This window comes from Homalodisca vitripennis, chromosome 8 (assembly GCF_021130785.1).
Source record: "Homalodisca vitripennis isolate AUS2020 chromosome 8, UT_GWSS_2.1, whole genome shotgun sequence".
NCBI classification, from domain to species: domain Eukaryota; kingdom Metazoa; phylum Arthropoda; class Insecta; order Hemiptera; family Cicadellidae; genus Homalodisca; species Homalodisca vitripennis.
Window position 1 is genome coordinate 37,746,886 of NC_060214.1, and position 54,562 is coordinate 37,801,447.

Genomic DNA, 54,562 nt, shown 5'->3' on the forward strand with positions numbered 1-54,562 from the left:
AAATGACGAAGTTGCACAGTCCACAAGCAGTTTCATTGAGCTTGTGAATAAATGGTTTGACTTGATGAACTCCTACTGTCCCCGACAATTTGGAGAGTCCTCTCAAAGAGCGTATGGACAAGACTTGGTCAAACAAAATGAAGTATTAGACGAAATGTTGAAAACGATGATAACAATGAGATGCTGTGGGAAAAAGTCCTTACAGTTGTTTCAAAAGGGGTGCATTATATCTATCATGTCACTGAGTTGTTTAAAAGATCTCAAAACATTGTACGACATTAAATACATTCTCACTCATAGGCTTAACCAAGACTGTTTAGAGAATCTATTCTCTCAGATTAGAACGAGAGGAGGACTAAACGATCATCCTACCCCATTAGATGCCTTATACCGTCTGCGGATGATCATTCTTGATAAAAATCAAGGCTTATTACAGCAAAATACTAACACTAACAACAACGAAGACACGCCAGAAACAATCGTTAGTAAAGTATTGCGCGTAGCAGGAGTAAACGTGATCGAAACTACATGCACTTGCTTCGATACAGGTCAATCTTCAGTGGAGATGACACAAGATAAACTTCCATGTACACCAGGACCAAGCAACCACTCCGTTGATTGTAAGAATGATGCCTTGGAGTATCTTTCAGGATGGGTGGCCAAGAAGCTAAAAACAAGTTATCCATATCTTACGACAGTTCAAGATGAAGAGAACGTAAAATTTCCTGAAATCGGCATGAATGATTCATGGATTAAATATTTATCATATGGAGGATTGACTCATCCATCACCAGAATGGCTCAACGAAGCAAAGTGGATGAACGAAGAATTTGAGTCATGAGTCGGCGCTCAGAGAGTGAAGGTCGCAGAGATAACGCTGTGTGCCGGTCGTTCTAAGCCTAACCTGTATATGCCAGTTAGTGCAAGCTTTCTATTTATTTTCTACTTTGTATACTTATTTTGGTGTTTACATCGACAATATTTTATTTCGCTGGTTCGCTATTATTTTTTCAAACATGGCTGTTTGTGACGTGTGTGTGAAACCTGTGAAATCTAACCAAGTTAAGTTGCAGTGCAGTGACTGCAAAAAGGAGTTCCATGCGCAGTGTTACAACTATAGTAGGGCTGACGTAGAATGTCTAAATGCAGAGGGTTTGCCATGGAGGTGTAAGCCTTGTAGTGCAGTAAGAAGGAAAAGTCTTCGTTTTGATGCTGAAGTTACTGAGGGGTCGCTCACTTTGGAGGATGTAATGCAGAAAATCATAGAAATCGCTGATAACCAGAAAAAGCAAGAGGCGGACTTTAATAAGGCCTACGAACACATGAATGAAAAATTGGAAGAAAATACGAGGTCAGTGATTGAGCATAAGGAGTCCATTGATAAATGTTTGAAGATAGTAGATGAAATAATAGCAGAAAACAATAGATTAACACGTAAAGTTTCTGAGCTTGAGCGTAAGATCGAAGACATGGAGCAATACTCGAGGCTGAACGCGGTCGAAATCCATGGAGTTCCTGAGAGCAAGAATGAGGATGTTGTGCAAGTGATCAAGGATGTCGGGAAAGGTTTGGATATGGATATAACTGACTCGATGATAGATGCCTGTCATCGACTGGGGAGACGATCTGAACCTGGAAGTCCACCACCTGGTATAATAGTGAAGTTTGTTAGACGTCTAGACAAGGAGGAACTTCTGAAGAAACGTCGTGTGAAATCCAACTTATCGACCAGACACATGAATTTGACAATGGATCAGCCTGTGTACCTGAACGAGTCCCTTTCACCTACAAAGCGGAGACTGTTCGCGGAGGCGAGGAAGGCAAAGAAGGACAAAGGATACAGGTTCCTGTGGGTCCGCAACGGGAAGATCCTCATGCGCAAAGAAGAGAAGAGTCCAGTGATTCAGGTGACCTGTCAGGCTGACATAGCTAACCTGTAGGTTGTAACGATAATGGTAATCACCTTCCAAAGATCAATTTTGAGTTACCGGTGTATTACTAAGCTATTATACCTTAGTTTGATTTTTTCTAAGAAAATTTATAAACCAAGTAATTATTTAAAATGCAATTTTTATTTATCTGATTATATATAGTTTGTACTTTAATAGTATTAATTTTCTGAGATATAGCCTTATTATTAATATCTGTTTCATTCTTGATTCAGGTTTTTACATTTTATGTAACAATAAATGGAAAATAATGTAGTAATATTTCATCAGAATATTAGAAGCATAAGAGCAAACTTTGATCTATTTTCAGCTGAAATGATAAGTAACAATTTTTCTCCTGACATAATAATTTTATCTGAAATTTGGATAAATTCTAATGAAGTTAATTTATACAATTTAAATAATTATAATGTATATTTTAAATGTAATGAACAACACAGGGCGGGTGGTATAGCAATTTATTTTAAAAAGTCATTGATAAATGTTAGTAAATTAGATCTATCTTGTCAATCAGCTGATTTGCTCCTGTTGTCGTTTGAAATAATGGGTAAAAAGTTTTCATTGATCGCTATTTATAGATTGCAGTCCTTTACAGCGGATGTTTTTTGTTGATGATATGAAAATGTTGTTCAGCAGAATGAATAATACTTTTAAAAATATTAAAAATTTATTGTGGGTCGGAGATGTAAATATAAATATTTTGGATTGTTATAATTTTAAAACAGCAACGTATGAATACAGTAGTTTTATGGCAATTAATGGTTTAGATAACTGTTTGAATGAACCAACTAGAATAACTAATGAGTCAAAAACTTGTATAGACCATGTGTTTGTTAGGCTTTCTGATAAAGGTGTTGTAAATGTAGAAGCAAGTGTTAGGCATCTGGACATAACTGACCACTCACTCGTGCAAGTACAAGTGTGCGTGTTGGGAGGGGCGGAGGGGAGCGGAGCTGTGCCTCCCCGTCCCTCCGCTCCTCGCTGCCGCACTGATTACAAACGTTTGGAACAGTTGATAGACAACGCTGACTGGACACCGGTGTATGGTCGGCTTGATGCGTCATCTGCATTCGATAAGTTTTTTGACGTATTGGAGACGTTCATAATTGAAAGTAAGGTTGAAGTTAAATCTAATTATTCATCTTTCACTAAAATCAAGCCTTGGATTAATGATTACATTTGCATGAAAATAAAGAAAAGAAATCATCTATTTAAATTAGTAAAAAAGCACCCTCAAAATGTGGAATTAAAAAAATACTATTCAGCGTTTAGAAATAAGTTAAAAATAGATATTAAGGACCTCAAAAATAAATATTACAAAATAAATATCAATTTGAGCAAAGTAAAGGAAACTCGAAATCTACATGGAAATTAGTGAATAAATTAACAGGTCAAGGAAGAGAAAATGATTGTCAGATAAAAGTTCAAATTAATGATGATGTTGTTGATGAACCCTTTGTAGTAGCTAATGAATTTAACTCTTTCTTTTTGGATATAGTAAATCAAATAAATTTAAAATCACAAATCAGTAATAATTTCTTAAATCTGCCTTATAAAAACCAGTTTTTAAATAGAATAGAAAGAAAGTCAATATATTTAGAACCAGTATTACCACAAGAGATTATACTTACAATTGATTCTCTAAAAAACAACAGTGCTGCAGGTGTAGATGGAATTAGTTCTGTCTTATTGAAGAAAATAAAAACTAAAATTATTGATGTTCTAACGTATATCATAAACTTAAGTTTTACTACTGGAGTTTTTCCAGAAAAACTTAAACTTGCTGTAGTGATACCTATATACAAGAATGGATCCAAAACACAATGTAACAGTTACAGGCCAATATCCTTGTTGTCATGTTTCTCCAAGGTATTTGAGAAATTAATGAAAAAAAGAATAATAGGTTTTTTGCAAAATACAAACTTTTTTAGCTGCAACCAATTTGGATTTAGATCTGGGCTAAATACCGAGCATGCTTTAATTAATTTTATGACTGATGTACACAATGGTTTAAATGAAGGGAAGTGCGTGGGAGGATTATTTTTGGACATTAGGAAGGCATTTGATACGGTTAATCATAAAATTCTTCTGGACAAACTTAATTCGTGTGGTATTAGAGGTATTGTTCATAAATGGTTTGAAAGCTATCTTTTAAAGAGAAAACAATGTGTTAAAGTAAGTTCAGTTATGAGTAACTTGGGTGAGATAACAAGTGGTGTTCCGCAGGGTTCGGTATTGGGTGCACTATTGTTTATAATCTATATAAATGATTTGTGCGGAGCTACATTTAAGGGTAACTTGACATCTTTTGCTGACGATACGGCATTGTCTTACAAAGGACTTGAGTGGAATACAGTAGAAATAGCAATGGAGGAAGATCTTAAAGCATTAAAGTGGTGGTTTTCAACTAATTGTATGGTCTTGAGTTCAGAAAAAACCAAATTTATTACTTTTACCTTAAAACAAAACCCAACTGTCTTCAAAAAAGTTAGATACATGTGTGCGTTCTGCCTTGAAAATAATTGTATGGGAACGTGTTTAAGAGATGAGTGCACATTTGTCAAATTCACAAATGAGATAAAATACTTGGGTGTTATATTAGAAAGTGATGTTTCTTGGAAAGCACACATAACTAAATTAAGGGCTAAATTAAACAACATAACAAGATATTTTTATTTTTTAAGGAACTTATGTGATATAGATGTTTTGCGTATGTTATATTTTTCATTGGTACAAAGTCGTTTGGAATATGGAATCGTGATTTGGGGTAGTACTTATAAGACTTACTTAGACATAATATACATACAGCAAAAGCATATATTAAGATTGATGTGTCTTAAAAATAAATTTGAACATACAAGCCCGCTTTTTAAAACACTTAAAATTCTCAAACTTTATCATTTGTTTGCTTATAAGGTAATATGTTCATTTTACTCTGGGAGTGGTACCAATCCTCAACCAGCAAATAAGTATAGAACAAAACTTAGAAACTGTAGCAATTTCATTGTTCCCAAACCAAACAATGCATACTTTACTAGAACTTACAACTTTATCGCGCCTCGCATGTTTAATAAATTACCAGACAATATAAAAAATTCATCCACTAAATTCACTTAAAAAAAAAATTAAATGATTATCTTGTAGAAGTAAATAGTGTTGATTTTCTTTTTAATATACAGCAGTAAACCTAATATAGTGACTAATGAGTAGTTTTTATGGTACAACTGACTACAGCCTGTATTTTCCCAAAATATTACAAAATAATAGATTCACAATGTCGGTGATTAATAATTATTTTTTATTAATTCTTTTTTACCGATTTTGTTTGTTTGTTGAAGTTTTTGCAAAGTTTAGGTATGGCAACGATTCAAGTAAAGTTGACCGTTTGTTTTTAAAGTTAGTATAATTTTTTTTCCTCTCTGTTAGCTGAGATTTTTTTTTTGTTAATTTAAATTGTAGGAACCTCAAAACAGGCATTGCCTAAGAGGCCCTAGATTTCCTTTTATCCATATTTGTAAATTTTTAAATATAGTACGAGTATAATGTGTAGTTAAGTTTATAGGTAAGAACTCATTGGTTATATTAATTTTGTAAATAATTTACTGTTTTGTATAATACTGTACCATTGTATAAAAAAAAGGAAATAAATCTATTCTTATTCTTATTTGAATCATTTCATAAAAAATACCTTTCCAAAGAACCAGGTGCGTATTACTAATATTTCATAGAAACAAGTAGGCTTTTGTAGTGTTCATTTCTTTCAATGCGCTGAGCGAAACTGTATTTATAAATAAAATAGGTTTGCTTGTTTGTAACTTATTTTTTAAATTGAAAAATATTGAATAATACCATTTTTTTGATGGTATGTTATTTGCAGGCGTAGTAATTTTGTTACATAAAATAAAGAGCTACAGCAAGTTATAGTGTTATTTACATTTAAATTGAGATATTTCAAATGCTTTAGTTGTATGGCTTCAAATGGACGGCTATATTTATTTTATTTAGGATATATACTACTTAAAAGTAACTAAAAATAAGAATATATTAAAATTTTGTTTATGTAGGTATCATTGTTGTTTCCAGTTTTATTGTTCATTATATAGATACATTCTAAATCATCTTTTATTTGGAGTATTGACATCAAATAAATGTATTACAGTAAGTTAAAGTATGCAAACTTCTTCACAGCTCCAGCTTTAATATTATTTCAATGTATATTTATATTCTAAATATTTCTCACCATTTTCAAGCTAGCAAATACAGATGCATCTATTAGTATGCAATATAATTTAAATTCAACCGAAAACCCCGTTGAAATGTATTTTATAAAGTTCTGTTATAACTACAAAAGGTTTTTTTTCAGGCGTCGTAAAACGAATGACAATGTCAGTTATCCAGAAATACCCTTGTATTCCGGAAGAGGTCGCCAGAGTATTCATAAAACAAAAGTTTCTAAACGAAAAAATGACTCTTAAAAGAAAGAACCTAGTGAGTAAAGACAGGGAAACTTCAAAGAAATATAAAAAACTCACGACTTAAATGTGTTAACAAAAGTCTATGATACTGATTGTAGAAATTTTCTAATAAAACACGAGATTTTGATAATTATTGATTTATTTATCCGTTTGCTACGTACTTTTTATTAAATGAAGTAGAAACCAATCATCTTAAAGGAATAAAACATTCTCAAAGTAAAACAAATTAATATGTGCATTAAAGTTGGTTTTTTAAATATTGAGATCAATGTATCTTCATAAATACACCAATTAGGTCATGCAGTAGTACGTAATAGTAAAAAAAGGATTTAAAGGATAATGTATCCCAAGAACAAATACAAAATACAGGGTGTATATTATGTCTGGAAAACACCCAAATATATCCTTTAATAATTTAAATATAAATTTGAAACCTCTTACAATCGTGATAGAGATTGGGCATCTACTTTTTGGAACAATGTTTTGTTATGTCACACCAACGGGGGACGTCCTGCCGAGGGTATCGTGAATATTCTTAATGGAAGCCTATACCTTGTGATACATAATTTTAAAGGTAATAGCTTACTGAATTGAATGCCACAAACCGCATCTCAAAGGAATTATTCTATCAGAAAATAGAGCATTTTTAGTATTGAAAATTTACTGATGTTCAACAATGTAATTTTAACATGGTTCTTGCCACAAAATGTGTTACACTAATTCTTTAGCATTTTTTAAATGTTCAATTAAAATAAAATAAACAATTTATTTTTAAGCTGGTTTCATTAGTACAAATTTACCAGTTTTTATTACAATGAATAAAACTTATGAGTCACTTTCTCTGATTACTTATGAATCTGTACTTGGTGTTTTCCAGTCAGCAGGAAGGTTTAAAGAGACAAAGGTCACTAGCCTATGAGAAACATTATTGTGTTATTAATCATCTGGTCTACAGGTTTCAGTTTGTTGAGCATGGAGCTTTCACTAGACAGGTCTAAGCTTGGGAATTACAAATGGACAAAGGTCATATCATTCCTGTCGAGTTAATCAGTGTCTCTGAAGCATTGCTGTCAACAAGTTATCTAATTACAGTAGTTCAGTTTTTATTTGGCATTTTAATGGAATTGTCTGAAAGAGAACGAATTACTCTGTTGATGATGCGAGGATATGGCGATCGTCAAAGATCTTATCGGGAAGTTTGTAATTTGTTTAATGACACTTTCCCAGAAAGGAATCCCATAAATGTTTCAACAATATCAAAAACTATTGAGCGTTTTGAAATGACAGGGAGTGTACGTAATCGGCCAAAGTCGGGTAGGATACAATCTGCAACAGATGAAGAACATGCACTAGATGTTTTGCAAACATTTATTGAAGACCCACATACATCGCTCAGAAAAGCTGCACAGCAACATGATATGCACCCTATGTCTGTGAGTAAGATTTTGAAAATTAATAAATACAAACCATTTAAAGTTCATTTAGTCCAACAGTTAAGTGAGGATGATTACGACAGAAGAGTTGAGTTTTGTGAACTTGTGATGCGCAAATGTGATGACAATAGAGATTTTCTGACCAACATACTATTTTCTGATGAGGCAACTTTTTTCCTAAATGGCAATGTTAACAGGCACAATTGCCGTTACTGGGCTAGTGAAAACCCACATTGGATTACTGAGTCCCATTCACAGCAACCACAAAAACTGAACGTATGGTGTGGAATTTTAGGTAACAAAATTGTTGGACCCTTTTTCATCAATGGAAATTTAAATGCCGAACTTTACTACAATATGCTCCAAAATGAAATAATCCCAGCTATTCAAATTGCATCAGGAGAATACTTTGATAATGTATGGTTTCAGCAGGATGGTGCTCCACCCCATTATGGGAGACAGGTAAGAGAGTATTTGGATTTAAGGTTTCCTCATAAATAGATTGGCCGAAGAGGAGAAATCGAATGGCCTCCAAGATCTCCGGATTTGTCACCAATCGATTATTTCCTATGGGGTCATTTAAAATCCAATGTTTATAGAAGAAAGCCTCATAATTTGGAAGACCTAAGAAACAGGATTATAGAGGAGATTGCTTTGATAACTGAAGAAATGTTAGGCAACTCTGTCGAATCATTTTACACAAGATTGGCTCATTGTCAAACCGTAGAAGGAACACAGTTCGAACAATTGCTTTGACACCAAATGCAGGTAAAACGTTTGTTGTAAGACTTTTCTAACAGCATACATTATTTTTTATTTGTAATAAGAAATCAATAACATAAGTATTTCCATAATTGTACTGTAATAAAAACTGGCAAATTTGTGCTAATAGAACCAGCTTAAAATGAAATTTTTGTTTTATTTAATTGAACATTTAAAAAAATGCTAAAAAATTAGTGTAACACATTTTGTGGCAAGAACCATGTTAAAATTACATTGTTGAACATCAGTAAATTTTCAATACTAAAAATGCTCTATTTTCTGATAGAATAATTCCTTTGAGATGCGGTTTGTGGCATTCAATTCAGTAAGCTATTACCTTTAAAATTATGTATCACAAGGTATAGGCTTCCATTAAGAATATTCACGATACCCTCGGCAGGACGTCCCCCGTTGGTGTGACATAACAAAACATTGTTCCAAAAAGTAGATGCCCAATCTCTATCACGATTGTAAGAGGTTTCAAATTTATATTTAAATTATTAAAGGATATATTTGGGTGTTTCCAGACATAATATACACCCCGGTAAATAACTGGCTCTAGCGACCCAAACAATAGGCTTGAGCAGAGAGAGCGCGGGCACAGGTCGACGTGTGACGTCAGTGCCGCGGTGGCTACTGTCTACACACGCCTTACCGGACTGGGACAACCTTCTGTATAGTAACCTTGAGACATATCCTCTGGTTTGACACAATACCTCTACCATATCCTGGAAACAACAATACATTTAGTGCACAAGGCTTCACGATAAAATTAACGTATTAATAATTATTACACTTAACATTCAAGATTATTAGTAGACTATTGAATTACATTCTCTTTGATAACTATCGTTACGTTTCCGAAAACTAAATTTTGTGTCACTAGTTCTTAGTACTGAACGAGCCAGTCAGCGTGAACTCTCCATTCCAAGCGTGTGTTACAGTCAATGCCAAACAAATTTAGTGTTTACTTAGCTTTTTACCGAAGAATATTGAACTTTTTATCAAAACTTAACAGGCAAGAAATATAGAGATAGAGACATGCGAGTGAGTCTCGGTGACGGGATAGGTAGGCATACTAAGCAACGGCACGGGCTTGTTTACTGACTGTACATGGTTGTGCCGCATGAGGGTTGATTGTGGGTGGTGAGGTCGGTGCTACAGACACAAATACTCTGCAGTTCACACTAAAGGGCCCCATACACCTGCGAGTCTGGCTCGACTCGCCTAGAAATGGACCAAATCCGTCAGTGTATGGACAATAAAGAGCCGAGCCGAGTCAAATTCAGGCGAGCCGAGCCGGATCCGCCACTGCTTGCCGTGCGGCTCGGCTCGGCTCGGCTCGAGTATCAGTTCGCCAGTGTATGGCGCATTACGGATCGGACTCGTGCCCCCACCACCGAAAAATCTGTTCATTCCGTTTTCACTACTGTAGGCCAAACGTTACGCACCACTCGTTCCGCCAAGGGTAAGGTGTTTTGTTTGTTTTGAGTTAACATGGCTGACTCCAAGTTATTTATGAGCCCTGATTTTTTAACAACATTTATTGAAGAGTATCGAAATTTGCCGATAGCATTTATTATGTAGACCGTCCGGTAGCCAGAAAACGGAGAGTAGCAGTGAGGCGTTCCTCTGGTGATATAGCGTTTCGCAGTATAGTGTCTTTTTTGTTATAAGCGGTTTAACCTTGTCCAATAACATGTCAAAACTTTCAGCTGACATCCTTAAATAGTTCTGATAGTCTTGGCGACTATCATTCCTAACAAAATTCAATAAATTCATGTGGCTAATTCTCTTTCTATTTAGTAACCAATTCTTTAGTGACCACATTACCCTTTTCTTCCGTTTCTTCTTAAATACACCTAGCTCATCTAACACTATAACCGCAGCTGCAACATTCTTCGAAAAAACTCATGTTTGCAACTGGGCGAGCAAGATACGTAGGTGTATGGTGAATAATCAGCGGGTCCGGCTCGCGAGCTAGGCTCGGTGAGCCAGGCTCGCGAGCCAGACTCGCAGGTGTATGGGGCCCTTAACTGGCTTCTTCTATAGTACCGAACATTGGAACTGGTCTTATGTTTACTTCAGCCTTCCTCACTATGAGAAAAAAAACGTCATCAGCTTGTAGACCTCTCCATATGTTAAATATGACAGATGACAGTGAATCTGTCAAAGCTATGTGGACTTTCTGACCTTTATATGACTTCCAAGCTGGCCGTTCAGCAACAGACGGGTCATATGGTGAATGCTACAAGTGAGCTGGCATGATGGTAATCTTAATTTAATTTATTTAAACAATTTTATTAAGTTAATGTTATTGAAAAACTATAATAGCACAGTTAACATATTTTGATTTGTCAATTTCTTGGCTTTACAGTTTGCAGCTTTAGTCAGTTTCATTACATTTAAAGTACCTAATTAACATATTTCCTAAAATCATCTGTATTTAAATATAAACTTTCATATTTAGTCAAGTCAATGAATAGCTAAATGAGGAGTATTTTGAATATATGGGTATAAAAATATACAATGTTTTACCAAATAATGTCAACAAATTGCCTTGCAATAAATTTAAATCAGCAGTTAAGAACTTCCTAGTCGAAAACTGTTTATATGAGGTATGTGAGTATTTTGACGTAATTAAATCTAACTTTTTAGCCTTATTAAATCTAAAATATTCTAGCCTTAGTAATCTTTGACCATTGTTATTCTTTACAGTCTTCAACAATAAAAATCTTGAATCTTGAGGGTCTAGAAGGAAAGTCAATAAGCGGAAGGAAAAACCAACTATGGAAAGGAATGTTCAGGGTAAATTGTAGTATAAGAAACTATAAGTTCTCAACCCTTGGGGTGGAAGAGGGGGGAGAGGTGTAAAAGCTCCCTGTTTTGGTTTTTTGCCTACATATCAGTAAGGATTTGTCCTTCAGAATATTTACATTGATATAAAATCAAAGTCATACCATGTTCTACATCTTTGTCCTTATAGCTTTTTATATCTGTTCCATTAACAATATATATTAAGCTCTCATAAATTGGTAATTTTTGAAAACCCCCTTTCCAAATAGAAACAAATACTTTGCCAAACTTTGGTCTCTTTACTTCAAGTTTTCATTCCACAGAAAATTTGTCAAAAGGGGAATTTTAGAGAATTAAAATTAGGTACTTCAAGTTGGTGGTAGTTACTATTGCTGATTTAAACACTGAGTCAAAGCAAAAGACACATTAATATTAAGAGGTGGTTTTTAGGGCCTCATAAAAATTAGTTAATGCTTACGAACGAAGCAAATGCCGTAAGACGCTATGCCTACCGCGGACACGGTTGCCTACTGGTGGTGTGGGGAGCGGCCGGACAGTTATACAGAATACGCAGCGCCTCACCCAGTTATATTATTCATCGATGAGGAATCCAAAGCCTATCCTAACCGATAAGACTAGTTCCCAGCATTCTAATCAGCCTAATGTGAAATTCAAGAATTTATCACCTTTACAATGGAATATTCAAGGTCTACTCAACAAAACTGATATTCTTAGTTTTGTATCAGTTCAAAAGCAGTGTGATGTTATCTCCATATCTGAACATTGGTTAACTAATGCTGTTGTTATTAACTTAGCCATACCGGGCTACAAAACCGCATCCCACTTTTACATCCCTGCAAATGTACATTACAGCGCGGTGGAAACATAATTCTTGCAAACGCAGCGTTAAAGTATACTGTCTATGAAACATTACCAGTGGTATAGTAAGTGAGCACCAAGTATTGGGACAGTCCGCAGTCTTGAGTAAAAGACAGAGATCGTTTCTGTCTAAGATGCATCTTTAGGTACCGGTAATCTATCCTCATTCTTTGATAGACTGCATGATGTGTGCTCTAGTTTGTATGAAGTGAACGTGAGCTTAAATATAGTTATTGCTGGAGACTTCAACATTGATTTTTTTTATCAACCCCAACAATCTTTCTAAACTAATATGCCCCCATACCTTACAAATTAAAAAAAATAAACCTAAGTATATTGGATCTAAATGTTATCTTCCTATTGAAATTAAGTCAGAGGCTACATTCAATAAATAAAAAATAAAATTAAAAAGGTTTCTTATGAACAAGGCTATACATTTCTTTAATAAATTCCTGTGATGATACTGGAGGTAGAGTACTCCATAATTAATAGTTTCTTTTTGCCAAAAGCTGTTTTAATTGTAACCTTTTAACAACTGTAACAATTGTATTTTAAACTTTTTCTATTCCTTGTGATACATCTCGTATTTTCTGTATGTATTATTGTTTTTGTTTAATATAGTAAAATTATGAATTAAATCCTGACACTATTTATGTGTATATGCTAAGTGAGTAAAGCGGTTTTGAATTGAATTAAAAATTTCGAATTTCGAATACAAGTTAACACCACAAGTAGCAGTAACAATCGATTAGTTTTGACCGTAATATTCTGCAGTCGTGTACCTACTGGTCTGGTCGGAACGGTGATGAGTTACAGTCAGACAACAGCTGTAAACTTTGACAATTCATTCGTTTACAATTTGACAGATGACTCGAACTGTCAGACTATGGAATAGGAGTAGGTTAGTAATAGAAGAATTATTAATGTGGTTGAATTTTGAAGTCGTGGCAGTATTTTAAAGAGTATTAGTTTTTAATGTGTTAACGGGATCAACTTTCTTCTTTGACAAACAAATTTTAAATTAATTGCGTAGCCACACTAGACCTACTAGATTGGTAAGTCTTTAGATCTTTGGTCAAAATGTATCCTATTCATGCATAGTGGACTTTTTATAAATGTCATACACCATTGAAGTGACATTTGATAACACATAAACAGTACAGTAGTAAAATATAGTAAACCATACAAAAATTAAAAATAAAATTAAGACATAAGTAGAAATAAAGAAAAGAACGCTTCATAAACACATACAACCCTTAAAAAAATACAATACATAGACTAATATGCGGTGAAAAGATATCATATTTAAAATAAGTGAAAACTGCAATATAACTTACATTCAATAGTAGTACAAGGTTAACACTTTGGGTAAGCGTGGGGGATTTACATTCGCCCCCTCCCCTAGATGAAAATGTTTGAACAAGAAGAGTAAATCTCAATGGATAAATGTTTACCATTTTCAATTTTTATGTAATGGTATGGTAGTAATATCTCTAGAATTACACACCAAAGTTATCGCTCATGCAACGGATACAACAAAGAAAAGGAATCTGTTTTGTCATTAAATGGCGAGAGGGACTCCACTGAAATCGTAGACTGGTAGGCCTCATGGTGTGCTTCTGGGGTGCGCAAAAGGCCCTTGAGGCTTAAGTGCATGGCATTAGACCGCCCCATAGAAGAAGAAGAAACCCTCAGTCAGCTAATCTTTGTAGTGGCACATTTAAAAAATATAAATTCATATTTAGGGAACAACCCAAGATATCAACTTAAATCAATACATTTTTGTAACATTTTCTTGTAGGTCTCATCCTCCATACACAAGTAAACTCAAACTGGGTCAATTGCGTCTGCAAAACCGTGCAAATAAATAAAAGCTGCATTATTCCATAATCAACATTTATTGGTTTTTAGATGGAAAAGGTATTTTTATTCTTTAAAAACTGTATCTCAGGCAGTAGGTACTATATTGTCAGAAAGATACTGTATTTGGAACAGTTGTTCTTACTAGGCACCTAATCAAACTACATTATTAGTAAGAGCAGTCTTTAGTCTAGCGATCTGTTCCACTGAAGCCCGCACTGATGGCCAGAGGAATTTCCGATCAGTACTTTCCCGACCTAAGATCATGTTACAGATTGTCCAACTTTTCCGACTTTAGATATTGTTGAACAATCTGGTACGGCACATGATCTGAGGTTGGAAAAGTACCGATCAAAAATACCCCTGGCCATCAGTGCAGATTTTAGCGTCACCCTATACTCTGGTACAAAGAGAAATATATCCTTCGAGATAGTAACAAAATTCAAGCTCAGATTATGCAAGCACTCGTAAATATCGACTTAACTTTTTATATTTATAATAATGTGTGAATGTACAGTCTACCAAATAGTAGATAGGGACCTAGTGGCCTCTTTCTCGCTGATGCCACTCTCTTTCGAGAGGCAGAAAATGAGAACTGATCATCATAATGAAATGTAATTTTCACAGTATGTCAAATAAAGTCTGTTCTTTCTAATAATGTATTTTTTTTAAGTTCCCGGTAAAATAAACTCTTCGGAAAATGGTAAAAAACCTTATAATTTAATGAATTTAATAAAATGTGCAAAACTAACCTAACCATACATTTCTAACTTCATATGCTTGTAAGTTGCAACATACCACACTTACAAACCACCAGGTAACTTCCTGCCAGATTCAATTTTCAATTTCATAATTTAAAAACAAACACATTGCATGACAAACTCATACCTTCACTCTGATAAAAAAACATGTTGATGAATTAAAACAAAATCAATAAGTTAATTTATTAAAACAATCTATATACCTGTATACAACATTGAGTTTGATGTTGATGATGCATGTCAGTCCATGGTATTTGGCTGAAAATTAGTAAAAATTAGTATATTGGATTTTTTCCCTTTTTCCAATTAGTAGGCAGCCTATGGAGTTAAATTTCATACAGCCCCGTTGTTGGCTTGCTGTTGCTACTCACATTAAAAACACTATAGGACTACTGTTAAAAGTTTTCTATAGATGGGTGGGATATAGGCTATATTGTTAGTTGACAATTTATCTGTTAACGGCATATGTTTATGTATTTAGGCAACTTATTTCTCTCCTACTAGCTTTACATTTGTCAGTACTTTTGGCTTATTATAAGATCAGAAATATTTTTAGAGGATTTAAAAGCAAGAATGATTGAAAATGATATCAAGTATATTCTGTCAGGAGCCCATCAGACTTGTTCGTTTGAAAAAGAGGGAACTTAGGTTGAAGAAACCCAGGACAGGATGAGATAAATTTTTTTTGTAATTTTTTTACAGTTCTCTATATTGATAGATGTAAAAATATAACTGATATTCTAAAAAAACTACTGTCTTATGATTTTAAAAACAAAGTGACCTCAGTTTGTGTTTACATATGTACAGAAAATTTAGTGTAGGCCTACAAGAAAATGTTACGAAAGTGTTGTAACAATAGCTTGGATTGTGCACTAAAAATGCATTTATAAATATAAAATTTGCAACTACAAAGATTAACCAAATGAGGGTTTAGTAGAGTCTCTCCCACCATTTAATGACAAAAGCAGATTTCTTTCTTTGTTTCTGAAAGTTTCATATTTAGAACATGTAAAAGTAACATGTGCATTTGTCCCTTCCTGTCCTAATACACAGTTAAGATTTAGCATAGCAAAATAGAACTTTATATTACACAGGTCTTATGGATAACCATGATGTCAGCAAGAAAATCAATGTAACAAAGTTCTAAACAAACTAACTACAGACATTTTACATTTTACAATGTGATATTATGTGGTAATTAGGTTACTTTGTTGGATTAATAGGTAAGAGTTTGTTATGTTTTATCGCGTTTTTTGACACTCCATTGTAACCGATTTTTTAGTATATTGGTAAGCTATAGTTCGATGACGGTGGATGTCCCTCCATGGGATTTGGCTGATTGTTAGTATATTGGTAAGCTATAGTTCGATGACGGTGGATGTCCCTCCATGGGATTTGGCTGATTGTTAGTATATTGGTAAGCTATAGTTCGATGATGGTGGATGTCCCTCCATGGGATTTGGCTGATTGTTAGTATATTGGTAAGCTATAGTTCGATGACGGTGGATGTCCCTCCATGGGATTTGGCTGATTGTTAGTATATTGGTAAGCTATAGTTCGATGATGGTGGATGTCCCTCCATGGGATTTGGCTGATTGTTAGTATATTGGTAAGCTATAGTTCGATGATGGTGGATGTCCCTCCATGGGATTTGGCTGATTGTTAGTATATTGGTAAGCTATAGTTCGATGATGGTGGATGTCCCTCCATGGGATTTGGCTGATTGTTAGTATATTGGTAAGCTATAGTTCGATGATGGCGGATGTCCCTCCATGGGATTTGGCTGATTGTTGGGAATGTCTATAACTCAGGTGATAACTCAAGATTGAATTGAGACAAACCTGAAATGTTATATATATTATGCAAAGCTTTCACTAAGACTTCTGGAGAAAATTCGTCTTTTGCCTAAGTGTCTATCTGCCTTGGTATCTATTTTCGGAGAGACACCTCAAGAGCAAATTTTGAGCTATGGATTTAAAATTTTCCATGTGACTTCATTCTGCATAGGCATTCCATCCATGAGATAAGGCTGAGCATCATTGAAGCTCAATAGGCTGGCAAAACTTTTCTCCTGTCTGTCGTGCCAGGACATTTTTAGAATAAAATGAGGTATAGATTTGAAATTTTGCATGTAACTTCAGCAAAGCCTGTTATTTGGCAAGTGGTCGAGTATACGTTTCTACCTTTTGGTGTTTGAAGAATGCACCAAACTATCAATACACTAATTTTGATTAGTAATTTTTTAAAGCTGCATCTGTTTTAAATTTTGTTCTTTAACTTGATGTAGTGGATCTCTCCAGGGCATGTGTCATATTTCTGTTTCTGCGAGAAAACATACTATTATTTTGTTTCCATGCAAAAGGTTGACTAGCCGTGAAGAAGTAATTTACTATATGAATGAGATATTTGAATCCAATTTATAGTACAATATACACATCTGAAATACAAGTGCATAATATTTCTTGTTATTATATGTAGCTCGTAAAATGAGTCTGATTGAATGAATATTCTGTCACATTCTCTGAATACGCTGAACCTGGAATTTCTTATACTAAATGTCTGGAGCTAAAGGGATCCCAGATTCGGTTTTGGGTTTGAATACAAAATAGGGTTTTAAGAAAATGTTAAGCATATTTATTTAAAATCAAAACAATCTCAACAATATTAAACCAATAAAAATATTCAAAAAATTAATTTTGTGTTGCTTTTACATTATTTAATCTATAACTTAATTGAACTTATCCATTTGATTAGTATATTCTATGTTTCTGGTTATGGGATAAAATGTCATGCATTACTTATTTAAAATATAAAAGGTAAGTGACAGTAAGGGGTTTTGTCAGTGGAAGCCTTCTACAGGTCTCTTGTTGTCCAATTCCAAATATTAGTATAATAAGTTGTTTTGTATCATAGATTTTAAATAAATTTATTTTAATATTAATCATACTCTAGTAGGGTAATCCTTTGAGAAACATAGCTATTGAAGATTATTACCTTTGTATAATGGTATTAACAGAACTTGATGATTCCAGGTCCAGGAAATTTCCAAAGCATATGTTTATGGATACATATAACAGATTTTATACAAGAGTAGTGAATAATAAGTAGTCTAATAGAAATTTGGATGATGAAACAATCTTTATACCTACTTTACCCTGTAATCGGAAATTTAAAGATTTTATCTCTGTAAACCAGTTAAGAACAATAATACTTAAGGAAGTTAAAAGAAATAATGATAAACCGTAAATTAGGCTACTAATATCTTTTTAAAGAGCTCCAAACATCATAGTATGTCTTCAGTATAAGGGTATGTAATATCATGCTTTTCATGAGTAGCCTGGCTTATTTACTGGAAGACTTAACTAAACAATGAACACGGTTAATTCATAGCTTGTTGTTGCAGAGGAAATGTACGCAATAAAGGGCAGCAACCGCCCAGACCTCAAGTGTAAAAGCGGGTGTGACTACTATGGAAATGTCCAGTGGGATGGATACTGCTCAAAATGCCACCGTGAGCAGATGCAGCAGAAGAAACTCAGGTCCAGTTTTCAGCGGTCTGACAGGTATGAAATATCACGTCAATTTCTCAGGACCTATTCTTTCCTGTCATGTCCACTTTTTTTTAACTCTTTTGAGAAGGCTATTTTAAAAAGACAGTATATCTTCAAATTAGTCATAATTCATTCCCTTCCTAATTTGGCTTCCAACAAAGAAAAAAAAAAAAAAACGCCAACTTAAAACATTTTAAAATTAGTAGACAGGGTACCAAGTGCTGTGGATGAGGAAAACCATTTGTTTCAGTTATAAGGTAATGATGGAAGTAACTAAGTTCTATGGCACTGTCAGAGTCACGAATTTAATTTCTATATTGTAGACTGGTGGACTGGGTATTACAGAGTTCTTTGCCTGTTTGTAGTTGTTTTTAATTTGACAATTGTGAAATTTGGACTGATTAATTTGTACAGGCAGAGAATATCATAAATGTAAGGAAGACAATATCATAATATTAAAATTAATGAAATTTTGTTTGCACCTGTACTTTACCTGAAATTTTATTTGAACAGTTCTCTTTAGAGGTAATTTTTGAAAGATTTTGTAATATAAAAGTAGTTCGAGCCATACCGCATTTTAAAAGTCTCTACTCACTGATAATTTTGAAAAAAGGTTTTAATTTATTTCTTTTCTTGAACACAGGGTAAAAATGTCAAAGTTGTAATGTTTCAGTCCTTTTTACGGTTACACCTTGTTAAAAATTTTACCAAATCCAAATTTTTATCCAGGATTACAAAAAAGTACAATTTCTAAAAATGTCAATGTCATAGTGGTCACTTTTCAGCACATTTCCAATTTTTTTAAATAGTTCAAATATAGTATATTTCAAACTCATAAAACCTAAAAATTCAAATAGCAAGGTATACTTATGAATAGCTCTCTTAAAAACTAAAATTTTGTGTATTTAAAGTTTGGATTTATCTTGCATGATTGAGAAATTGTGCCAAAAATGAATTCAGTAGATTCCTCAGTTCAGCCATTCGTGAATGGGTGGTCTGCCTAACCCTGTACAAGACCTTAAGTAACAACATAACAAATAACAAACTGAACTTATTTTAGCTGCAATTAGTGTTACATGTTCTTTCCATTTTAGATTACTGCCCACCACAATATCCAAGAACTTTGCAACTGATAACACAGGAAAATTTACATTTTCAAAATTATATTAAATCTGCTTTCAGGGATGGAGGTGAAAAATCTCAAAAATCAACCATTACAGGGTTTTCTAAGTTTGAAGAAAAAAAGCGCCAGCAGACGGACAAGAAGAAAACACTACTGAAACTGAATGTCTTTAGGAAATCCACTTCTACAAAAGGTATTCTCCACAAGTATTTAGCATTCAAAGTATTTACTTTAATTTATTAATGATAATTATCTACTCGTAGAAACAATATGCTGTGGTAACTAGAGCATTGTATTTTTATGTACTGTATTTTGACTCATTGGATTTTGGTTATAAGTTCTGCTAAAAACTTAAAACACGGTTTGTCTATATTTTGATGTCATCAGAAGAACTGTAAATTGATTGTAATTTTGGTTAGGATGAAGTAAATTGAAATATATGGCTCTATTCACCAGGACCTGAACTTATTCTGAATTTTTTGTGTCCCTGCATTATTACAGAAAATGATCAGCCAATCTCGTAAATTTCTGCAATATCATATTTATGATTTTGTTAATTTTATATGTCCACTGATCACTTTTGTTGTTGTTTTAATCTTTCCCCTATTCAAAATAAAGTTAGTTTGATTTCTTTAATCTCATACTACTTGTTCTTATTTGATAAATTTAAATGGTTTACAATAAATTTGTATCATTGTATACTGTAAATTAAAAGAACGATCAATGCATTATAAAACTACATTAAGTAATAAATTACTTACATATTGGTCTAATCACTTAGAACAATTTTAAAGTAAATATCACATTTTGTAGATAATGGTTATTATATTGTAAACTACTTGCCTACTTATTGTGTTTTATAAATCAATATATCAACCCTTCACAAACTCAATATATTAAGTTGGCTCAACTGAGGTTAAGCAATTGACGCACATTGTCAACCTTTTGATGGTTGATCGTAGTCTCTCACTCATCTTTGGAACGAAACGGGTACCTTAGTTCTTCTGTGATTGGAATAAACAAATACCCAGACCGTATGAGTTCTATCTCTCGGTGAACTTATGGCTCATATGGTCTGTCTCATTTTCAGTAGGAGAAGGCAATTGGTGACTGAAGTCCATTTGATTCTCTTTTACGTAGCGAAGGTGCTTAATAAAGAAGTTAACAGGTTGTAAATTGCTTTAGTGAATCTTTATCTGCATACTGAGTAGATTTGTTTGTATCTGTATGGAATGTCCAAATCGTTTCACCAGGCTGGATTCACTATCTAAATTTGCCACTTATGTGAATCATTATTTCTTCTATTACCCATGTTGAAAAAGTTCTTACATGAAAGCCATACATATACTTGGTGAATTGACTTGGTCTGTGTGAAGATCATATGGAGAAATACTGGGACTTTTTGTTTAATTTCGTTTGTAGAGTTCTCCACACCAAGAAGCTTGGTTCAGACTGGGATACAGCTAGATCTGTGTTTGTTTTGATAGTTGGAGAAGATGTTAATTCTATTGTCGTGCCAAAGCCAATTTTCAGCATAGGGTGATGAGATGTGATATGTAGACCCAGGTTAGGCCCGTGAAGAATAAGGTGAATTTTAGACTTGAATAGAGATGAATAGACTTGGCACCTATTTATGTTCATGATATTTCCTTCCTCTACCAAATAGAAAAAACAAACATTTAGAATAGTCCATTGTTCCATCAGTTTCAAAATTTATATAATTTATACAGTGCAAAATAAACCACTGAATGAACTGTACTTGCCCTTACACAGTTCTTGATGTTGAGTATTGTGTTTTAGAATTATTGAAACTGGAATTTAAGTGCTCTACTAATATAGGTGAACTATTGTCCAGGATTTTGATAACCTTTATTATTCAGATACTTACCTGATATTTAGTAGGGCTGGATTTGTCTTGTCAAGATGTCAACAGCGCTAGAAAAATTTCATCAAAGGACATGCAATATATTTGAAAAAACGTTATTATGTTTTTGCCAAATGAAAGGGTTATTCCATCTTGTCTTTATTATGTTTCGGAAATGTACTGCAGATAAATCCATAGTGCATACATCATAATTAGCTTCACAAGTTTAGGCTGTTCCATTCCTATTTGGAATTTTTGAGCTATCATAATAATTTTATCCTATAGAAGAAGAAAGTAATGGATATAAGTAAAAATATGAATTGTGATGAATAGAAATAAAATTCTTGCCTATTGGATTTAAGAATCGTATAGAATAGTTTAAATTTCCAATTACTGTTTATGTTTGAATTCATGTCATGACGGTTGCAGAAGGCAGTGGGAGCGAGGAGGGTCAGGCACTCTATGGGCCCGCTACACCAGAGGTGGATCGGTTGCGACAAGAGCATTCCGAGCTGTTCACGCAGGTGGGAAAGGCAGTGGAAGCAGATGTACACAAGTGCATACACTCGCTGTACGCACGATTGAGCCGAGAGGCAGAAGACATGTCTGTACCTGTTGATGACCTCTCAGAGCATACACAGAACTTCTACCAGGTCTTCACGAAACGGATGGATGCCAGTACAGTTTATCAAAGTAAGATTTTGAGTATTTCTTGCTTTTTCAATGTAGCATTTTTATTTGTACCCCATACGAGATAATGGAGAAAGTTCATTATACTCCAGAAAAATGGCTGGATCCTGGAAAACCAGAGCTTTGGATTTCAGTGGCACCACTTTTAAAACTCTGATTTTTCATAAAAAAAACCTATTACTATTTTAACAAGTAATCATGTTTTACAAAATTTAGTTCCCATTTATATAACAATTTTAAACTTATACACAGTATTAAAAGGGAAACCTAATATGGTTATGGCTGGCAGCTGACTTGTGTGCCCCATTAAGATATTCCTGTATTTTGCTACTGATAAGCAGGAAGTAAGCAGTATTTTTATCTGAACTTGCACCTGACGAGACAATGAGAACATCTCTTCATCTAGATTACACTGAATGGGTGCTGGGTAACCAGGCAGATCTCTTTTGTAGTGTAGGTGTCTCTAATGTTGATACAATGTAAAGAGTTCAATATGAATGTCTTTGTTACCGACTTGGATCTCTTCAAATGGATGTGGACTCCAGATTCCAGGAGACGTGCCCGTAGGGGGACGTCTTACTCTGACGTTTAAAGGTTGGTGACCTTTCGTACCCCGAGCTAGTGCCAGACACATCTCCAATCCTGGCACTTTCCCCTGTCTCATCCATAAATCCTACCTATTCCTAATTCCTCCCTTTTCCTGACTGGATCGTGCTATTGTTTGTGGGGAGTGCTTGAACTGCTACACTCTGAGAAGGTGTAGCAGAAGAGAGCTGATGTGAGCTTGCTCTGCCGAAGCAAACGGTAGTATGAATCCTGGTGCCAGCCACTTCGGTCCCTGGTCAGGAAGTGATTATTGGACAGAAATGTCGGAGATTTCTGTTGCCACGTGCGAGCCCGAGTCGTGCGTGAATTCCCGACTCGGTTAAACGAGATAACATCGGGCCCCGGGGAACTGGGGTAGGGTGCCCTGCCAAGCTTTGGCTGACAGGTTCCCGAGGGTATACCCGTTCCCGATGTCTCGGCCTGCACCTTTAATCACGATGCGCTGGTTCAAATATTGAATGGCTACATTAAACCCTTCTCAAGCATATGATAGAGTTGTAGAAAGAGATTCTATGGATCTGGAAAAGAAGCGTGCTCTCTCTTCAGAATCTGAAGAGGAAACAAACAAACAGAGAAAAACTGCAGACAAGAAAATTAATATTCAAAATCTTCCCACCCCACTTTTTCTAGTATTCAAACACAAAGACGATACTCAGAACTTGGCAAAGGTGAGCCCCTTCCTTGTTAATAAGGCTCTAGTCGGAGTGGGCGGCTCGCCGTCTTCTGTTAGGAAGCTCCGTAATGGAAGCATCTTGGTAGAGGCTGCGAACGCTCCACAGGCTCAGAAATTTCTCTCCATGAGATCCTTTTACGACAAAGTAGAAGTCGTTGTCCATCCTCATGAGACATTAAACTTCTGCAAAGGAATTGTATTCTGTCGCGATATGCTATGTTGCTCAATTGAAGAGTTGAAAGAAGAACTAAAAGATTGTCTTGTGACTGATGTGGTGAGAATAATGAAGGTTGAACACGGTGTACCGACACCTACACCAGGTCACATTTTGACTTTTGCCCTTCCTCACCCACCAGCCACAATTAGAGCAGGATATCTTTCTCTACAAGTTCGCCCATACTTTAGAAATCCCCAGAGGTGTTATAGATGTCAACGTTTTGGGCATTCGAGCAAAACTTGCAATAACCCTGAAACATGTAGTCTTTGTGGAAAAAGTGGTCACAGTGACAAGGACTGTGCCGGTGGCGAAGAACAGTGCGTCAACTGCAAGGGCAAGCATCCTTCAAGCTCTCGCAGCTGTAAAAATATACTTAGAAGAAAAGGAAGTGCTGAAAATTGTTACTAGCGAGAAATTGTCTTTCGGCGATGCTCGTAAAGAGTATAGGAAACGACTTGGACAAACCCCGAAGAAGGACGTATCCTATTCTCAGGCTGCCTCTGTCCCTGTGCAACCGAAACCGTGTGCTTCCTGCTCAGCTCTGGAAGGCATGGTTAGAGAACTAACGCAACAGGTTGCTGCCTTGGTACAACAAATCAGTGCCAAGACCTTCCCACGTAGTGGAGGCACTGATATACCAGAAATTGCACCTTCTGTGTCTGTAAGACCGGCTACACCTCAAACCAAGGGACGGAACACTTTTAACAAGCAACAGTCTACTGAAGGCCAGGTTGCTGCTCAATTTTTAAAAACCCCTAATGCTGGAGGTTCCAGCGTGACGGGGAAAAAAAATATATCTCCGGAAGTACGCCAAAGACTTGTTTCTGGGATAAATCAAAAAATTGCCTCTAAAGTGGTCGAACGGTCAAAGGGTGCCAACAGAACCCCTCCCTCATACCAGTCCTCCAAATCCAGCCTAATGGAGGAGGATTTGTTTGATGACGACCTTAGGCCACATTCAGAAATTGAAAAAACTAATGTAAATTTTAAACAAAATCAAGGAAAAACAAAAAACAAAATTACTTTTAAAACCTAATTTTATATGAATATTATACAATGGAATATTAACGGACTGCGAAGCCATCTGGAAGACCTGAACCTACTAGCATCACAAATAAAACCAAATGTCATATGTATTCAGGAGACCAAGCTTCACCGTGCATGCCAATTTTCCATCAGGGGATGGGATATCTTCCGCCATGACAACCATAATGACGGACATGCATGTGGAGGAGTTATGGTTCTCGCGAATCCTTCTCTGAATACAGTGGAGGTACCTTTGAACACACCTCTACAAGTAATATGCATAAAGATTGACATACCGTTTAAATTACATATCTGTTGTGTGTATATCCCCCCGCCACCAGAATGTCTTCCAAGAGAAGATCTATTGGACCTTCTTAATCAATTGCCTCATCCTTTCGTACTTGTGGGCGATTTGAACGCCCACCATCGTGTTTGGGGCTCTACTACTTGCTCTCCAAGGGGCAACATGGTTTCCAAGGTCCTTGATGATCTGAATCTTGTTTTGTTGAACGATGGCTCGCCAACTTATCTTTGCCCGAGAACAGGTTCCTGGTCAGTATTAGACCTAACCGTGTGCACACCACAAATTGCTTACCGCTTCGATTGGTCAGTTTCCTCTGACCTTTACGGTAGCGACCATGCACCGGTCATAACTAAAGTTCTCGATATTCCAGGTAATGTGCCCCAAAGACCTAAATGGGTGCTTGATAAGGCAGATTGGGACAAATTTAAACAAATTTTACAGGCACCAGATGTTTCAACATCAGTAGCTATAGACTCCGCCGTCAACAATATAACAGTTGCTATTTCAAGCGCCGCTCTAGAAAGTATTCCAAAAACAACAGGAATCATCAAAAGAAGAAACTTACCTTGGTGGACAGAAGAGTGTAGGATATCGCTTCGGGAGCGCAGGAAAGCCTTGCGGATATTTAATAGATCTCCGACCGAGGAAAACCTCGCACGATTTCGTCTTGCCAGAGCTAAAGCTCGACTCATATTTAAAAGATGTCGACGAAATTCGTGGAAGGAATTTACTTCTTCGATTAACCGTACCACCCCTTTATCTCTGGTGTGGAGGAGACTAAAGGCAGTTTGCGGAAGACAGCCACCTCTGCCTATTCTTGGCTTAAGGGTGAACGACACCATATTAACCGAGCCGAAAGATGTGGCAAACGCTCTGGCCTCGTCCATCTCTAACGTGTCGAGGACTACGTCCTACAGTCCTTTGTTCCAGCGATATAAAGTACAACATGAAGCACAGCCCATAAATGAAAATAACTATATAAGTCCCTTAAATTTATTGTTTTCCCTTGACGAACTAGAATCTGCTATTTCTCCCATTATAAACTCAGCTCCCGGTGCTGACGACATCCACTACGCCATGTTGAGAAACCTTCCTGTAGAGGTTAAAGCGTGCCTCTTGTCCCTTTTCAATAGAATTTTTCAAGAACGCAGCTTTCCAAGTTCATGGCGTAACTCTTACGTTGTACCATTATACAAACCTGGCCAAGACAAGTTCTCCCCTACTAGCTACAGGCCTATCTCGCTTACCAGTTGTCTTTGTAAGATACTGGAGCGAATGGTAAATCGTAGACTGGTATGGTTCCTGGAACACAATAATCTCCTGTCTCCACAGCAATGTGGTTTCCGTCAAGGCCGTTCAACTCTAGACCACCTAGTGTGTCTAGAGTCGTCAATCCTGAATGCTTTCCTTGAACGGAGGCAACTTGTTGCTGTGTTTTTCGATATTACAAAAGCGTATGATACAGCTTGGCGTAGGGGAGTTATAAATACCCTTTCAAATTGGGGCGTCGGCGGTAATATGTTATATTTTATTAAAGGTTTTATGGATGAACGTTCTTTTAATGTAAGACTGGGAACTCATTTGTCCGACACCAAAATTCTTGAGAACGGTATACCTCAAGGGAGTGTCCTTAGTTGTACTCTCTTTGCTGTGGCCATAAACAGCATCACTTCCTGCGTCAGAGCTCCTGTCAGATGCTCTCTATTCGTAGATGACTTTGCTGTATTTGTCCCTGCCAGGAGGCTGGCTACTGCAGAGAGGTACCTTCAGCTCACCATCCACCGTCTTGAAGATTGGAGCAACCAAACCGGGTTTTCTTTCTCTCCTTCAAAGACTAAATGTATAACTTTTTCTCGACTGAGGAACGTCGCTGATCCAACTCTTAGGATAAATAGAATAATAATCCCAGCGAGTCGCTGTGTGAAATTCCTGGGGTTGTGGTTTGATTACAGACTGACGTGGGTTCCGCACATTAAAGAACTTAAGGCGAAATGTCTAAAGAGACTTAACGCGATGAGAGCTCTAAGCGGAACGAAATGGGGTGCAGATAGAAAATGCATGCTTCAGTTTTATAAAGCATATATTCGACCTTGTATTGATTATGGATCACAGGTTTATTCTTCTGCCAAGCCAACAGCCCTTAAAATGTTGGACTCAATCCATCATTCTGCTGTCAGACTGGCTACTGGGGCTTTTCGTTCAAGCCCCGTTGTCAGTCTTTTAGCTGAGAGTGGTGAGCCATCCCTATCTTTCAGACGTGTTCAATTGGCTATGAACTATTTTTTTAGTTTAAAATCAAGGCCAGAAAATCCGGCCTTTGAGGTAGTCTTAGACACATCGCTTGCTCCCTTGTACCACAATAAACCTAATGCCCCCGCACCTTTTGGCATTAGAATCCTGTTACATCTCGCAGAAGTGGACATGAGAGCGATTGATGTTGAAGTATGTCACGAGATGGATAGGCCACCATGGACAGTCAGAACTCCCAATGTAATACTGTCGTTATTACAGTTGAACAAGCAAGACGCATCACTGTTGTCCACAAGCTCCTGCAGAGAAATACTGTCATCCTGTTCACCCTGCGATGTTATCTACACAGATGGCTCAAAGAGTGAGGCAGGAACGGGTTGTGCCTTTGTCACTTCCAATAGAGAGTACAAATTCTGCCTCACTCCTGAATCTTCAATATACACAGCAGAACTAACAGCTATCTTGAAATCGTTAAATATTGTATGTCCAAGAACAAATAGGGTGGTAGTGTGCTCTGACTCGCTAAGCGGTCTGCTGGCTATCAAGGACATGTACTCCAAACATGTCCTTGTTCGTAAGATCCGCTACGCTTTGAGCGAGATGATGTCTCGGGGTATCGCAATTACGTTTCTGTGGGTACCTGGACATACTGGAATACCTGGTAACGAGATCGCAGATAGGGCAGCAAAGGAGGCAATCTCTCTGACTCCATGTACTAGGCGATCAATCGCGTCCGATCTAAAGCCGATTGTAAAGTTACGACTACAACATCAGTGGAATATATCGTGGGATCAAGTAACCAATAACAAACTTCGGCAGATTAAATACACAGTAAAGCCTTGGTCGACTGCTTACCGCACTAACCGTAGAGAGGAGGTTGTACTGTGTCGACTCCGTATCGGACACACTCGCTTCTCTCACAGTTTCCTAATGAGTCGTGGTGATCCACCGCAGTGTGCGGAGTGTAATATGGCGTTAAACGTCAGCCACGTGTTGATAGACTGCCGCCTCTTCGCCGGGCAGAGGAGAGCACATCGTTTGCCAGGCCGGTTAGATGAGTTGCTTGGTGACAAAGAAGATGTTTTAACGAAGCTCTTTAGTTTTCTGGAGAGCACTAAATTAATGTCCAGAATATGAGTGATATAGTACCTGATTAGTTTTAGTAAACATTTTAACCGCTAGTTTTAGGTAAGGGTGAGCCCTTTTACAGTTCACCCCTGAGTTGTTATTTAGTTTTAAGGCTCTTAACTAGCACCGCCTAAGTGCAATCTTTTAAATTTCGTTAGGAAAATTTCTGTGTTTTAATCAAGGGTAAACCCCTTTACAGTTAAAAATTTCTGTGAGGTGAGAGACACCACTATCTTAATATGTAGGTGTCACGTAAGTAGACGGGCACTTTTGTCCTTCTATTTATTTGTTATTTGTTATTGGTGAGGGTGGGTCCCTTTACAACCTACCCTCACTAACTTACCTGGTTTTAGCATTAGATGTTGTTATATTTATTAACGTTATTATTTATCTGTTATTTAGTTTTAGTCCTCCGTACACTGCTGTTGTTTTTCTTATTGTCTTAATGTGATAATAATGTTATTTGACACAGAGATCCGCTATTTATTCCTTGCACTGATAACGTGACACCATATTTTAAAGTGTAGGTGTCCGTTAACCCTACGGGCATTGATAACCTGCGTGTTTTATGCCCTTATAAAAAAAAAAAAAAAAAAAAAAAAAAAAAATCCAGGAGACGTTTGTGACAGTGTCATTGAGAAGCTGCACTGGGCAGAAGGTGAAATTGAGCTAAGATCAATATTTGCATTGAATCACCCATTCCCACCATATTACCATATACCAATATCTCGACACTTGCAGTTATTGATGTGCTACTCCTGTGCATTCATAGGGTTTCTCAGATATAAGGTTTTCAGTTGATAAGTTAAAACAGTGTTGTAATTAGCCTTGTATATTCAGATGTGAACCAAGAGACAAAGGAACAGCTGCTGGACTATTTGGAGAAATATGCTATGACTTGCCTGTACCGGCTGCTCTTCTGCCCACAGTCCACCAATGATGAAGACAAAGATCTCCAAATACAGAAGAGGTTTGTATGTATTCAGTGTTGTATTTTATTCTAACCACATGAAATCTTAATTTATTAGGAGCGGTCTTTGTACTTCCCTGTTTCTCCGCTGGAGGTTTACTTATGACTTATTTATACATGTCGGTAGAACCAACACTGGTTAGAGAACAAACTGATGTCACACCTGGGTACACAGTCCACCAATGATGAAGACAAAGATCTCCAAATACAGAAGAGGTTTGTATGTATTCAGTGTTGTATTTTATTCTAACCACATGAAATCTTAATTTATTAGGAGCGTTCTTTGTACTTCCCTGTTTCTCCGCTGGAGGTTTACTTATGACTTATTTATACATGTCGGTAGAACCAACACTGGTTAGAGAACAAACTGATGTCACACCTGGGTACACTAATGGATGTTCAGAGAAGGCAAATACCTAATGGTAAATGTTGAAATAATGGGGTAACTTTATTGAAAAGTCCAGTTTATGTGGAGGATGATTGTTCAAGTTGGTGAGGATTCTTTAGTGCTAAAGGCTGTATCAAGCCTAAAAATCAGGATGACTCCTTCCTGTTTGCTTTAACAGAATGATGCTGAAACAGAACTGGCCTCCTTCTCAAAATAGCTAGGCTGAGATGGTAATGTCCCTGCCGTAGGTAGCTGAATTATGGGATTTTGGCAAGGGGCAGTCGGAATCTCTACACCCTTACCTTTGCTGAATAACCTAATAGGTTTAAGCGTAGTAGAAGTTTTAAAATCAGCATATTTTCATGGAAAACAGAGATAAACTTGTCTAATTTTCTTGTGTAAGTCACTAATAGACAAATAATACTGAGTAGGGTATTCAGGAATGAGGCTAGACCAGCCGCCTTTCCGCCTTTTCATCAGAAAACCTTCATTCTTAGTGCACATCCAGCTAGTAGCCCATAGCATTCTATTTTGTTGTGAATTTTTAGAATCTGTGCTGCAAAAGAATTAAAAGATACATTTGTTTTTCAGAACAAGGAATGTGTTTTTTTGAGCATTGTGTTACAGTAAATGAAGTACTGAGCTAGCATTAAAAATAAAATGAGTGATTTGAAACGAGCATAGTGAATGAATAAGTGATATTTAACTCTAAAGCTGAGCTCAAAAATGGTATTTTTTGTCACAGTGCTTGCTGTGGCTTATACATAGCAAATACTACTTACCCTAAAGATCTTGCAGTGAATAACTTACAGCCTTCTAACATTGTGTTGTAGCATAGTGCTTTGACTGAAGTGTAGAAATATTCAAGCATAATGCAGTGGTAGAAGTCGAAGGTAGTAACACTGATGCAGTTAAAAATTTGGTGCACTGTTTCAATGAGTGCCTTACACCACACAGCCATCCTAAAATGATTCCTTGGATGTGTAGATAGCTCACACACTTATCGCTTTGACAGCGCTCAAATACATTATGACATGACTTGTTGAATTTATAAGGTTAATCTTTAAAACAGTTTTTGTATAATAATCAATTAATACGTGCAAGCTTTGTAATGAACTGTTGAATGTTCAGAAACTTATCTCTTTTCTTATCTAAGTTTTCACATTTGCTTGTTTATAGGATCAGACAGCTCAACTGGGTGAGTGCTGCCCACGTAGACTGTGGCATCAACGAGACAGATCCGGAGGTTCAGGACCGAGTCTACGCTTCTATCACTGGTAATTTAACTTGTCACATTTACTTGGTACCAACTATTTTTATTTTATTTGTACTAATAATATTAATTAGAGAAATTGAGTTAGTAAAATTGGTAAGTTTTCTTGAATTTAAAGAGGTTAATTAATAAGACGAATCATGAGAACAAAGGAACTTAATTTTATTACTATATCAAGCTTTAGTATAATACAATAGGCAAGACTTTGAATGGTCACAGAATATTTATGAAATATTTTATGTGTAATTTCCAATATTAATTGTCTTGATTATCAGCATTTTTGGAGTATTCTAAAACAAGTATATAATTGACATACAATCTAACTATGATTATGGTCGTAGGTATTGTGCTCAACTTTACATTGGATATCATCATCCAAACTATTTGAGAGATTATCAATTAACCAAATATCAAACAGTATCAACTTTTAATACAAAAAGGTTTATTACTTTTACTTGAAAATTAATTTTTAAAACAATCAAACATGAATCAATGTAGCAAGTTAAATAAGGAAAATGCTGACATGAAAAATTTGGTTTGTGAGATGTACTCTTCCTGACTGTTCTTTCTGATGTAAAATCTCTTCTGAACTGTTCAAAGCCTTTATCGATCGATGGATATTGCTGAAAAGCAAACTGTGTTTTACCGGGAGCTCTTTACAGAACTTATAAAAACTCTGTTTGCGGTGGCACAAACTAAAAATGCACCATAATTACAGAACTGTTGGGCCTGGACTCGGCTCGAGCACCACAGGACAAATTGGCTTGTGTGGTTCGTTGTTGTCGCAACATCTTCACGCTTCTGCAGCTGGTGGGAGGACCTGCCTCAGCTGACGAGTTCCTGCCTGCTCTTATCTTTGTGGTGCTAAAGACCAACCCGGCCCGTCTGAAGAGTAATATCAACTACATTACACGATTCTGCAATGCCAGCAGGCTCATGTCGGGCGAGGGTGGTTACTGCTTTACCAATCTGGTAATAATGCTTGATTTTTTTGTGCTTGATCTGTTGCAAATATTCTCTTATCACAATTGTTTTTGCTTTCCGGACATTCTGAGTAGTTGAGTTTTGGAGGCTTAATATTATTGTGATTAGTGAATGTTATGACATGCAAAAGGAAGACAAGAAAGCGATCAAATATTCAGCTGAACTACATAAGATTGTGGTATCTGGATTGAATCGCCATTGTTTGTGGTGTACGTAATGGCAAACAGTAATGGTATTTTCTATCCATTCAAAAAAGAAGTCTTTAAATGCTTGTTTGTATATTTAAAAGCATATTAAATAAATGCTTGCCATGTGTTAGCTGACAATATTACAGGACAAGTTAGTACTTTGCCAATAAAAACTCTATATTTCACTCGCAGGAAGTATCTTGAGAGTTGAAAAAAGAAGATAAATACTAACACACCATTGATGAAACAATCTCATTCCTCTGCCCCCTCCCATTGACCATTTGTACAGTTCTTTCTGTTCTGCCGTGAATATTTTAGTCCAGTTTCTAAATGATTCATTTTGGATTTGAGTTTGTTATGCTAGAATTTAGTCATAATTAAAGATTACCTATTGACAATTTTTTCATTCTCAAATGTGTTGGAAGTACTCTTGGTTGTATTTCATATTTTTGAGATAGTGGTATATGTATGTAGATTGTTTTCATGGTATAAATTAATAGTGTGTTTGTTTCCTAAATTAGTTCTTTTCCCATAAGTTCACAAATCCAAAGTTCATAAATGAGGAATGGTTTCAGAACAGAAAAGTTATTAAGATCAGTAGAATAAAGTCAATCTCTAATAATGAATATTTGTCAAGATGATCACAACTATAAAAAATCTGCTAACTATATTGGCTTAAACATTACTACCATAAATCAAACCAAGCCTTGATTGTGAAAACAATAAGGAAAAATGATGAAAATACGAAGGACAAGGCTTGATGTGCACTCAAAAGTTATAGAGCAGCAAGGATAAATGAAAGTTTTGACAACGTTTAAGATGCAACTTGAAAAGGAAGTTATATATTTGTCTGAATGTGCTTTTAGTATGTACAAGAATAACTGCCATAATTCTGAAAAATTGTACGATATTCTTTTTTGAAAGGAGATACTTTACTATTAGTACTACAAAGTTATTATATTCATCAGAAATATCTGCATGCTGCAATTTTAAAATATGTAAAATTTTTAGCATTTTTTCTAAATATTTATCTTTTTACAAACAGATGTTTTTGTCTTCAATCGTGATAAGCAGAGATGGAGCTGCTATTTTGATGTCAGAGAAATCCTACACATAGTGTACAGTGTTCATAACAAGTGAAAAGTATGCTGAAAGTAGATCAAAGTTCATGATAACCACAGTGACCTTGTGACTTGAAACTGACAGAGTAAATAATTGTAGATAAATAAAAATTGCTTCTTCACAAAAGTATTGTCAGATGGATGCTTAAAATTTTAAAAGAAGACCAAAAAATCAGCGCATACCTTCTTATTCTTAGTCTAGTCTTATAATGTACGGACTCCTCCTTTGGGGGCATTCTTCTGCTAGCGGCGACATCCTGCTACTACAAAAAAAGGCTGTTAGGGTGATAGCCAGTGCTGGCCACCTGGATCACTGTAGACCCATCTTTAACCCTAGAAGTGTGTCCATGTTACCAAAGATAAAACGTCAGCCCATTTTCGACATGTTGCAAGGGTTTATTAAAAAAATCGTAAAAAATACTTAATATCAAGAAAACATATATTGTTATATATCGTTTTTCTTCTCAGAAGTTGTACCATTTGAAATAGTAATAAATGTTTTGATATTCTTTGGTTTAGTATATATTTTCATGAAAATAATGAGAAATTGCAAAAAGTTTTATATGAAAATTTCAAATTTGGACCTCTGTAAGGTATTGAAATATTACAGTAAGGTCAAAAGTTAAATGTATAAAATGTAGAGAATTTTATGCCAAATTAGAAAATATATTAAAAATTTCTATAAAACAAAAATTGTAATTTTGCCATTTTTTTTTACAAAAGCGAAAATGTATAAAAATGTACAAGGGTTTGGGCTTTTAATCCTTTTCCCTCCAAATATGACTATATATTTATATAAAAAATAGTTTTATATTGTAAATTATACATGCTATTTGAAAACACTGAAAGTAAACAACAACAAAATAAACTGTTATTTTATTATAAGCATACAAAAAAAAAACTTTTGAAAAATGAAAATATTTTGTAACAAAATGCAGAAACAAGCTAAAAATTTTCACTTATACTTTATGTTTATGTAATTTTTGAATATACATTTAGTAAGTATGTTTATTTGGCTAAAATAAAATATAAGATATGTTCAAATACTTTGAAAAGGAACTGAGTTATAACATTTTTTGTTAACAGTCGCACGTTGAAGAATTTACTCATAAAAAATAATCTGGTTTGCAATGTAAAAAAAAATATGAAAACAATTTTTTAATTTTTTTACTTGTTATACTATGTTAGCACATAATGTTTGAAAGAAATACACTCAATAATTTTTGATATTGAGTAAAAAATAAATGTTGTGCGTCAAAAACACAAGCGTAATGTACTGTGGCGCAACAACATGTACTGTGGCCGTCAGGGATGGGTTGGGTTGGTCTTGGTGCAACGCCGTGATTCGTCTCTTTCGTTTCGCACTGCCGGAAACCTACTGAACTAAATTTACCGCTGAAAGATTGTACCGGTAGATCGTTTCTTTCACTTTACACTGTTTTTTTTATTTTCTTTATTGACAATAAATAACTGTGTGAATGTTATTATACTAACCTGTATAAAATATGCTGGTTTACAACTTTAGAATTGTCCCTTTTTAGAATATTCATAGTAAATCAACCATTCGTTCTAATGACTTTCTGTTTGCACTGGAAGAAAGAATATTTCATTCCGCGTCTATTGACATATAGCAGCACTGTTCGCAGGCAATACGTAACTTGCTGTGATTGGTTGAAAATGACGTATTTCTTTGACCCGGCCACCCGCAAAATTCAACTCAAATGATGACTTCTTCAGAAAACATTTCACCACGACCGTAATATTGAAGTTATAAAAAAAAGTTTATATAAAAATTGTAGAGTGGAATCTCACAATTTCAATGATACCAAAAACATGGTGATTGTTTTAAGATAAATAATTATTTTTAATGAAAAACTGAACCGACATACAATATGCTGGTTCCACACAACACAAATAAATTTCAACCGACATAAAATATGCTGGTTCCACACTTAAGCGTCTGGGAATTCTCACAGTGCATGGCCAGTATCTCCTTGACTCCCTCCTTTACATACGGGACAACATTGATTCATTTGACAGAAGGAGCCAGGTGCATGATCACCGCACTTGTGGGGCCTGCCAGCTGGATGTGCCTCGATGTAGGCTCGCTGTGACTCAGAGGAGCTTCCCTACTTTAGCTCTTAACCTTTTTAACACCCTGCCGGAGTACGTGTGGAATCTTGAGCGTGGGAAGTTTAAGAAACATCTGAGGGGCTGTTTGGTTGAGAGGCCAATCTATTCCCTAAAAGAATTGGACATTGGGTGTTTTCTGCATCCACCGCCATTGTGATTTGTATATAGTTTTGTGATTTTAATTTGTATATAGTATTGTGATTTTAATTTGTATATAGTTATTGTAAAATCACGCAGTCAATCCGGTTTTACCGGTCATCGACGGAGCTACCAAGTATCAAGTATCAAGTAAATCATAACTTACATGCTTCTAAATATAAGACAAAGTTGGCAATTGGATTCTTGCTGTCACAACTTTTTGTGGACTCCAGGCATACCCAGAATCGTTTCCTTCACTGATTTCTAAGAGTTCTTCAATGTTGAGCTGGTTTAAGCATAGGACATGGGATAAGTCATGGCAATTCTTAGAAAAAAATAATTGTTATAGAGAAGTGAGATGCAATTTCCCAACAAAAGCAATGTTTTGCACACTACCAAAAAGATAATAACAACTGGGTTTTGGATCAAGAAGCGTTTTGGATCAAAAGGGGTTGATTTTTCTTGTTCATGAGTTTACAATAAACTTCAAAACTAAAGGGATCAATTCAATTTAATTGGTGAAAAATGGTCAATTTTATTAAGAGATGATTTTTGGATGGTAGGTTTTTGACTATCAGTCTAACAGTTCGGATTCTGTGCAAAGTAACAATAGTCTTTGTATGTGGTAGGGACTTGGCTTACAACACAATGCTTTCATGGTGACAAAGAGCTAACTTTACTTACATGAATGAGTTGAAGAAGTCTCAGGTAACGTTTTACTGATTGAATTGTAAAGGTTTACCATGGATATCACAGTTTATTAATGCCTCACTTTGGATTGTAACTATGTAGGTCAGGGAAATATGAGTTTATTCAATGTTTAACTTTTTCCAGTGCTTTATTTATGAGTAGTCTAGTTGTCACCTACAACATTTGTGTTAACCCTTTTTGGCCTAGAGCTCAACTTATTATAAAAAATAATGTATATATGTGTATTTAAAAAATAAATTATAATGCCATTTTGTTTCTCTTGATATATTTTTATTCAAAAGCGTCATTTACTTTCTGGACTATTTTTTTACTGCAGCACCATACAGTTTGATAATAAATTCCAATTCAAGATAATACAATCAAATTGTTGGTTTTCAGTGCTGTGCTGTGTCTTTCATCGAGAATCTTACAGCCGAGAGCCTCAATATGGACGAAGAGGAATTTGAGCAGTTTATGACCGGGCAGATCTTTGCCCCCAGCACTTGGGAGACTGCTTTAATCATGTGTGAGGTACTTCAACAGTTTTTTTAAAATTTTAAGACTATTTAAATACTATAAAATCTCAAAAATTATAATCATATAGTTGTATCAAGAGGAACCAATGACAATAGACAATAGACAATATACTTTAATGACATATTCTTTGAGAACAGTACATCGAGTCCGTAGTCATTAGATTCATAAAAATAAACATGTTTAATTGTCACAAAATTCCTTTTCTGTATAGTAGGGGTTGTCTTGTAGCCATAGATTTAGCTTTCTCTTGAGTGTCTTGACTGGTTCTTCTTTGAGATGGTTTGGTAGGCGGTTGAAATATGCTGCTCCCTTGTATGAGGGTTTCCTTCCAAACAGGCTGAGATGGTGAGTTGGTAGCGTGAAGTCTGCAGCATGACGAGTATTGTGCTGGTGCATGTCTCTATGCCTGAGCTGTGCTGTACTAACAGCATGTAGAATCACTTCTTGAATGTGAAGTGATACTACTGTGAGGATCTTTAGCTCTTTAAAAGCGTCTCGACAGCTTTCTCGTGGGACGATATTTGCAAGGCATCTGATTGCTCTTTTTTGTTGTACCAGAATCCTCTTTAGATTGGTGTTACTTGTGCCTCCCCAGGTTGCAATACCATACCTCATATGTGATTCAAATAAGGCAAAGTATGCTGTTTTTGCTGCTTCCAAGCCACTTATTTGTTTTAGTCTCCTAATGACATAAGTGCATGATGAGAGCTTTTTGCAGAGGCCGTCTATGTGCGCTGTCCAGGACAGGGAAGAATCTATTGTTATTCCAAGGTACTTTGTGCTGTTTTTTGACTCTATATCTGGTAGTGTTATGTTAGTGTTGTTTTTGTTTCTGGTAGTAAAGGTTAGCTGGACTGTTTTCTTTTCATTAAGAACCAGTTCGTTTGTTGTGCAGTACTGTTTGGTAATGTTGAGGGCGGTGTTGGTGTTTCTGGTGAGTGTTTCAAGTGATCTATGTGCCAGTGTGATGGCTGTATCGTCGGCGTACATTACTGTATGGCAGGAGTCTTGTAGCCAGCTTGGGAGGTCATTTGTCAATAGAAGGTACAGTATGGGGCCCAGGACAGAGCCTTGTGGAACTCCTCTATGTACACTGATGAGTTCTGATTTCATCTTCTGTTTGATGTTGTTATTTGTGTACTGTATCTCGACAAGCTGCCTCCTGTCATGTAAGTAGCTGTGAAACCATTTTTCCGTTGTCCCTGTCACACCTAGAGCTCTTAATTTGGAAAGTAGTCTGTTATGATTGAGACAGTCAAAAGCCTTGCTAAAGTGTAGGAATAGGCTTGTCACTTTGTTTCCCTCTTCTAGTTCGTCAATTATATGTTCTGTGATTGTAACTACAAGGTTATATTTAAAGGTGGAAAAAATAACTGTAGTTTCAAATAACAGATCTTATTTTGTTTTAAATTAAATTTTATGTCTCTACTTTGTTTATGGATTACATATTATGTTCTAAGAACATTACAGTTTCTGGAAAGTGCAAATTTCAGCACTCAATTGAAAAGTGCCATGTTCAATTAAAACTTTCTGCATACCATCATTATTTATATCAAGTTTGATGTAGTTGCAAGGAGAATAAAACATGTTTGAATTCTAAACTCATCAGAAAAAAAAATTTCCACGTTATCATAAAAACATAATTTGACATATTTAACACCAACTGTAGGGCGTATGTAATTTTCCCACAGGGTAAACACCTGATGAATGAGCACAAGGCTGTATTCAAGGACCTTCATCACCGGCAGGATGTCTTCATGGAGGAGATAGCTCAGCTGAAGGAGGAGATGCACAATTTTGAGGTCAGAATAATGAATTTATATGCTGTATATTATACTGTATTGTATGGTGTATGGTTTACTTTTACTCTTAAAAGACGAAGCCATTTACCACAATCACAGATTTTTCAAAGAATTTTCTTCAGAAAACCTTTGTAGTGTATACAGTTGTGACTGAAAAACTTGGATATCGTAAATTATATGCCCGATGGGTACCCAAACCCTGATGAATTCAAAACAAAGAAAACAGAACCTGCTCTAAAGTTTCTTCATCCATCACCATGAAGAAAGTGAAACATTTCGTAACCAAATTGTCACTAGTGGTTAAAGTTAGATGTCTAATGTAATTGTTGTACAGAAAGCAATTCAAGGGAATGGGGTCATTCATACCTCTTCACTATTGAAACCGCCAGGTTCAGTTATATGTAAAAATGGCAGAATTTATTTAATAGGTATTGAATAGCTGGTACCTACCTACAGTAAGTGCTTTAATTTAAATGTGAACTATGTTTAAGAGTTATAATTTAAATATATATATATATCAAATTTGTATGAATGGCAATAGCCTTATTTAATTTTTCAATAAACATTGAATCGCAAAAAGTACTTGCTTCGCCGGTACTTGAACCCGGATTTCTCACTTGCCGGGTGAATTTGCTACCATTACACCACAGAGCCCTCACTTTTTATGATTAAATTATATTGTACTAGCGGGCCCGGCGCGCTTTGCTGCGCATTTCAATAATTTTTGCAAAAGTTGCCCGCGGCTTCGCACGCAATTTCCCGTTGAAAACAGTACACTATATTCACTTATTCTTTTTCTATCACATTCTAAACATTGCTGAGATAATTGATAGTCGTTCCATCGTGAGCCTCTTGGGCGTATTATGAAGGTATGTACCATATTCCTGCCTCTATCTAGCTGTTACCCACGGCTTCGCACGCAAATCTTAAGAACCGAAGTCCTTATATTACTTAGTAAATTTTTTTTTTTACTATAATAAATTTTAGATTAAATTAGTTATATCTCCGATGCCACGATTGAGCTTGCTTTGTTGTCTCGATCGAGAGAATATGTACACACGGAGTTTTGAGAACCATACTTCTGTCAAAAAAAACAACTAAGGTTGATTTTATAACATTCTTTATATTTGTAGCCAACGTAAGATAGTAATTATGATATCTGCATTGCTCTTCTGATCAAGCATGAGCATGGTTTATATTAAATAAATATTGCAGTTAAAGGTGAATTTTTACGTCAAATTTGAATTGTATTATCTGGATAGTAAAGTCTATGTTTAACAGTGATTGCAGAAACAGTTTAAACAAAATTTGTCGTTTCTCTTAAGCTTACTCTATGCTTTAAAACTATAAGTGTAATATATGTTTACAAAGAACAGCTGATTAAAAATTTGAAAAGACGTTAACATATGTTTGCTGCAATGCATTTCTTATGGGTATTTCTGTAACCAGTGGGGCGGAATCCTGAATCGGGAAAGGGATGGGCATAGCTTATAAACCTTCTCCGTGGAAAAATACATATACGTACAAATTTTCATCATGATCGGTCCAATAGTTCACGATTCCATAAAGGACAAACACACAAACATTCATTTTTATATATATAGATTTGGCTGTATGTGTCACACATGTGTTTAAATAACTAAACTAACATATGATCGGAAGACCAAATACCTGTCAAACGACTTTTGAATTAATGAACAAAAAATGAATATGTATATATAATATAATGTTATATATAATATATATATATATATATATAATTATATATTAATATATATAATATTATTATGTTATTAACTCCACTTATAGGGTTATCTATTTATATTAATGTAATGAAAATAACTAAAACCCTTTAAATTAAAACTTTTTATTACATACACGTGTTTCGGTTTTTAACCATCTTCAGTGTACATTAACCTCTAAATAATTAAATAAATAATAAACAATGAGATATACACATGTGGACCTTTTAAACATATGTTAAATTTAAATGACACAGTTGTAATTTTCTTATTAGTAATCTGTATTTAATATTTTAATTTTTTCAAAAATTGGCTTTGTCTTATTTTTCAGATTACTATTTAAAATGTTATGAGGATCTTTATTATAATTTAGATAAATGTGTAATTCTTCTTTTGTGTTTTAACTTCTCTCCTTTCCTTTCGATATCTAAAATCGATATAAAATATGTAATAAAAAGTTTTAATTTAAAGGGTTTTAGTTATTTTCATTACATTAATATATATAATATTAATATATAATAATAATGAAGTTGTTTAAAAGTTACGTATAATGTTTTATTTATTAAAGTAACTTTGAAAACGACCCATGTATATTTGCTATGTAGAGTTTCATGAAATATTTGATCCATAATGAATGTTGATGTTTAGTTAAATATACATTTTTGTCAAATCCCAGCTCTGGATGTAATTTTCAATCTAAACAATAATGTGTTGACTATCTCCTGAACTATTAAGGTATTTTGATGAAGAAAAGCTGACGACTGTAAACATGAGGTGTTATACTGTTAACAGGAGACAGTGAAGAAGCGTGTGAAGGACATTATAACTCAGTATCCCTTGGTGGTAAGGCCCAGGAAGACTGTATTGAGAGGCTTAGGACCCTCGGCCCAGCCTGTGACCTTGGATGAGGAGGACCCTGCCTGCACCCAGCTACCTCCCCCCATCATACCTCAGGTTGGTTCATGGACCTTCATGGAAATTGTAAATGGTCTTAAAAAAATGTTCTACTAAAGCATTATTGTTTTAGTTTTGAGGCATGTGTTTGGTTATTTATTGGAGCTTTTAGTTACTGCATTTTGCACTTATATGTATTAAGTGTGCTGTTTAATGATGTCACTCTTTTTCTTCAGAGTAGGGAACTTAAGAGATCTCTGCAAAAACTAAAGCTGTGCCACTTGACTTAAGAGTAAAATGTATTAAGAAGTTCCAATGATGTCACACTCGGTTTTCTTCTAAGTGTACCATAGTTTGAGAATTCGACTTTTCTGCCTTCAGCTTTATGATGGGCACTTTATTTTCAGTTAACATGAAGAATATTTATCGTTACAGATCGTCAACAAGACAGACACCCTTGAGTCTCCGATGAAGTTCCCCACCTTATTGTCACCGATCTCCCCAGAGGCTCAGCTGGCCGCCACACCAGATCCGACCTTGAACACCATCAACTATGACTTTGACCTGTCCGACTTCAGTGCAGACAACAGTGCTGCTGACGATATGTACGTGAGGTGGCCTCAATTAACATAATTTTGACTTTAGACAAATAAGAGTATGCTGTTCCTTACATGTTGTTATACATTTAACACTTTCACGATGACGTGTACCCAATCTTTCACAACTGCTGTCATCTACCCAATCGGGTACATACTGGGCTATCGTGAGCGAGTTGTGTGCCCGGTGTGGTACACAATGCTATGCATTTCCTTATTGCGGTTTTTATTGTTTACCTGTCTTGGTGGTTTGTTAAATTTGATCCCGCGCTTAAATAAAAACTTTAAACTATCTTGTACTCTGTTGGGTACATGGATGCTTAATTTTTAAGGTAAATACATTTTTTAGGTACTTCTTGGGGTACACAGTAGGACATTTAGTTTTAAGTGTAGAACGTTTAAAACGTATGATTTACAGATCACCAATTGCTCTGACTTAAAGTTTTAGCTCTTTTTGCTGCTTCATGTATTTGGGTGTATTCAATTCAGTGACCCTTCCTCATTTGGTCATTATCAAATGTGACAACAAAAAAAAGTTGGCAGAGGAAAATACAACCAAGACTAAGCTAAGATGAGTGAAGATTATAATTGTGCTGTTTTTTTCAAATGATTGCAATATTGAGGGGATAGTTGGTAGTTGATGGGGTAGGAGCGAGATTGGAAGTTAGAAATATCACTAAATTTATATAATTTTAATTTAAAGTTTTTGATTTTAGTGGAGATTTCCAACCTTCTGGATTACATTCTGTGGAGACAGCCTCGTTGCAGTCTTTGGACTTTTACACCTATCATCCTACAGAACCTCCTTCTGGCACTGAGCCCAAGCACAGGTATTGAACTTTGGAGGAACACATAATGATTGAGCAAAACTGAGAGGAATATAAAATATGATATAGTTTATAAAAAGAAGCAAGCATTTAATGAAGCCAACAGTTTGTAACAAGGTCTGCAGGGAAAACATAATAAACAAGAATTTACTATCCAGATTGTGCTGTAAAAAAACCTTAAAAAAGTAGTTCACTCATTTCATAAATGTTCAAATTGTAATTTTAATTCATATTCTTTGCTTAAATTTTACTGTAGGTGTGCTATCTTTCTGCAAGCCATTTACCTAGGACAATTTGTGAAGCATGACTTTGTCAGGATCCGTTGAGGTACAGTGGTGTCTAAAGATGCCTCAGTCAGGAAGTAGTCTCTACCAATTTGTTTGAAACCAAACGGTGGTATGTAGTCATCTACAGCTCTGATCTACGGTATTCTGATAATGAACTACAAGCCAATGGCTGAGCAGTCTAAGATGTTGGACTTTAAATCTGAATTAGTGTCAAATCCCGTCAGTGACCGTAGCACTTTTATCTGACCTTTTACTGTATTGACGCTCCTCCTTATTCTGTTTTATAAGATTCTCGTACAAACCACTGGTCAGGCAGAATAAGGCTTAACCCATTGTGAGCAAAAGCCACAGCGTGCGTGTCCTACCACTCAGTTGACCAGAGGCCGAAAAGCACACACATGTTGTCCATTCTGCTTTTAGCAGTAACCATTGTATTTCTTGAATTTCTGCTAGAATGTGTTTAGATGCTCTCAGCTAGGTTTAGTGTTTTTTGTTTCACAGTAATACAATAACCATCTGGTAGAATTAACTCAGATGTTCTGCTACTATAGTTTTATTTGTGGTCGATTGTGTGTGTTTTTTATTCAGAGCTTATAATAAATATGAGTAAAATATTTTGGTTTCTTGTTATTAGTTCTGATTTATTTATCTAAGAAATGTATAAATATATGTTATAGAACATGAATTAGTGCAATAAAGAACTGCTGCGAACTGTGTAAAGTGTGTAAGCGTCGCGGATTGTCTGCACCACTGCAAATAACTCTGGCCTCCCGAAGTCAAGCACTGAGGTTTTCACTGCTAGCAATAGGTTAAAAGGGGATTGACCTCTCTGTCTTTTTTTTAAAAAAAACTTTACTATAGTATAACGACTTGGATAGTGGATATTAATATTCCAGAGTATTAATATTTAAATTATCAATGAGACATCCAAGACGATATAAAATATTTTTTTTTATTAGTAAGCTCCTAGTGAATACTCAAACTCAAACTCAAATATCTTTATTGCCATAAAAACATATAAATGCATAGCAAACGTCTTGAACATATGTGATATACAATGGTGTTGTGCAAACTTAGCAACTAAAATGTCTTATCTTTTATAAAATCGTCATCACAATAATACTCTTTGTTTATTAAAATATCCTCTAAAATATTTTTAAACTTATCTAGGCTTGCTTCCGATTTTAGGTTTGAAGGAAGTTTATTATAGAAGATGGTGTGGTTATATATGGGATGCTTTTGGAAAAAGGCTGTTCTGTGAGAAGGAATGGCTAGGCAGTCATTGTTTCTAAGGGTTCTGAGAGTTGAAGGCCTAGAAAAGAGGTGTAGATTTTTTTTGCAAAGACTAGTGACTCGAGTATGTAGATTGAGGAGAATGTCAAAAGTTTATTTTCCTTAAATACTCCTCTACAGCTTTGCCTTCTTGGTAAGCCGAAAACGAGTCTTATGGGCTCTTTCTGCAGGATGAAATTTCTTTTACTTTATGTACTCTCTGACCCCCTTATTGAGACAGCGTAAGCAATGTGGGGTAAGAAGCATCCATAATATACCAGGATTAGGATGTTTCTGCTGCCAATGAACACGAGCCTACGAAGAAGAAAGATTCCTTTGGAAAGTTTTTGGACTACTTTATCTATATGGCTTGAAAAGTTCAGGGAGCTGTCAATTTTAAGACCCAAGAAGTCAACCTCATTGCAGGGAAATATTTCCACATCACCAATAAAAATGTTGCTGGATCTGATGATGTCACTCCTTAGGCTGAACTCTATAAAATTAGTCTTCTCCGTGTTTACATAAAGTCGGTTTTGTGCAAATTAATAAGTTCAACGTTTCAGAATTTTTATCATTCTATTTTCCACGAAGAATTGACAAACCTTTTAGTAAATTTAAAAGTTCCTTTGGCAAGAAATAAAAATATTAATCAAATATATCAAACTAAAAATCAGAGCTCTCTTCTAAAATAAAATAATAAAGTTTTAAAATAAAAATCTAATACCAATTGGAAATAACTAAAATAAAAATGTTCACTTCTAAATACACCCACAATTCAACAAATAAAAATTTAAACTCTCTTTACATTCATCGAGAATCAGTTATTCAGATTGCTCTGTAGTTTCTATGAATTTAATTTTTTCCTATAAAAAAGACAACAAAATTAATTTAATATCAGATCAGGAAGACTATTTCAATAAAACATATAATAAATTTGGTGCTTACCTCAAAATCCCTCGCGGAAAAAAATTTAAGAAACACGGTGGACTGTAATCAACTTAACTCACGAAAATAACCAAAAGAAGGGTGAAAATTATTAGTGGGCGCTTAAATACTTCCCTTTCCAATCCACTTTGCAGGACATCCGCAGTGTTCTCTAATTGGTCCAGCTGTATCAAACAAAGAGAACAATAGTCGCAACAAGACAAGTTCTAATCAATTTAAGGCAGTCAACCTGCCTTCCTAACAATTTAAAACTACCAGTACTAACTTGCCAAAGGATTACATGTTCGTTTTTACCCTGGCTTTTCACAATCAAATAGTTAAAATTTTATTTAAGTTTTAACTAAAAAAATAAATCAATGTAGCTTTAAAAACACTACATATAGCTAAGTTGTACTTAGTTTCTCTTGATTCATGACCTTTTCTTAGGATTGGGTAGATTTAAGATACAGTCAGGAGACAAGTTTGGATATCTACACTCCTAGAGTCTTATTAAGCAACATTTGTTTCATTCAAAGGGTTTCAACCGTTCCCATACAAAAGATTAATATTGTGGCCTCTAACTATGATATGTAACTAGTTAAATTGGTTTATATGTGGAAACAATTTATAAAAAATTTAACTAAGCAAGTACGAAATTCTTGAATAATTTACTTTGGGTTCACGAAGCATGTTTCAACTACTTCACTTTTGTTAATTCACAAAACATTATGATTTATAGTTTCTCGGTGTCGGCTGCCCTGAGACCGGTGACCTCCACCGACCAGACGGTGGCTCACACGTCACTGCTGGACAAGTCGGAGTCACCTTCAGATACAGGTCACGCCCTCCCCTCTCCCCTCAAGCCGATGCCAGCCTCCTCTGAGTACCAGGTATGTGTGATAGTGTACATCATTTACTCTGGAATTGATATACCACACCCAGTACACCGACATATCTCTGGTTGTGTGATATACTGCTATGTTTGTTGTCAATCTAATAGATTTTTATATGCGCTCTGTTATTCAGTTTATAAAAACCAAAAAGGGTTTGTTCTTCTGAAATTCTTCACAGCAGTTTTCTGAAGTTAATAAGTCAATAAATGGTTAAAATATGGTGAAATGGTGTAGGTATTTTAGGGCAGGAAGGTCAAATGTTCATGTCGGAGAACAGTCTAGTTATGGTCACAGTTATTTGGGGAGGAAAAGATATTCTTCTGATAGACTAAGTAAAGACAAGGCAAGACTTTTTTGGCAGCCAAATAATCTTTTGTGATCCTGAGATAAAATAACAAAATATCTTGGAAAGAAAAACTGCAAGTAACTTGTCAAATATCTTTGGTACAACACATCCAACAAAACTTGGTCTAAAATTAATGACAGTTTGGGAGCCTCTCTTATTGTAATTGGCATGTGGTAGTGTTTTGTGTACTTGATACTATAATTTACTCTTCGCTTGTGTTCAGCATCTAAAATTGACATGTGGTAGTATTTGAAAAGTCGTAGGAAAGTGGTAATATTAGTTGTTATAGAATCACGCTATATTCTAATTCTTAGTAGCAAATAATACATGAATCGGAATCGAATTAATAATTGAGAATCGAGGCCATATTCTTTTGGTGTTGGTATTGAATTATTTGGAATCAGCCCATCAGTAATTGAGAGAAACCTATTTTAGTCCTGAAATAAAAAATACACTCAGGGAAAAGGAGAGTACTCATCCTAGTCTTATCTTGCAACATTAAAGTTATCTAAGAGAGAAAATCCTGCATTTGTTTTTATACAATGGAAAAGTTATTGTAGCAATGTTATAATAAAAAAATGAAGGGAATAAAAATAATTGTTGTACAATTGTCTCACAAACATCGACCTTCTAGTCTGCTGTTTCAGATACCTCTTGATAGGTATACTAAATTTTTACCTGAGTATAAAAATGTTATTTTATTTCTCTATTGGATGTATATGTTGATTTTCAATTGGCTAGCCCAAACAAATTTATAGCTGGTTTGACATTACTGTCTAAGAAAGTTGAAGTATTAGCAAAGTCTAATGGTTGTACTAAGATTAGAACTGAAGCATAAATACAGTGCCTGCTACCTGACACTCGTACTGGTACAGTATTACCGTTTGTTTAATATTTTCTATCACATATCCGCTTAATCCATTGTGAAATTGTGCAATCCAGGTTGTGTTCCTTCACTGTTATGATGTCTTGTGATAAATTTATCAGAATCCTGTCTTGAAAAGTATAATTAATTTCTTGACATAAACAAAACTGTTGCAGGGTTTCTCCACGCAAGGCTGGCAGATCCAAAGTATTCCGTGTGAGACTGGCGTGACACCTGCTCCTGCTCCGCCCAAGTCCAAGTCCAATGACAAGATAGTGAAGGCGCTGGGAGGACTCATGGACACGTTTGACAACCTGCTGTAGCCAACTATTCACAACTTGTGTGATGCTGATTATACCAAAAATATGGATTAAAGAATACAGTATGTTATGATTTATTATCGCCTCACTCGCTTTTCTACCTTGAACCTACGTGGATGTTCTGTCAACCTGAATAGTTGTGGGATGAGTTTTTATCTGTGCTGTTATATATGGTACTTGAAACTAGAGGTGAGCTAGAGGCCAGTAATATTACCATATTTGGTTTTTAGACAAGCAATCCAATGTGCTTCTAATTAAATTTTATTCGAAAAAGTTAATTTCGTATTTGTAAGAATGTCAATACAACATTCTGTACTGCCTCTATCCATGCTACTGGTAACAACAAGACATTCTTCGTTTGGACATAACTTTTAAGAGATTTAAAAATATGTGTTAACCAATTAGCCAATCGTGCCGGGGTTGGAGAGAGGGGAGGACTGTTATCCTTGCTTCTCCCTCCTGTTCTCCCCCTCCTTGCCACAATGTTCCTTCATTTTATTTATCTGGACTATGGGTGTAGATTGTATTTTCTGAATACAGTGGACCACTTTTTGTACTAATCAAAAGTTAAATTTTACAGAAAATACCTTCTAAATGGAAATTGTTATCTTTTTCTTGAACCTCCATCTGGTCAATTACTTGAATAGCATTCTGTCAGGGAGCCTCACCTGAATCTCCTTTATCTTCTCCCTCGCTTTTTGTTGCTAATATATGGCAATTTTGTTGACTGCTCATGAAATAGTCTATTTATACTAATATTATTGGTTTACTGAATGGTTGTTTTGCATCTTGTTGCTACCTAGGAACAAAGAAATGTTTGACGTCATTCCATTGACATTGTGACCTTTGTAATTTATTGCCATTTTAATGGAAGCATTAACAAAGTCATGGGCATCAAAAAGACAGAGTCAAACATTTAATACATATATTTTATAAAATTAAAATGCTAAAATGCTCCAATGTAAAAAGTAAAAAGGATAAATATAAAGTATAAAACCAAACGCACTATATATTTATTTGCTATAGACCAATGACTGTGATCCTGTTGTTACCCTGATGGCCTTTTTTAGGATAAGAATGTAATTAATTTTAACGTTACTGTCCCATATGACTGGATTATAACTGATCATAGATTGAAAAAGGCATGGCATGGAGATTTTACATAGTTCTCAGGTACACAGTTCACAATGCGTTTAAGGAAAAAAAATTACTCTGGATAATCTTCTGGAAATGTATTCAATATGGGAGTGCCATGTTAAATTATTGTCAATAAATATTCCTAGAAATTTAACAAGTAAAAAGTAATTTGACTTGCAGAAAGAAGGGGTTTGTCTTAAGCTGGACAAAATGTTTTGGGTTTATTTAGTAAAAGGTCATTTTATATTAACTATGAGGCTTCTTAACTGTTTCATTTATGAGCTCTTGTAACGTGTCAAATTCTGTGTGGGTATTTAAGAAAGTCATGTTACATATAATACAGATTTGGTCTTAACAGCACTAGAGAGGTCATTTATATAAGGATAAACAGGGATCCAGGATTGACCCTTGAAGTACTCCAATCTCAACCTCTAAATCATTGAACCAGTCTTCATTGAAAATATAAATTTTTTCTTTGTTAAATAGTCTTGCTGCTAGAAATACCAGTATTACTATAATAGTTTAACTTTAAGATTAACATCATATCATGCTCCACACAGTCATAGGCCTTGCTCAAGTCCGAAGGAGTAGTTTGAGCAAAGGTCTTATTCTCTACATCATTTAGGGCTTCCCTAATTAGTGCGTTAATTACATCAGTGGTATATTAATCTATTCTGAAACCAAACTGTTATGAATTTAGATAGTTTCTATTCTCTAAATAGGTTACAAGTTGATCATATACTATAATTTCTGTAATTTTAGAGAGTACTGGTATAATTGATACAGGGCGATAGCTCAGTGTGATTTCTAGAGCCTTTCTTAAGAATTGGACAGTCTTAACAACTTTAATTCATTTAAAATAACCCTCTTTCGTACACTTTTTAATACATATTGTTAAATGTATGATAAACATACTGTTAGATAGATTTTAAATATCCTAATTTACTGAGTTTTTAAATAGTTTGACAGCTTTAGTAACATTCTCAACTGATATTTCTGAAAAGTAAAAACTTCCCTAATTAGTTCATAAAGTACATCAATGGTACATTTATCTCTCTGAAAACAAACTGTGATGAATTTAGATCATTAACGGTACTTCTTAAAACTCAATTTTTTTTGGAGTACCAATAAGAAAAATGATTGTAGATTTCACAATGTATTTCAAATTAAGTTTTCCTCAGGAGGGTTCACTATTGGATGGCTCATAAATGCAAGTTGAACCTACACTAGGTACAGCAAAAACCAATGTGTTACTTTCATTTGGGCAACTCTATGGATGTCCAGGCACATCACTAACTGCAAATGGTGAAATATTCAAGTAAGAGGATGAATTGATAAATGTATTCTACTGTGGAGGATGACTGTTGGAGTGGATGGAGCCCCCTTGGTGTTAAACACTATTGCTAGTGTATTGTGTTTACACAAGGGAGTACCTCTTTTATCTGCTTTGACTGGAGGAGACTGGAACAAAGCTCTACCTCTTTTTCTACCAAACTGATATGAGTGTGGTATAGAGCCTGCTATCTGTGCTCATTGGATCTTAACAGAAGACCCCAGACCACAAACCTTAACCACCCTAAATATTCTATGATTCCAGAAGCATATACAAAGGCCCTTTTAGGGCTAAGTGCAATTAGGAGTTTCCTCAGCTCCTTGTCCAAAGCGAGCAAAAAAATTCCTAAGTTTTATTTAATGAAAGTTGTCATATAATTATAAATTTTAAATAAATGACAATAAATTATTATTTTCACTTTAGCCTGATGGGCCTGTTAGTTTTAATACTTATAACAAAAGAATTCTATGAGCTTTGCAACAACACTGCTTGAAATATAGTTGTGATGTTTGAGTGGAGCGGAGTTGTTAAAGTTAGAAAAATGCTAATAATCTATATTTTACACTTTTAAACTTTTTACATTATTCTGTACTATAGGAACAGAGCAACATACAAGGTTCTGTCCATGTTGGTCTATTTCCTGTACTAGTGAGATTTAATTGGCTGAAGAGAATCATTAATTTGAATACTTTACTCTATTTAAGGCTAGTGTTCACTTTAAACTGGCAATTTTCCATTGTTGTTTGTAAATGTTATGGAAATAGATCATGATATTCATTTACTATATTTTGAGATATAAGATTATTTTACTAGCCAAAATGTCTTTTGTTGCAACCCTACAATATAGTATTTAAATAACTAACGTATTATTTTTGAATGATTTAAAAAATGTGTTTGCAAAATGCAACCAATTAAATGATATGTCTAAATTACTCAAATACGTTATGTAAATCAATATCGATTGTTCAGTGTTGAAAGTATAAAGATTTCTACTTATAAGAAATAAATACACACATTCATTGGTTACTTACAATTACAATAATATGTCATTTTAAAATTTTAACTAAACTTCTCTAAATAATGTGTATGATATCATTAAATTAAACTAAAATGGAGATATATTTAGAAAGTATAAGTATAAAGGGTAATTAATCAGTGTCACAAACACACATCAACCTTGACAAATTACTGTCAAAGCATAGGATTTATAAGGGAAATCCACTGAAATGCAGACACTGATAATGTGAACAATTAATTAGTCATTCAGTCAGATTGAATAGATTAAATTAATTGTTGGGTTTTATTTATCTGTTCAACTCCACACAAATTGTTGAGCTCTATTCATTTGTTTATTGCTGCTGTAGGAAAAACATAGTGTCAGTTCATTTTTGGAGATTGATATTCTTGAAAACACACTCAAAGCAGTCAAATTGTTTTGTTTACAAAAATTAACAAAAATGTATCTATTTTTGTATGGTATGGTGAATGATTTAATTCACAGTTTTAGGTTGTTCCGAAAGCAGCTAGACAAAGAATGTTTATTTTTATAAGAAAACAAATTGGAGCAATGTTTTATCTAGAGGCTCTGTGGTTTAGGTACAGAATACTTTAATTCAGGTTATTTAAGAGTTGAAACAGTTTTAAACCCACATCTATATATATATATAAATGAATGTTTGTGTGTTTGTCCTTTATAGACTCAGAAACTATTTGACCGATCATAATGAAAATTTGTATGTATATGTATTTTTCCACGTAGAAGGTTTATATGCTATGCGCATTGATGTAACTCACCACCAGGAGGCGATGCAAAATATATAAGTTATCAAAGCGCCTGCACATTGTAAACTACAATTATAAGTTTTTATGGATATTTGTCTTTCAAATGAATTTCTGTTTGGCCTGTTGGTTTTTTTGAATGTTAGACCACTTTATTATTAGGTACATGTATGTGTACAATGGCTATAAACATACACTTTTGGCAGATTTTCTTGATAGTGTCAACAAGGTAAACTCTACATCGGCGTTGACAATATAATTCACTTGAACCAGAAGTGCTCATACACGAGCAAAGCTTACAAAAAGCGTGCGAAGCCGCGTGGAACAGCTAGTTTCTAATAAAACTTGACGGAAATGATTTAATTCGAATGAATAAATAGATAATTAGAATGCATTACTTGTTAACATGATACAAATAAAATTGTATATTCACATGCATTAAGATTTCGATTTTTAAATTATTAAAAAAAAAGTTCATAACTTCATTCCTATTTTGGTGTCCTCTTCTGCGTATTTGGTAAATAATTTTCGTTATCAATTTCTATGTCCACATTGCCCTATACATAATTCCCTTCCTCTTAAGCACAGTCTATAATATCAGAAATATGTTTGTAATACTGTGTAAAACGGCAGAGGCCACAAACGTTTTGGAATTTCGTCTAGCTTGATTATAATAAGATTGAAAATTATAGGTTGTTTCAATTGCTCAAATATTTATTCGCTGACAACCCTCCATTTCTATGGTAATTGTTAAATGTAATCTCAAACAATTCTAGCATGGTAACCATAGAGCAATAGTATAGCATGGTAACCATAGAGCAGTATTCCACTCCAGAAAGCGTGCTGTACCATGATTTCTCATCTTATACAGACTTCATGGTACTTCTTTGCCAAATTATACTGTTGTGTGATTCCAGGCCATGAAGCATTGATACTGGTAACTTTTGGACATTACATTTGTCTTAAATACTTATGCTTGCATACCTACGTCTTTCAAACAAAATAACAGTCACCAAATTATTTTGGTTTTTCATTTCAATATGGGTACAATCAATTGCAACAGTTATGGATGGTATCTGATAAAACTGACTAAATTTTCGATTTTATATTCCAAATTCATAGGTTGTTAACGAAAAAAATGAATTGGACTTACAGGCTTACTCGTTTGTTTTTCATTCGGAACATCGTCCGAATCCACGAGCAGATAAACAAAAATCATCGTTCGCTCAACACCTTTTTGAAAATAACCATGACATGAATGACATCGATAATAGTTTGAAGGTTTTGGATGTATGCAATAAGGGTTGGAAACTTGACATCCTGGAAGGATAAGAAATCTAAATTGTGCAATATGAAAGAAAAAGCTCCAATTCAGTTCCCATTATATATTTTAACGCGATCTTCGGGCCAGGAAGTAGGGAAAGAGGAGTGACAACCTTCAGCTCTCAGCTCGGTTCGTGTCCGTGGTTGTGAGTGAGCGGTAATCTTACCAACTGTGTTTCGTCAAATATTTATCGTGTGTATGTTTTATTTATTGAATTGTATCTTATATTATGTATTTTTAACTTATTCAATTTCCGTGTTTTTATACACCTGACGATGGGACTCGTCCTGAAACTTGTAGTGTGAATTCTACAAAAGCGAAATTTGGAACTTTTGACAAAGTAAAGTACGAGGGGTATTAGAAAAATAAGGTTCCCTATGCCGCCGAGACAGAATGCGATATGTTGGGAGAAATCTGGTAACACTGTCTTACTCATCAGCTGTCTCTCTCTCTCTATCCATACCACTCGCGCCTCGCTAAGTCCAACAGTGCCGGCCTAGCTGCCTTTGAAGATGGAGCTCCCTATCGTTGTTACCGTCAGATGCGAATTTCGTGCTGTGATATGTTTTTTAAATGCAAAACTGATTTCACCTATTGAAATTCATTGTCAGTTAATCGAAGTTTATGGGGAAAAACTTCATAACTGTTCAACAAGCGCGATCTTGAACCGCGGGACAGGAAGATTGTCCAGTGATGGCTTCTCCATAACAACGCTCGACCTCATGTCTCATGTCAAACTCAAGAACTGCTGACAAATTTTGGCTGGACTATTGTGCCCCATCCCCTCTACAGCCCACACCTAGCCCCAAGTGATTATCACTCATTCCCAAAATTAAAGGAACACTTGGGTGGCCAACGCTTCAGTACCGATAATGAAGTCCAGGAAGAGGTTACTCGATTCCTCAAAGGATTGGCGGCAGAATTCTACAACATGGGGATAGAAAAGTTGGAACATCGTCTACAAAAGTGTTTGGACAGAAAGGGTGATTATGTGGAAAAATAGCTTAACTTTTAAGTTTTAAATTGATGTATAACACTAAGTAGAAATATAGAGCTGTCTATTTAAAAAAAATCATGGGAACCTTATTTTTCTAATACCCGTCGTACTATATTTAGTATATCTTTGTCTAAAATTACATTTTCGTGGCTGTTGTAAACATGGATTTATACAATGAAAACATTCTAAACTAATTACTTGATAGTGAGAAATAAAAATTTCAAATAAATCAAAGTATTAATTTTATTGTCTTTGTTAAACATAAAATATATAAAGCTGCTAAGCTTTGGTAATTTTAACGACATTATAAATAAAGTAGAACATTGTTGACAAAGTTTTGGTTGTAGCAGAGACATTAAGGGATGTTTAACTACAGCCACTCTCGAGAAGAAGGAGCCAAGGCACCGTAACAAAGCTGGACATTATTCTTCCCTCTCTGTGTCTCCACATTGTAC

General features: G+C 35.1%; 2 protein-coding genes across 3 annotated transcripts; both read left to right on the forward strand.

Moving 5' to 3' along the window:
* Positions 1-1,016: 1,016 nt before the first annotated feature.
* On the forward strand, positions 1,017-1,940 carry LOC124368109. The gene has a single exon (XM_046825384.1). It carries the CDS (start codon positions 1,017-1,019, stop codon positions 1,938-1,940), a length of 924 nt encoding a protein of 307 aa, XP_046681340.1.
* Positions 1,941-13,201: 11,261 nt separating this feature from the next.
* LOC124367566 (rab5 GDP/GTP exchange factor-like) lies at positions 13,202-47,619 on the forward strand. 2 transcript variants are annotated; one of them, XM_046824502.1, is made up of 14 exons: positions 13,202-13,349; positions 18,319-18,478; positions 19,649-19,782; positions 21,883-22,146; positions 29,188-29,317; positions 30,885-30,982; positions 31,697-31,950; positions 36,632-36,763; positions 38,461-38,571; positions 41,106-41,267; positions 41,643-41,812; positions 42,520-42,633; positions 45,853-46,003; positions 47,394-47,619. In XM_046824502.1, exons 2-14 carry the CDS (start codon positions 18,324-18,326, stop codon positions 47,538-47,540), a joined length of 2,022 nt encoding a protein of 673 aa, XP_046680458.1. In that variant the 5' UTR covers positions 13,202-13,349; positions 18,319-18,323; the 3' UTR covers positions 47,541-47,619. The 2 variants fall into 2 exon arrangements, with proteins under 2 accessions (XP_046680458.1, XP_046680459.1); XM_046824503.1 differs by having other exon boundaries at positions 21,886-22,146.
* The last annotated feature ends 6,943 nt before the right edge of the window (positions 47,620-54,562 follow it).

What these genes read in the sequence shown, in the direction of transcription:
- LOC124368109 (XM_046825384.1), top strand. Translation starts at nt 1,017, where the DNA reads ATGGCTGTTTGTGACGTGTGTGTGAAACCTGTGAAATCTAACCAAGTT.
- LOC124367566 (XM_046824502.1), top strand. Translation starts at nt 18,324, where the DNA reads ATGTACGCAATAAAGGGCAGCAACCGCCCAGACCTCAAGTGTAAAAGC. An exon ending in GAAATCCACTTCTACAAAAG is followed by an intron (nt 19,783 to 21,882) that starts GTATTCTCCACA and finishes TGACGGTTGCAG; the next exon opens with AAGGCAGTGGGAGCGAGGAG. An exon ending in GATCTCCAAATACAGAAGAG is followed by an intron (nt 29,318 to 30,884) that starts GTTTGTATGTAT and finishes GCTTGTTTATAG; the next exon opens with GATCAGACAGCTCAACTGGG.